The following is a 60,948-nucleotide window of genomic DNA, read 5'->3' as shown; positions in this document are numbered from 1 at the left end:
CGCCACCCACCTTCCTTCCTCCTCCAAAAAAAAGGTCCAGTCATGCAACAGAACTTGTATACTGACTGGGTATATCTCTGAGCAAAGGAAGGTACTGGTTAAATCCTTGCTTGCATCAGAGAATAGAGGTTAGACCTGCATTTCTGCTTTGAGCCCTGACATCTTGAAAACTCCAGGCAGCAATCCTTAGCAGTGCTCTATGGAGATCTGTTGATATGCCACAAGGAACCTCTACCAGTTTGCTCTCAGAGGACAATCCCAGCAGGATCAGGTAAACTTCCTAACAAGCTGACACCACTAACTCCTGCATACTTACAGCTCCTGCAGATGTGGAACTTGCTGTACATTTGCCAGTGGTTCTCCAGTACGGAATCAGGAGGAGGAGGAGGGAAAGTAGCAAACCCAGGAACTGAAGACAGCATGTGGCTTGTGATTAATCTCATAGTAATGTCTGGGCATGCAAAGAAGTTACTGCCGGAGATACTGAGGCATGAACTTGGTGTGACAGCCACTCCACGGATGCTCTTCCTGTATATGCATGCTTATACAACTGTAAGCACACGAAAATTCAAGGCAGTTTATTCCTCAGTGAAGGATCAGCTACTCCGTGCTTGCTGCAAGATGACAGCACTCATGAGGACAATTACTGCAAAGCTGTTGACACATTTAAGTCCAGCCATAGCTTATTCCATGGTAACTGGTTTGTATACCCACATCTTTAGCACTCAGTGTATGCTTGGGAACACCTGCCTTTTCATACTGTACTTCCAGAAATTCATTTTAAGCTACATTCATACAGGATAAAGAAACAGTGAGAAGAGCTTATAAGTTTTACTCTCATAATAATAGCTCTGGCTCAAAAAATGAAGAGATGTTCACACAGCCTGAAAGTTACAGAGAAAGAGAGAGCAGGACAGCTTCTTGCAGCTCTTCTGCTCCCTCCCCCAGATCAGAAGGACTAGCGTGGGATGTTTTCTTTGGGGTATCTACCATGCTACATGCTTAGCATTCAACTCTCTGTCATCACGGTAAGTACAGTGCAAAGTCCTCTTGTGAAAAGTGCTATAGTGTAGGTTTGAGATACAATTGTGACTCATTTGGAGCCAGAAGGGTTAGCAAGTCAGTAACTTGCATTTGCAGCATGTGTAATGTGTGCGCACCAAAACATCAGGTTCAAAGGACGCTTTAAAGTCTACCTCTGTCAGGTGAAATACTGGCCCCAAAGGAGTCCTCTAGGAAACTCCCATTAATCTCATTCAGGGCTAGAATATCACCAATATGGAGAATGCATGTATCTTTAGAGAGACCAAGATAGCTCTTTCAAAGAGAATTTCTTTGCAGATCCTTTCATGAAAGCTCGCACTCCCATCCCAAACTCCAGCTGCGGTCTTCACACAAACTCCACCAACTTCAGACAAGTTGTGTTAGCCTTACCACTCAAGTCCATTTAGGCCAAGTGAAAGCCATATGCCTCTGAAGGTGTTTAACAGTCCATGCTAATGGTACCAGAAGGCTCTCTAACATGATGTCCACATCCTTCAGGGGTACAGTTTGAAAGCAGATGTCCGGCAAACACTGTGACTGACCAGCGTTTTAGTCACAGGTAGCAGACAGATGTACAGCCAGGGACTTGCACAGTACAAGTGTGTGCTATGCTGCCAGTAGGGTCTGTTAAATTGATTTTCGAAGAGCCAGTTGACAAAATGGAGTCCAGTAGATTCAGTGTTTCTAGAAGAATAAAGTTAGGTGTTTCCATTTTCCTTCCTACCCCTCCCCTCCCCCTTGCTCTGAACTCGTCCCCCATGTGTCACATTCAGAGTGTCAGCATTTAGGCCTTCTGTTTTCATGGACTCTTCTGGGAGAGTTTAATAGTGACTGTTTTCACTTCGGTGTATTCTGCCAAAGCATATTCACCGCTGGAAAAGAAGAGGGAGGAGAGAAAGGGACAAACAATTGTAGCATGTTAACGTGTACTTCCCTAAGAGAAGAGATTTCTACACAAGTGCATATTAGCCACTGATCGACAGCTGCTGTAGTCAACATCAGGCCAGTAAAACCAGATCTGAACTAACTTACACCAGCTATCAATTTGGCCCACCACTTCGAATAATCACTAAGTACATGCACGTAAGTACACACAACTACACCATGTTCTAAAAGAAACATGGAATGCTTCTGGCCACAGTAACCCACAAGATGCCACCTTGTGACTCTCTGCCTAGTGAAAACTGAGTTCTGTTGTGAGAACCCACCAAAGAAACATCCACGTAAACATAGTTATCAGTGTTTAGACAGTAATTAAAGTTACTTTTTTCACTGAAAGTAAGCTTCTATCTACTAGATATCATATAATCAAGAGGGCGCAGTTGCTGTAGAAATGCATACTGATGACAGACCCCACCACTGCATTATGTCTTGGTTGATGGAAACTCTACTCCCATGCCTTGCCCAAGGGATAAACCCCTGACATCCTTAAATTAGGCAGGCAGACAGGCAAAGTAAGCCACAAGGTCTCAATATGTGTATTCCATTTGAGGATTCATTCATTTGCTGTGCTTAGCAAGTGAGGCATCTGAATGTCTCAAGAGAAGGAAATGCACCAGAACAGCTACTGGAAATCGTTCCTGGCAATAAATCTGGCTTAAGAAAAGGTGCGTTAGATTCCTTTGAAAATTCTTCTGAATGGTGTAACAAAACCTGCCTCCCTCCTACACAAGAAGAAAATTAAGATTTAAGTCAATCGAGCAGCTCTACTTCTAACTTATAGGGTGCCTTGGTTTAAAAATTGCTGGGTTAGTAGAGCTGGAATATCTGGTAGCCATGCTGCAACAGGTCAGGCTGGGGAAGAGTGACAGAGGGTCCTTCTGTAATTTAGTAGCAAGCTTGGAAGATGGGAGGTAGAATGATTTTGGGGATCATTCCTTATTGTTCTAGCTCCAACATTAGAAAGTCAGAGATGGAAGAGGTCCAACTAGGAGCAATGATACAGCAGTCAAGGGAGACCCAGATACAACTGTATAAAGATGGAGGTGGTTTGGGGTGGATACCAGTGTCCCCAGCCAAGGTGCCATATTTCTCCGTTGATCTAAAGATTTAAGTAGTAAGGAAAAATGCTTGCAAGTGGAATTGTCTGAACTGGTTATTAAGAGCTCATAAAGCAGATGAAGGTACTCCTAAAGGCATCGCTCATGTTCTCACATCTGTGCTTTACATCCGCGCTGTACTCTTAGCACTTCCTTGTGGAGCATACTGCAAGCTTGATAGTTTAAAAGTAAATTAAACAATATTTTCACTGAATCAGAATTGTTATTGCATTCACCATCCACATATAAACAAAATACTGAGCAAAACTTACAGTTCTCTGCCATTGCCTGACATTTTAAAGCCACCAAAAGGAGCCTGTGCATAGAGCGCATTGTAACAGTTGATCCTATAATAAAAACATCAATTGTAAAAAGACAATTCAGTACCAAGGAGAAGCAAGATGATGACAACAACAACAATACAAAAAAGGCTGAAATCTCTCAGTTTTCTCTTTATACAGTTCATTCACTTGAGAAATCAGATTTTAGAAATAAAATCTTATTTTGCTACAGAAACAGAAAACATTTCAGTAGTACTCAGTCTGACCTACATCTCACTTCATAGTCTCTAATGGCTAAGACATTCATGCTTGAGCTGGAATTTATGCTGTGTTCAGAGCCATACTTAAAAAAATAGTCCAACCTATTCCCTAGTTTAGAGAAGCACATTCTGAAATGAACATGTTTACTGAGAAAGCTGTCTAAACGCTCACAAGCAGGCCCCACCATCCACTTCCAGGTACAGAAAGAAGTTGGACTGCATTAGGCAAAAGTGTCACTAGCCCCATTTCTATAGACACTGGGTAGGAAAAGCTAATGCAGATACTTCCTCAGCATCTCAGTAAGAGCAAATGACTGAAGAGAGACAGGTATGACTTGGTGCTGTAGGACTGCACCTTCGTGTATGTACAGCACAAGTATCCTTCAAAGCCCAACATCCCATTTTTATGTCAATATTACTCAGAGGCTGATTCTTCTGGCGCCAGCTCTTGAAATCAGTCCTCTGTATGCATCAAAATCAGACATCAGATCAAATTCTTATCTTGAGTGGGGAAAAAAAAAAAAAAAAAAAAAAATCAGGATTCCATCTTTAAAATGATTCTAATATAAAATAAGAAATTTTGTAAGCAAAAATAGCTGCTTATCTTTCTGACAGTGGTGTGATGCCATCTACTGCCCATACTCATTTGTGCACCTAAGACTCCATCTGATGCTACCTAAAGATTGTAAGAATTGCTTTTTTCTACATACAGGATTTTGAAAGGCATCATGTCTGGTGGAACTTACTACAACCCCTACATTTTCAGTGTTTTCCAGACGAAGAACTACATCGACTGAACAAACAAAGAGTCCATTTCTTGCCAGACTGTCTGTTCCTCACCACCTTGTTTTGATGAATGGATGTTGCTTCTGAGCAGAATATCAAGAATTAAGTAGAGTACTAATGCATCTCACCTCCAGCACTTACACATGATTCCAAATCATACATCCCTCACCCCTCCCAGGAAACAAAATCCCAGCCCACACTCTGGTCCCACACTGCTTACCAGACAGTTCCCGATTGCAATGCAGAAGCTAGTGTTAATGCTCTGTCCAGATTCTTTGTGAACACTGCAGCCGTGAGTCCATACTCGGTGCTGTTGGCTCTTCTTATGACCTCTTCTATACTCTTGAACTTCATAATTGGCTGAACTGGCCCAAAAATCTGCACATATCAATTAAGCATTAGTAACGGAAAGCCTTTGCTAATCATGGTAATTTTGAAGTAATTGGAATCAGATGCTTTGTTTGGATACTATATTTAAAATGTTTATCCTAGCCTTCTAGAAGTCACTGATAGAGTCTCTTAAAAACTACTAATTAAACTGACTTCAAAGGAGTACAGTGATGTGCTGTGGTAGTTAATATATGCTAAGATCCAACAACTAACGGATTGTCTATGACAATCAAAATAAGCAGAGTTAGATCTGGACAAGTTTCAAATGATTCATCCTTACTCCATTTACAACTCTCCTTTTGAACTCAGAAGTTGAGTATGCTCAAGAAGTAATTAATATATTTCAAAAATTGCAAGTTTTCTTCATTGCTTTTAACTCTAATTTTGTCATTGTACAGTTTATTTGCATGCGGTGCGTTTACCATGTATGTGTTTGACCCAAACTTGGCTTCCCAGGTTGCCAGCATAATGGCAGCCGGGATACACAATACTTCCCAACTTCGGGGATGAAGTCTGTCATCAGGTACAATCTCGAAGGTGGGGCCCTTTTCTGGCCCACACGGTCTTGCAGTACAATAATCCCCCACCGTCTCATGTGTGCCACCTTGAGGGCCGGGCTAATCAGTTTGTGGGGCCTTTAGGCTCGTACAAGTGACTCTAAATGTCTTCGTTTTGGGAGATCCAGGTACTTAACTGGAGCCTTGATCCTAGGCAAAGGATGAAAGTGCATTTACAACTAAACTGCAAATGAATGAAACTGGATAAGCTTCACGAATCGTGACTTGGGATTTGGAGTCAGTTCATTAAAAAAAGGCCTGTCATGGGAATTTCAGCTCTTATTCCCTCTATTTTTAGAATGTAACTCATGCCTAGACTGGCTGATATCTTTCCCAGGTTCCTTAGAGATTCTGTGGCAGATCTGAGACATCTAAACATTTTGCCAGGAGTGAACAGTAAGCAGCTCCATAAAAAGCACTAGGCTAAACTATAAAATACAAGTGCCAGTTAGACTTTGGCAACTACTTAGTTTCCATTGGGGAACATGATGAAAAGTAGATTAACTTCTATTTCAAAGGAATATCACAGGATCTAATCACATGCAGCTTGTTCAATTTTTCTGCATATGAATAATGAAAGCCAGAGTATTAGATCCGCGCTTTGCTGGCTTCAACCATGTTTTCCTATAGGAAAAAAATGGTAAGCCTTAGGGGATTGCACCATGAGAACTGACCCTGGGATTACTTCAGATGCTAAGGCTACTTGAGAGAAGTTCTTTAGTGGCAGTATAGCAGGGCCATTCCTTTCCTCCTCATCAGCTTCACGTCCCAGAGTTCTTGTCCCACCTTTCTGCAATAAAGCAACTCCTTTTTTACAAAGTAGAGGAGCATGAACACACATTTTACTGTCCTTTGTCACTTTGAATCAGCATGTACCACAGCTGAGCAATTTCACGTCCACTCAGTAGGAGGTGTGTAAGAGCACACAGAATGCACAACCATCCATCTGCGTAGAGTGGGAGAGCTTAACCCTGTCTTCAGAAAACTTTCAAACTTCAGGGCAAAGAATACGTAGAATTGCTGCAGCCTGCCACAGTTTCAGTTATTTTTGTTCAGTTATTTATATTTAAAAATCAAGGATTAAACCAGACACCCCTCCATCACCACTATTTCTTATTCAGAAGCAGCATTTATAGCAGCTGCACCTGAATAAGGCATGTGCTTGTATTTTGCATTACATCAAGTTCTCCTGAAATGAGACCCAAAAGCTTTGGGGTAGTATTATCTACTATGTTTTTATCACGGTTTATTATTGACCAGTGAGTACACTCACAGGGCCACTTCCCTTCTGCAAAAAGCAGCAAGTCATTAGAAGGGCCTGGCAGCCAGACACCTATTAATTGCACAAAAATTGCAGCTAAAACATTTTGACCTTTTTTTTTGCCTGTTCTGCTCTCCCCCTTCTCCTCTCACAATTCCCTCCCCCCCCCATGCACATACAGTCCAAATTGAAGCTCACCTCGCAGATACTTCATTAGTAGAATGGATTTCAGCATTAGGCAGTTGTTAAAACACTGAAATAAGCGAAACTTCTATTCTCCTCTCAAGTTTTCACTTCAAACCACAACCATACCTCTTTTCTTTCTCATTTACAGTAGTAAATGCATATAAAGGTTTAGGTTACTTGTACTGTACCTCTTCTTTGGCGATACGCATGTTGTCAGTGACCTCTGAAAACACAGTGGGTTTTATAAACAGGCCTCTGTCTTCAATGGCAAGTCCCCCACACTCCAGCTTAGCCCCTTCTTTCTTCCCACTTTCTATCAGCTCCAGGATTTTATCAAACTGTTTTTGGTCAATCTGTGAGACACAAAAGGAAAAGAAACAGACAGTAGTGCCTTTATTATCACTGTTCCAGAGACTGGAGTCGTGGTATGTGGCCCCGGGGTACGTTTGCAGGGCACAGCCAAACCGGGTAAGTTTACATGTCATTCTATGGTACGGCACTCAGGCAATATGCAGGCTGAAAGACAGGACGTAGGCATAGCCCTGAGCCACAGGAAACAGAAGGTGAAGTAACATGTGAGAGTTTAATTTAATAGTTTGCTGCCATGTGGAGGGGGTCTCCCCACTTTCCCTTCCTCCGCATCCTGATCATGCACTCCCACGGCTCACCTCACTCCAGCTCTGAGACTTACTGACCTCCATGCACTGATTTAGCTCAGGAGCACCACGAGAACAGCCTGAGATGGGTTTTGCCGGGCTAACAACCTCAGCCCTGTCATGGATGTGACCAGCAACAGAATCAGTGCAAGGGAAGGAGGATCAGGGTGTATGAACTATTAAGTTGACTTTGCTGTGATGTGCAGCTTCACCCGCAGCTGTCTGTCCCCAGCTGGAAGAACCCAGCAAGCTCTGCCTCCAGCTCTTTCCACACACGCACACTATACAAACAGCCTCAGAGATAAGCCCTGTTAGTGGGGTGCCTTCAGAATAATTACTGCACTGAAGCCATACTTTTAAAATCAGAATCACCTTTCAGGGATTGTAGAGACTAGTACCACCCCAGCATTTTTTGGTTCTCTGGACTGGAAGCCATACCCTCACTTTTAACTACCAACCTTGTCTAACTCCTCCCCACTCATAAATATGCAGTAATCTCAAATAGTAAGTACTGTTGTGTCACTAGCCTTTAAACCAGGGGTTTCAGTAGAGGTGGGGAAAGGCCAGTCCAGTTATAGACACTGAAGTCCCACAGCTGTGCAGCCCTGCACCAAGGCTTGGAGGAGACATCACGTGCTCCACAAGCACAGTGGGTCATGTGCTGGGAAGAGGTGCAGAAGTCCACAGCACTTCTGATCAGTACTGGTCCTTCTTTTGTGCTCCACATACAACACTGTACTGCAGGTATTGTCAGGTTACAAACAAAAACCAAGATGTGGCTATTAGCATGATACATAATTAAGTGATGGAACACCTAATCACAGCATGCTGCAGATGGTAAAAGGCTTATGGCGATGGTTAAAAAAAGTAAAACTAACAAAAACCTCGACAAATTCATGGAGGTGATTAAATAAAAGACTCCACCCACTGGTTCAAGGTGCCCTAGTAGCCTGGGAGGTTATTCTGAATGCCAGGTATCTCCAGATGCTTGTACTGGTCCAATAGGCATCTGTTTTTATTTCAGCAGGGCCAGTTGCCAGTTGGGACTGTTTACATGGAGTGTTCCACATTCGACTCCTCCAGATTACAGACTATATCCTGTCCCCAGTTAATCCTGGCCACACGCAATCCAAGTTTTCATGCTTTTAAACAAATATCAAAGCTTCAGGAGGGTGTCCTTGGGGTACTTCTGGTACACAGTGAAAACAGAGAACAGCACATCTCCTGCCACACAGATGTGCGTATCCCATGAACTGTGGACAGCTTGTACTAAGTGCTCCTGTTCTCTCATGTGTTAAGATGCTACCCAAGGAAACACTTGATACATGCTACTGCTCAAGGAAACGTGTGCCCTCATGCAGGATACGGAGTGTCACATAGTAAGTTTGGCAGGTGTCATACATATTGTCTATTTGTCTGGTTGCTTAGTTGCCAAATGTAAATAATTTGAAAATATCTGCAAGTGCTTTCCATCCTGGCATGTCTGTGATCCAGACCAATCCAGTTTATCCACTTCACATCACAGAAAACAAAACAAGGATATTTATACAGCTGTAACTTGTTGCAAGGCAAACTATAGTTAGATGAAAAGACACTGGGGAAAGAAAACATTTGTAAAAATGACATGCAAGGGTGGAACTGTTTGTCGTTGTAACTAGAGCTTGCAAGGCTTGTTTAAATTCTGTCCCGTACTCCACTATTATTTATGGTTCAAGCATTGACTTCTATTAAAAACACATGATCCGCTAGAGCGAATTCTACTATTTGTCCATCTAATTCAAGAGAGGAAGGTTTCTAATGATCACTGCAAGGCTGAAAATCTGACAACCCCCAAATCTTCATATCTTAATTCATTAAAGTCAAGGAGCAGTTTTTCCTCTTCCAAACCTAGCATTTGTAATCTTACAGAATAACCCCACAACTGTGTCCAACTGACTGTTGAACGCTTTAATCCTAAAGTACTCAAATGTCTACACTCTAAGGAAAATATTCACTGTCTTAAAAACCAAACAATAGGTTTTGGGCTGAAAAACTTCTGGCTAGCAAGTGATATGAGGCAGCCTTAGTGCTTATTTCCTTCCTGTAGACCAGGCCTTATAGTCCACAAATCCCCATATTTGGGGTTCTACAGTATCAGAACTAGTATAGTTCTGTTCTAGTCTAATCCCTGTTCTAGGCCACCAGGACGTTAGTCTCATCTAATGCAGTCTGCTCTTCACAATTGTATAACGCACTGGTTAACCAGTTTGCCATCTGTGCAGATTTACTTTATTACTTCCTATGATACAGCTCACATGAATCCAAAGTTAAAAAATGCCCTTGGTCTGCATTTGAGGTTGGCACTCTACTCAAACAGTCCTGATCAACCCTCAGGTTTCTTGTGGTGTCCTTTGAATTCCAGCCAGCCAACATAGTCAGATACATGTGAGTTTTGGAGAAGTCTCATCAGAAGCATGCCTCATTTCTGTTTAAATTTAATACTGTTTAAATTTGACCTAATTTTGATCAGAGCAGTGCAGTTTGTATCAGCATAACCCAATACTGAGCTGACACAGACTTTTCCCCACACTCATGCTGCAACCATCCGTGCCAGTGCACAGTAATCCACATCAGGGAACTGACCTGAGTAAAACTTTTCTTCCTCACTTCCAAAAAGACTGGATTAGACCTGAATCAGCCGGTTCCCCAGTCTAGTTTGCAAGTGCAGTGCAATATAGGAGCAAACAGCTGCAGACAGACCCACTTTTCCAGGACTAGCTTCCATCAAGCTTTTATGGAACAGTATTGCCTGTTACTCCATGCTGCCCTGCACCAGGTTGCCTCAGTAGTGACTTAGAGCACTATGCTCAGCCATGGTGTGGTTTGGTTTCACCAAACACTAGCTCAAAGTCTGGACTGCAGAAGCTCTCCTATTTTAGGCTTTCTGAACTCCCTGGAAGTTGTAGCCAGACAACAGGACCTGCAAGCACTTGGAGTCCGATGTAGGACCAAAAAGATCATGGGATATCACCACTGTCAGCCTAAAGGCTGGCTCCATCTCCTTCCCACTGTTGGCTTCTGAGCCAGAGATCACCCCAGAATGGGGCCTATACAGCAGCATGCGGCCATTTTCATAATACTGTTGTGTATGTTCACCCTGACCCACACAGAAGGAGAATGAAAGCAACGACCTGGATCTGAAGCAACTGAGGCCTGGCGGGGGGAGATGAAGAATAGGAGGAGGAAAGATTATTTTTCCTGGTGATTCTTCCCTTACCCATCAGTTCAAGATAAAAAAAACCCTCACAGCAGAACAGGTTAATTTGGGAACAGGGGAAAAATTTGATCTGGAAGCTTCACATTTGAACAGTAACTTGTGGGGAGGTGTGAATCTTTGCTACTTTTGGAGGTATTTTAAGCCCTTGTGACACTGCATCATTTCTCTCTTCTGCTTGAGCTTCTGTGTGCTGCATCTTAGAGCATAGGCTCCGGTGAGCGAGCAACCATAGCTGCAGAGGAAGTAGTTCTTCCTTTGCACTGGCAGCCACATGAAAGCTTTGGGATTAACAGTTTCCTCCCACTCTCTCAACACCTTCCCATCTTGGGTTTGACAGTTGCATGCAGAGAAGTTCAGGTGTGTGTGGGGGTGTGCTGTCTCTCCTAGCTACAAGTGTAACAGGTAAGCCAGAACAGGGGAAGAGGACAGATGGATCATTTTTAAAATCTGACCAGACACTGCTATTCCAACTTACTGTTACCCTTAGTTATAGCTCTGTATGCAGACTCTCCCTTAAGCCATTGGGAAGTGTTCTGACAGCCTAGCAAGAGCTGGGAGCATGGATGAACTAAAATAAGCAGCCCAATTCTACATGTTCTGTTCACTGCAGAGTGTTTTGCCATTTAAAACCTCACAACGACTTCCCTATGATTTCAGGGGCTGTCCTCATGAAATCAATGGTCTTTGTCAGAGCAGTCAGGTGAACATGGTCCTGACTGGACTAACTATAAATGCAGCTCACTTACTGCTCCTCCTGGATAAGGTTTAGGATGACATTATATTAAAACAAACAAACCTGAAAAGCTGACAGACCTTAACAGATGGTAAGAGCAGACCCTGAAATGGTTTGAGGGTCAGGTAATCCCTGCTGAAGCAAGTTCCAGCATGGGATTATTTTCCTAAGACTGCTGAGCAGTTTGAAATCTCTTTCTAGGCAAGTTACAGGGATAGATGGAGCCCCAGCATGAAGAAGGGATGTACATCATCTTATTCCCCATGTATGAGGACATGCAATATAAGGTTTTGCCATGCATGGATCATGTGTAAATGCGCCTAGATCCAGATAAGGGGAGGCAGATGTCCTCACAGTTATTCATTCTCTGAGGGATACAATATAGCATCAAGGAAGAAAAATAGTATAGTACTGAGAACAGGAGGCCTAGGTTATAGATTTTTGGGACTCTCCCTTTAATTTTGGTAGCAAACAGTGGCCCTGTTAGAAGATCCGACCTAAGGATCATCTTCCTCCAGAGCTCTCCACCACAGCTCAGATTGCTTCAGAAGGAAAAAATAAGAGGAAGGCTCTAGAAGCATTGAGGAGGCTGGTCATGACAGCAGCTTGGCGTGGCTCTTCCTTCTAATTCAGCTGAAACTTCTTCAAAGGATCAGAAAGGGGGCAAAGGAGGAGAGGGAAAGTGAGGACTCAGTAGTCCCTGGGCTCTAACTACTTGTCATCACCAACACAGCCAAGTGGCTGAATGGTCATTTCTGCAGCTTCACTCTTCTGTGCATTGCTATTGCTCGCTGCAACATGCTTTGTATTACTGCACCAGGGAGACGGCTTCCATAAAGCTGGATAAGAAGTGAATTAAATACATTTGTGTTTAAAAAAAATTACAACATAACATTTCAACAGTTGTGATTAATTGGTATTTAAAATAGAGAGAAAAATACAGCCATGATACATTACTCACCCCTTGGTGCTTCTGCTGGGACCATATTTGCAAGGATAATATTTACACAAGGAAAAGTAAACAAAAACACAACCAAAAACCAAACAACAACTGTTCTCAGGCACATAGTTACCTGGGGCCCTTGTTCAGTTCTGGCATCAAAGGGGTCTCCAACGAGTCGCTTCTTGGCATACTCCACACTGCGCTTGACAAACTCCGGATATATCTGCTCCTCCACAAACACTCGTGAGGCAGCCGTGCAGCACTGCCCTTGATTGAAGAACACGCCTTGATGGGCACATTCCACTGCCAAGTCCACTGCAACATGGCCCAGGAGGGAAAAGTGTTACCACATGCACAATTTCAGCCTTCCAGTGTTTCCAGACTTGTTTTTTCCTTTCTCTCTTGAAAACCTCCTTAAAACATGCTGACAATGGTCCACACCCATTGAAGGCACTCACAAGACCTCATACTGCCTCCAAACCAGATCTTTTACTATTTCCACCCCCCTTCCTGCCTTTTGTCTCAAGGTCTAGTCTGCCATAGCCCCTGATACTTTCTTCCACAAGGACTGACTGAGGGCAGCAACCAGGTTTACTCGCTGTGGGAATTCAGACGTGGATTCCTAGATTCCATGCATTGGCACTACTTTCTGTTGTACAGCCAGCTCAGACCAGGTCCTTGCAATGCTCACTGTTAGCAGATGGCACAAAAACCTCTGGCTTTCAACCTCTGCTGTGCTGTGCAGGAGAATGGAGAGTATTTTCTTCAAGTCAAATAGCATTTTCCAACCACTTTCATGGTCACGGGTTACACATATAGCACTACTCACTAATGCAACGAAGTCACAACAGAACACGCCAAGCAAGTCCTGCAGAGCCCCAGGATAGAGGTGAAGACTGGATTAGATTAGGTCCTACAAAACTCTTCTGTCATAGGAATGCCTGCAGAGGGGCTGCATTTTAGAAAGCTGCTTTTCCTATTGCTTCACTCAGGCTCTGCAGTACCGCCAAACAAAACCAAGGCACTACAACAGTAGAAACGCACAAATACAAGATTTATCTTCAACTGCAGCCATCCCCAGGGAAGGCAACAGTATAATGACCTGCTTGCTTGCCATAGGAATAGTCCCTGTGCTAGGCAAAAGCTCCAGCAAAGCAGAACCACGTCCTGCTCTTGGACAGGGGTCTCCTCCAGCCTTTGGGGTGGATGTAACAACAAACACCAGCCCTGCTAGCTGCCAAAGGACAGCAGAGGCACATAAAGCACCAGACACATAGTGTCTTACAGCAAATAAACACAGCAGCCAATACTTACAGTCTGCATCTGCACACACAATGCAAGGGTTTTTCCCTCCAAGCTCTAATGTCACCCTTTTGAGGTTGCTTTTAGAAGCAGCTTCCTTGATCAGTTTTCCAACCTGCAGCATTGAGACACAAAGAGGACACGAGCTGTTACCCCTGAAAGTCTTAACTTAGTGTGCCAAATGTGATGCTAACAAGGGTAGAAGAGCCTGGTGGGTGACTGAAGCAGGTAGAAGTCAGGGATTGTACTCTTAAATGGCTTGAGTTTCCTACTTCTGTGATGTGTTGATTCAAAACCAGCTAGAGAATTAATGTTTGGTTTAGGCAGATTTGAAAGGGCAGGCTATGTGTGAGAGCTACAGGAACTGTATCCTGAAGTTATCTGCAACCCAGAGCTGCAGAACAAGGCATTTCCGACCCCATGCAAGCTAGTGAGCAACCCTGTCAATCTATGGGGCTCCAAGGTTTACAAGTTTTACTTTTAAAAATTGGGAATTCAACTTCTTAGAGTAGATCTTGCCAAGGCAATGATAAGAACTCACTGTTCCTCTCTGTTACCACTCCCATACCAGAAAGCCCTGTAGAGATTTTGACATTTAGGAGAAAACTACTTCTAACAGTTTAGGCTGAGGTGCTCCACACAGAAAAGTAGCTGAGACATATTCCTTCCAAGGCAATACCTGAGGATGTCAACAGACAAACTCCATCTAGCTCTGCTGTGGCACTTTTTGGCCAGGAATCTGCTCTGACCATCTGGTGAAATTTATCTGGCCACCCTCTCCTGAAGGGAAGGATTTACTCTGCTTCCAGAATTTAATCAAAGTAATACCAAACTAAGGGGCTCCTCCCCCACACAGAAAAACTATTTCATGTTAAAAGTTTCCCCCAAATTTTGACTATGCTGTTTTTTTTTTTGTTTGTTTGTTTGTTTTTATACTGGTAACACCAAAACAGCGATTTCTCTTCTTGTTTAAAAAAAATAGAATTCCTCACAAGAGGAACATTAATCAAGCATCAGGATCATTTAGTAATCTAATTGTGTTAGTATGAGTTAAAACTGTTTTGGAGCTTCAATTGTTAGGGTAGGTTATTTCTGTTAAGTGTGACCTTACATTTGAATTTCCTCATTTTGTAACAGGTTTTCTTGTATTTTACCTTTGCACGTGGCAATCTTAACTTCATTTCTGCCTAAAAATATTGTTGCCCTGGAGCGGAGCTGTGAGCAAGGAAAGCATGTGGCAGCTGGCCAGCAGTTACAGGTCTGCATTTCTCATGGTTTGCCTTTGGAACTCAAACCTAGCAGTGCAGATCACGTCTAGTCACTCAGCAGCCTAGGCCTAGAGGCAGCAGAAATAAGTGATGCATCATGCTGCAGACACACATAACTTCACAAGAGGCATTACTACAAGCTAGCTGGCCAAAGAGAAGTAAGTTAATAAACTAAGGGAAAGGAAGAAATCTAGATGGGAAAATTCTCGTGGAGTTTAAGATGAGTATTTCCAGGCTGGCACTGAGCCCAAGATGGGGCTTAAAAACTAAGTCAAATTGTATTTCGAATTAGCTTCACTTCCTGGCTCAGAAACAGTAGCATTATGCTGCAAATACTGCAGAGATGAAGTTGAACTCACAGATGGGTGGAGGGGGAAAAAAACACTTCTAAATTACACATGCATTAGCAAAGAATCTGTCTCCCTCGGTGTTTCCTGCACACCCATGGATTAGGAAGACAAGCACAGCATCTGTAGGAGTTTTTTGCCTACAGGCTCCAGCAGCTGAGGTTTTCCTTCTGTCCCTAATCCACTGGATACTCCTTTTTCATTAAAAACCCAAACAGACCCATGTGGGCTGGATGAGTCCATAAGCTCTATTGTTCTCACACAGCCAGCATCTAATCTGGGCTAAAAGTTTCTGATCTAGGATTTGGAGAGAAGCATGTATTTGGGTAAACTCCTGGATTAAACCAGCTATCAAGAGAGTAAAAGCTCACTGTGAACTTCTACTTTATGGCGTTCCTGTTTGTTCCCGTGATCTCTATACAGAAACAGAGGCTTAACACACCTTCTCCTATGGGAAAAGCAAAGCAGTTAGCATGTACGCAAAGCCACTAGATGGTACTGTTGTCAAATGCAGGAGCTTTTGAGTGTTCAGTGAGTTACCTTCACCGACCAAGAATACCATGCAAGGTAATTTATCATCATTATGCAATTAGGTTACACTCTGCAATTGTGAAGATAGACATAAGAATGGATGAATTCAGAAAATGCTCAGCAAGAAGAACATTAATTGAGGAAACAGAAGAGACTGTATTTGCCTCAACTGCACCCATTAGTGTCAGCATTCTTTGGACGCTGCCCCTCTTCAAGGACTGTGCATATATTGCGAGAAAAATCTAGAGCAGTGAGTGAAAAAACAGTCACATTTCTAAGCAAGCTGTTGTTCGAGGATTTGCAGCAGTGATTACTGGAGACAAATTTGTTTGCGTGCCACAGCTGTGCTCAATTCTGTGGACTAGTCCAACCCATGCACTCCTTTCCCCCATGTAGGTACTGAAGAAGACAGCTGTAGGTGTCTGATAGTGCCAAAGTCTCACTTTCACCCCTTTCCTAAGCAAGGCAGCATTAGCTATTTATAGGAAAAAATGAATAGAAGGTGCCTTACTGTGCAGGTCTCAAAAGAAGCTCAAATTTTAATCCCACCCTTGTCAACAGAGGAAGCCTTGGGCATGGGGCCATGTTTTTATTTAAGTCCTAGTTCCTCAGAGGTAACTAAAGCTGAAGAAGAATTGTTCAGGGCCCTGATTGACATACTTTCCAGTTGCACACATTTGCAGGGGAGGACTGGCAGGCAAACTTGTCCAGAAGCTCCATCAGGTCAATGACATGATGTTAAAGTCACTGCCAGCCTTCCCTGTAGACTGTCTTACCTTATGTCAGAGCACCTATTACAGTTCTTACAGAAACATGGTGGTTTGGCAAAAAACAGCTTACAGAGGTGTGGGATTATCACAAACACAAGGGCCTGAATTAGACAAATCCTAAAGGCTTCTGAGAAATCCTGTCACATGGAATGTGATAGAAAATGGTGCTGGCTATACAGAAATCACCAACATTTCATTTGTCCAGTCGTACATGGATGGCAGTTTTAGAAGAAAATGCAAAGAGGAACAGCAGGTGTTTTATGAGAAAACCATCACTTACCTTTGTTGATCCAGTAAAAGCAATTTTATCAATGCTGTGATGGGTAGAAATAGCAGCACCGGCCGTGGGGCCGTAGCCTGGCACAATGTTCACCACACCTGGAGGGAAACCCACCTGAAACAGAGGTTAAATATAGCTCTGTAAAGTGAGATTTTGAGCTCTCTGGAGCTGATCTGCACTCCTCAGAGCTGCAGTTCAGTTCTTGGGAAGCTTGAATTAGTTGCGCTATATTCCTTGTAATTAAAAATTGCAAGTTGCAGACAAGGAGCCCATACCAGATACATCACTGTTTTCCAGACTTTACAGTAACATGGCTGTGTGCTACCAGCTGGAGTAGACGTGGGTGAAAGTAACAGCCATGCTTAGGAAATGCCAAGTTTTAGTAAGAATTCTTGGAGGAGTCCCAGTTTCAAGTCAAAAGAGAGCAAGTCTTTTGGCCAAACTTGGCCCCCAGCTACTGCTGTGCAGCTGAAGCCAAGGGGTAACTGAATGAAAGTTTGTTTTGAACAAAGGTTGACATTTGTGGTTCTTCAGGGGCCAGAGGGATTAAGAAGTCAGTAAAACCTCACTAGATGATGGGGCTAATAAAACAGGAATACAAGAGCAGATGGTAACAGACTTATGCCAGTTTCCACCACATTTACAACCTAGATTAGCCAACTAGTAATTTTGCCAAAAGAGACAAATGACAAAACATTAGGTGAAATTCTAGTGTAAGAAGTGCAGGACTTACTGGTCTGTTTTCACTTCCTGAAACAAGAGTTTCAAGGATTACACTCTTCTAGGCTAGCCCTCCCCTACTACTGGTTGCACAAGGTTGTTTTCCCTGCATTTTGTAACAATGGAATTGCAGGATATTAAGCGTTCACTTCATTTCTTGTGGCTTTTAAATACAAAATCTCAATAAATGCAGTTGCTCCTTCCTAATACAGAAAAAAATGGAAGTAATTGCTCACGCATTACCTTGCAAAAGATTACCTTAATAAGGTTTTTTTTTCTTTTTTTTTTTTCTTCCATAAATCAGAAGGGCAGTTTGATTTCTTCCATGGATGTGACAATGATAAAAGTGAGTTTAACAGAGTTTGCATCTTGGCTAATAATTTTTCAGGAAAATACCGCAAGTCCAGGGCTGTGCAAGTAATGGTGTTTAGAGTCAGCAGCAAAGCCACAAGGAAGCAAAAGAAAATGGTTCAGGTCACCCTAAGCCAAAAAGTTTTTTCTGTTTTTCAGCAAAAATGAAAGCCAAAATATTTTGGTTGGCCCAAAATTATTTCATTGAACTTAACACGTAGCTTTGCTTGTGTGTTAACATCTTCTGCATCCTTTTAAAGATGAAAAAAAAGAAGTTCAACTTATTCTTCTGAAAAACTGCAAAGAATTTAGCTAATTTTGGGTGGAGAAAGGAGCATCTTCAAACAAAATTATTCTGCTCTAATTACATTTATGCCTTGAAGGGCAACTGTAAGAAACAGGCAGCTTAGAATTTCAGTTAAAAAAATTAATTTCATCAGAATTGAATGGCTTTTGGAGGGAATGCTACGCCTGTGTTTGGGGAGCTGTAAGTCAGAGTGAAAAAAGCAGTGGTGTGGCAGGGCTAACTAGAAGTCACAAAAACTGCACCCTATGCTCATTCATTTTGTGTAATCTTATTAAGTCAATTAACTGCAGGAGATACTTAACTGGTAGTATTTTTGCACTCCCTTTCCTGACAGTGGAGCCCTAAGTGTCAATTATTAAGGTATCCTTCTATTTTATCCCAGGCTAAGCCAAGAACAGAGAAAATTATTATCATTAGACTGAGCCTAACAAACAGACTTTTCCAGCTGAGAGGCAAAAGCATATCTACAACCCTTTTAGTGTTCCTCACAATTCGTCATGTACATAGACAGAGGAAGGCGACGTACTGACCCATCCTGGAAGGTAATGTGCACCTCCCACCACCTTTGTATCATTAATAGGGCTTGTTAGGTGCCCTCAGATCTAAACCAACATTTTGAAATCCCAACCTATGATTCTTCCCTTTATGTCACTACTAAGCTAGCTTTAAAGGCCAGACATAGCTAAATTGTTCTATGAATCGCATAAATTATGAAGAATTGTTTCCCATGGCACTCTGTCTTGGTTGAATTATCCCACTTAAAAATGGTACAAGCTCAACACTGCTTTCTAATCACACTCTTTTTTGTCCCATTGTCTAATAAAACTGAGCTGTAGTCTTTCCCTCATTTGGGAGAGGGGAAGACAAGGCAGGAGAATAAAAGCACCGTTTTTTCTCTCTGCAACTTCCCGAGAAAGAAGAAAAACCCACAGGTTTTATGATCTTTGCTACCTCCCAGCTAGCCACTGCCAGTCACGAAGGCCTTTGTAAGAAAAGACTGAAGACAGAGGTTGTTCTCACATTCCTCTCTAAGGCTTTAACATCTTTAAAACCTAAAAATCTACACATCCAATTCAAAATACAGTCTTGCTTATGACCTTAAAAGAACAGTACCTAGATGGGATTTCCAGATTTTCTTACCTCCTTGATCAGTGAGCCAATATACAGCGACGTGAGAGGAGTTTGTTCAGCTGGCTTAATAACCAGAGTGTTTCCACAGCACAGCGCTGGTGCCATCTTCCAAACTAGCATTAGCAACGGGAAGTTCCACTGCAAGAACACAAGACTGGTCAGATCAACCCGCCAGAGTCACCTACTCACTTCCACGCAGCATTTTCCCCACCTTCACACAGCTCAGGGAAAAAGATGCAACTGGGAGAACAGCCACAAAAAGAAGCGGCTGTGTACAATACTGCGTTTGCTTGGACTACAGAGTATAACTTCGATTTCCCCCTGAGATCCTAAATATTGCTGGCAATCCTCAAGTTAATCCTGTAAGTTGGACAAACCTCTCCATGATGTGACCTCATTCTTTACAGGAGTTTGATCACACTTTGTATAGGATTTTGGCTGTTCATAGAAATCGTGGCAGAGGCAGTGTTCTGATACATCACTTGTACAACGTCCTTATGTGAGAGAATCACAGGGTGAAACTGCTCATTGGAAATACCTCATTTTTCTGTGTTAGGTATTGGCTGAGTAGTTAGGAGTTATACAATATCATTCAATTCCAGGTTTATAACTAGGAAACTGCAGTGGGTTGTTCAATCACAGAAATCCAGGGGAGGTCTTGTACTCCCTTCCAATTGTAAATTGCTTCTTTCCAATTAGTTTTCTTATTTGGAATTAGGAACCAGTCCACATCAGCTTCCTCTGTGCTAATCTCTTTCATGGTCATGTGTATTTGTAGATCTTGGAGCCTAAGCAAGAAGTGGAAAATCTAGCTCACACTGAATCTCAGAAAGGTCATTTGGCAGCAGAAAGGATTTCTTCATTAAAAATAATTAATGCTGCTTTAGGGATGATGGAAGCAGGCCAACAGTAGGGGGACTTCTTGTCAAGACTCAAGCCAAGGGCCTTCAGCTATTGACAAAGAAGCCAAATATGTTAGGCATCCACAAATTCACACTTACAAGTAAATTAGCAGTGTGGCTTTTAAGAGGGGAGTTCTGCTCTAACCCAGCAGCCCTGAGACGAAGCAGAATTTGGTCTAATGTGCTATTCTTCAACTTGCCTCTCCCTCTTTCTCAGACCTGTTTTGTTTCAGAGATCTTCTCCAACAGCTGGGTCCCACGATTTGCCCATTTGTCTTTTTCTCCTAAGCCTTCTCAAAGGTCTGACTTTGCAGCTTGAGCCATTCACAGCCACACTACTTTTTACGCTTTCAGAGCATGACATAACTCTGTTAGGAGCTTTGCGTTGCAGAATGGCTGGTGAAAGTAACAGTAAAGGAGTCCAGGGCTGCCTCATGATATCACCTTGGGATAAAGCTCAGTCATATGCTGCACTTTCTAAGAACTTCCCCTGCTAAGAATGTTGGTTTAAATATAGCAAAGCCACAGGAAAAAGGAAGGATTGTTAATTGGTCTTGGGAATCATATGCAGAATAGTGACAGAATCTCTTTAAATCAAGTAGGAATATACAAACCCACAGACTGTTGGTGCTCGAGATCAAACTTGAAAAAAAATTGGAAGGGATTTGTTCTAAGTGAACTGAAGACAGATGTGGCTTTGTTGACCCTAATCATCCTTTGTACAAACACTTGAGTTAAATTTCCTTCTCTACTTTCTATTGTCTTTATTGCTGATGTAGGGTCAACCTAAAATATTGGAAGTCACACTATTTCCCTTTACAGTGGCCCTCCAAAGCATTCTACATGTAGGCTTTTAAAGGGATGGTTTCCAAAAGCATTGTTGAGTGCCAAAGGTGGCTGAAGTGTGACAGGGAGATACCATTTAATTGGTGATCAATGTGAGTAACCTGATGTGAGCAACTAGAATTTGTGACTTAAGATCAAAACAAGCAGTTATATTGCTTGTGCAGCCAGAAAAGCTGTGCAGAAGTCATCAAGCCAAATGTCTGGTAAGTAGTACCAACCATCTCCCACTTTGCCTCACCCTGACATTGCTAAATAGACCATACCATCTTATCACTGGGGGTATAAGCTCAGTCCTGCTGAAGTAAAAAGCAAAATTTTCCCAGGTATCTTTGGGAACGGGTCCAGATCTGGTATTCCCAGGATCCAGCAAATCCAATACCCCATATGCATTTCTTTCAGTCTCTCATATAAGCTTATCCCAAAGGTAAACATCTTCCATGGACTCTTATTGATCCAAGTATGTAAACAGAGAAATTTGGCATACCACCATTTGCCTTGTGGCCTGTAGGATACCACATTCAAAGCATTTTACAACCAAACAGGAACAAACTATGTCTCCCACGTAGCTCTAAAGTCTTCCTGGCTGTCTGTTTAAACAGAGCAAGCAACACACACTAAAACTGGAGGTATTCCAAGAACTAGCCACACTGTCCCCTCAGCAGAGAATAAGACCTCAAGGAAAAGAAAACTCTATTCAGAAAGATTTAATCACAGAAAGCTCAGAGAACAGCCAGGGGTTATTAATAATGGGTATGATTTAAAACTCCAAAACTACGCATCAGCACTAGGCAGCAAAAAGCTAGCACACGTAATGACAAGATGGTTGTCCCAGCAGTGCAAGAGTCAGAGAGCTCTGTCTGGTCTCTGGTGACTAGTGTCAGCCTTAGAGAAGAACAGAGCATCTGATTAGGGGACCCACCCTTCCATTTGTGTTGCCAAGAGCAATTGGCATGGGGGTAAAACAAGAAACTACATCAGGCAACTGAGATGGGAGTTCCCCGCAGAACAGCTGTACATAACTAAGAAGCAAATGGCTGCAGCGTAAGATGGTGAGTGCACATGTACTTCTTCCAATTCTAAAGGAGATGCAGGGCACCATCGCTGCTACTTACTGGAGTTATAGCTCCACAGACACCCATCGGTTCATGCCTGGTGAAACAGACAAAATTTTCATCTGCAACAGAAAAGAACAAAGGAAGACAAAACAGTCAAAATCCTTGCTTCTACAGAAAAAGTGTAAGATGACTGCACACTAACAGAACTGAAACCATGTTAGACAAAGAACCTTGTAATTTTTCATTTTAACTCATGCCTTTGAGACACTCCAGGTGGATGAAGGTCTGTTTGAGAATAGGTGTTGTGTTAGCTCAAAAGCCAAACACTGCTTACACTCACGGTGGAGCCTTTCAAAACCAGGGGTTCAATTCCTTATGCAGTCTCCCCGTGTTGAGGCTAAGGTGGTGGATAACGCCCTACCACACTGAAGAGCAAGCACAAATCTCATTCAGGTAGTGTCACACTGAAAAAAGCAAAGCAGTTGTTTCCCTGAGGGGGAGAGTTTTTAAACCCATTTTGTACAGGAATCGTATCAATGTAACAGGAATTGCACTTCTGGTAAGAAATCACAAAAAGATGAAACTCTGGGAGTAAAGTAATAACATTCATCTTAAAATACTATTACTCTCTCAAAGAGAAAGCAAGAAGGACATTGTCCTTACAAATTCATTCTTGCCAAAAACCTAGTTTCATTGAGAAGATCTGACAGCAAACAGTTTTTGGAAGTGATCTCAAATCAGGACCAACGAGCAGTGTCCAGGCAAGCAAAGCTTCATGTTACTCTGAATGAGGGTGACAGATCTCGGTTTATATGAATGACACCGCTCCCTTTGCTGACTGCACAGGCTGAACTAGTTCAGCCCTTCAGAGCCCTTCCTCTGGTGACTAATTTTTCTCTGCAGCGCCTGTGCTTCACACAGCCTCAGGGATCACCCCCACGCAGGGACAAAATAGGCTAATTTTGAAAATACGGCATATTGCTCCTCATGCCACATGGACATCCATTGTCTTAACTTGTTCTCCTCAAAACCCTATTTGAATTTATATAGCTGAGCCAAAGTGTTCACTGTGTCCCTGCCACACCAGTGTGGTGTGGCTGCTCTAGCTCTGCAGCCTAGAAAACACTTTGAAAAGCCTCTTTCAAGTGTAAGAAAACTTGCCAGGGTCCCTCCAAGGGCTCAGTGCTTTGGCTCCTGAGAGGAGTCAACTCCTCAGACCTTCTCTTTAATAAAAGTTAAAAAAAAATGCACTACATGACCTCTCTAAACATCTGTGAGCCAGCACTGTCAGGGATGCAGGAACATCAGTGAGCTGGGAGGCACTGGTGGATTCCACATCAACCCTCTGCCACATCCCTGTGACAGCTAGGACAGTACAAGCTCTGCTGCCTTCATACAATTCTCCCTAGAAACCTCTGTCCTTCCACTCTCTGGCATCTTAATTCATTTCAGTGATACCTAATGAATAAGCTCCCCTATAACGTGTGGGGTTTTCTCTTTAAGAATTAGCCTGAATTTAAACCAAAAAGGGTCCTCTGTTAAAAAGGCAACAAAAGAGCCCCTCCATTATTCTCCAGAGATCTATCCAGGTGTTCACATTGTTCTCCCGTTAGTTTAAATCTTGAAACACATCTCCTTAAAATGCATCCTGAGATAGAAAGGAAATGCAAGGCTATTTTTGCAGGTTTTCAGAAGCCTGCCGTTCCATGCATCTCCCTCGCAGCAGGCCTCTCTCCCACCCTCTCAAGCCTGATCCCATGCCAGCTCTGAAACTGGGTCTGAAGGAACTTACCCACTGGGATAGTTCTGCCCTGAATTTTATCAGCCCATCCAGCGTAATATCGAAGTGTTTTTATACAGCCTTCCAGGTCAATGAAATAAGCCTGCAGAAAAGGTTTTCCTGTGTCCATTGTTTCCAGAGTCTGAAAAAAAACAAATTGCATGTGCTGTCAGACAGGTCAATGTTTTTTTCTTAAAAAAAGCTTTTAGAGAAACTCTTTCTCAATTTCATTTTGCCTTGTGCTGCAGACATGGGGTTTCCTTCCTTCCCTTATATTCAAGGAATGAGCTTGCTAGTACAAATAAGGTAGAAGGAAGACTAGACCCAATAACCCTGATGTGTACAGAAGTTGCTTTGTTCAGTGATTGCAATGAAAGCACATCTTCTGAAAGCCCCAAGAAGGTGGCTGTGGGTGGGATACAGGGCTGTGGTCTGGAGCACAGGTCAGAAGTGATGGGAGTGTCATGACTTCACCGTAACTGACCCTCCGACACAGATGTTCTGGATTCCAGATGGTGTCACTGAAATCAGTCAGACCCACTTTCCTTTTATTTGGAAATCTATTTTTTTTTTCTACTTCATAGCCCTAAAACCAACCATTGAAAAGCCTCTTTTGTCCACAGGATGATAGAAAACACATTTTTTACAGAGTTCTGGTAAAGTAACCTTTGGGTGCTGAGACTAAGGCAAGGAAGAAGTTGCTTCACTAAAGCTGCACTGATGCTGAGCAGCTCTAAATGAAGTCCAGTCCCAGCCTGTGTCCTCACTGTTCTGGACATTAGCTCAGTGAATGCTTTGTTCCATACTCAGGTCATTAAATGGGATATTGGTGCAAATGGCTAGCACATCCATAAAGGAAGTACTATCCCTTGGTAGATTGAAACATCTTTGTTTACATATGAAGTCATACCCTGTCATCTTCCACAAACATTAGGGTCCAAACAGCACTTGAACAGACATTCCCTTTGGAATGACTCGTATTGTTATCCATTCTGAACGTCTGCTAAAACAACTGATTTTTATAAGTCATGACTTAGCATGCAGCCAAGGCAGCTAAGGCTGGTTTTCTGCAGTGAAAGTAACAATGCCAAACAAGCCTTCCCAGATCAGAAGGACAGCAGAAAGCTTGAAATGAGTGTCCTGGTTTATGGAAAAAGGAGGGTCCTCTGAAGTCACATCAAAAAGTGACCAGAAAATGAACAGGGTGTATTCACACACATATATTTTTTCTACCCTTTTATTTGCTGGCCAGAAATGCCTTCAGACCTGGATTTTTTTGGTTTTGTCCTGCTGAAACTGGAGCCTGTCATGTGGTTAAGAGACACTGTGTTGGAGAAAGAGCCCAGCCTAAAATAGTCATGCAAGTACAGGCTCCTAAGCACATCCTGGGTATGTTAAGTCCCGTTGACCTCAGTGGGACATCAGCTCAGGAACTTAAACATATCTAACAGCACCAAATGTCAAACACCATTCCCCTGAAGATAAGCAGAGCCAAAGTGCAGCATTGCACTGGTGGGTGCTCAGGTCTGTGATCTTAGATATAGACCAACAGCAGCTCTAAGCTGAGACATGCTGGGATCTGCGGGCATGATTTGGAAAGATGTCCAAGGCCCATAGAGTCTAAAGGCTTCACCAACTGCAGCACATTTTAGCTTGGGTCCTACTCCCCTCATTCTGCACCAGGAGTCCTTCAGGACAGGATGGGAAATCATTAGTAACAGTTCTTCAGTGCAGAAGTCCAAGTTAACACAGCTTCATGGCTATAAAGAGATTTTCCTGAGCCAGTACATTCAGTAGGGAAAGAATTAGTTCCCACTTACAAACATTTTAAACTTTGGATGACATCCAGCAAGAGAAAGATTCTCTTTCCAGCCCCCCATTTTAGGGGAAGCAATCTGCAAAGCAGTCAAACCAGCCTTGCATTTTTGTAATGAAGAAGGACCAAGTCAGTTGTAGTGGTTTGGGGTTGTTGTTTTTTTGTTTGTTTTTTTTTTTTTTTTTTGTTTTGTTTTTTTTTTTTGTCGTTGTTTGGTTTATGTTGGTTGTTGTTTTTTTCTTTTTAAGTTTAGAACTGGGAGACAGCTACGAACATTGATAACAAACTAAGAAAGAATAGCTTTATTGCTTTGAAAATCTAAGTATTAATATCTGTAATCACTTCATTAACTAAAGTTTTGAAGAAGTCGTCAACTATACAGAAGAACAGCCTTCTTCTAAGACACCTAAAGTCATCCTGCAGAATGCAGAAGATAAGCCATGACTCTTGCATGGACTTTTCTGCCCTTCATGAAGGGAGAGAAAATAAAAACATTAAGTAGATATGGATGCAGAAAAATCAGAGAGTTGGAGCTGAGTTATCAGTCAACTGTTGCTGGTTTATCACCGCTCACAGTACTTACTGCCAGGATGACTCTGTCTCGCTCGAGAAGATCAGCCAGCTTGTGCAGGAGTCGTCCTCTGCTTAAGGCATCCATCTGTCTCCATGGAGATCCCCTTTGGAATGCTGCCTTCGCTGCTTCCACTGCATTATCCACGTCAGGCTAGAGGAATCACATACACAAGAAAACCTTAGGTTACAAGGAAGAAGTTGGACAATGGCACAGAAACCACATCAGGCTGCTTCCTAGATGATGCTGTGGTGGCTAAAATCAAGTTGTCTGACAAAACCACTTTCATTTTACTCCTGGATTTGGACCCAAGCCTGAAATAAGTTTTGTGTTTGTCCTGGGCTTATAAACAACCTTGGGGTCAGAAATAGGGTCTTTGAAGGATAATTTTATGCAACTAGTTTGTTTATACAATAATCCAGGATCCTTTTCCTGCTGATACAGGATGTAAGTGACACTGGGGGAGGACGGAGAAACAAGATCCCAATTCTGTTCCCATTACAGCTTCCTTAAGCGTGACAGGCCATTGGCCTGCATGAATCATCCTCCTCTGAACAAGTGTGGGAAGGAAAATCCCCCACAAGAGGGATCATGGTTTTATCCAGGGGAACAATCGCAGCTCAGAACCCACCATTCAGTCCCACTGGAACCCATGCCAGTAACAGTTAACACACTAAAAAAAAAAAAAAAAAAAAGCTCCCTTAGATCCTAGATTACACTTCCAGAACAGAGAACAGTTCTACCAGATGGGAAGGGTTTTGTTGTTCAGTGCTATGACAAAGGCATTTCACCTACACAGACTTACTACTACTGTCCCTTCGTCTCCCAACTGCTTTACCATGCTCTGGACCAAATCTAACCCTGTTTACCCAAGTTACTACTCACGCGGGCAGCAAATTCCCTCTCTTCCCATACCACAACCTACAGAGAAGCTTCATGCATTTGCTCTGGCCACAGAATGCCCTGAACTCCTCCTTGCTTCCCAAATATGTCGATTAAAAAAGTGAAGCTAAGGGCAAGCTCCTGACCCAATGAAGTCAATGGGAACAACGCCATCAACATCCACAAGGCCAAAGCTGTACCCCAAGCATACATAAAACATAGTTCACCCTGGCTTTGGACAGAATCCTGTTCTACGTAATGTCTGGCACAGCTCGTGCCTCACTTCAGCTGATGAAGAACTTGCACCTCACCACAATATGTGGCTCAAGGGGGTGGGAAAGGAGGGAGGCTTTCAGGCCTTGATTGTTCCTCATAGCACTTCACCGGTTACTGTCATTTATGTCTTATCTCAAGTCTTGTCTGGATACAATTACAAAGTAAGCCTCTGCACTGATGCAACAAGGTCTGGCCATTTTCCCCTCATGGGGAAATGTGCCGTGCTCAACCAAGAAAAATATTATGGGGGGACATGTTGCCTTCTTACAGCAAACGTTCATTGAGAAAACAGCGAGTCATCACCCACTGAAATGGCACCTTACATTAAATTTGGCTCCTTCTATTTACAAGGATAATACACGGCTTTAAAACAGTCTGACCTATACTGCCTGGAAAACCAACCCTTCTGGAAGGACACTGATAGGGAAACCATTGGAGAAAACTTGTGCTGTTACAAGGGGTTAAGAATTGGCTCTGGTCAAGCAAGGGCACTGGTGAGGCAGAGGTAGCAACCACCTGCCTGCACATAATGGCTATGTCCTGCCTGGGGCCTATCACCCATGGACAGAACAGGCCTTCAGAATGGATACAGATCAACTCAACTGAAGTGAACCAGACTGGCACATCACAAAAACCAGAAGGCACCACCAACCACTGCATGCTTATGCATGTACTTATGCTTATGTACTCCCCATCCTGCCTGCTGGAATAAAGACTCAAGCTGAAAGAAGGCAATATTTTATGTGACAAAGCAGACCAAGAAACACAAGAGATGTGTCAGGTTTAAACAAGTCTGCTCTTAGCAGCAATTAATTAGCTTCTGTGACCAGGCTGGGAGCACTGATGTGCATAGCATTGGGTCCACAGTGGCACAGACCACAATGCAGCATGCCCTTGGTACTGAGGGGCATCCCACCAGCCTGTCACTCACAGGACCAGGGACGAGATGGTTGTGTGGGCCTTCACGATCTTCCCAGATCTTCCCCATCCTCTAAACATAGGAACACCTAAGCCCTCCTGCAAATACTAGTTGTCTTCATTCTTGTGTCTTTTCTCAGACACGCTGGGTACACATAGCATCTTAGAGACTGCAGTCACTACTACACAAGCAAAAAGGCTTTCCCAAAACATCCTCAGGGGTAGCACCACCAAGTGAGATCTTATGAGCCTGCACAGCCTCAACAGGCCTGAGAGACCAGCAAAAACAAGGAAATTCTTCAGAAAGGCTGAAATGCCATTCTTAATCCATCCTGTTATGACTAGGCATTAGGGGAGTCAATGGCACGTTCATTGCAGGCATGTTGCAATAGGTAGGCACAATGCGTGACAGAGACTCATAACTGTCAAGGTGCCAGGGACACGCTGTGGTATACAAAACCACAAAGAGGAGGAGGTCCATGCATCCTGGTGCGCAGTTCTGATCTATACAGATTTACTGAGCATTACATAAAGAGCTCCACTAAGAGAATATTAAGATTGCAAAGGCAAGCATTGCAGCGTTGGGAAATGCCCACAAACCTCCATACCCACCCTGGATGTTTGCATTATGATACAACCCCCAGTTACACAACCACATACCATTTTCCCCTGAACAAACTCACACTGTTCTTTGTTCTAAGATACCTCCTCCACCTTCTTCTTCTACCTCAAGTCGTGCTCATTGCTGCTCCATTTCTATCCTGCCCCTTTTTCCGCTCCCCTGCCTCAGCAGCAGGCTGCAAAGCACAGCTGAGACCACCACTCCGTTCCCTCTGTGAGTAGGGAAAATACCCACAAAAGCGCCCTGCTCTGCTTCAGGCTCAGTGTGCACAACACTGCTTCAGTTTGGCCAGTAAGGAGACGCACCAGGGATGGAGCACACCCAGTGGAGGCCATCTTTCTTCAATTCAATCAGTAACTTCTTTGAAAAGCCTCCACTGTGCACATCTTTGGAAAGGCACTTTTCTGACATAGGGCATGAGCATGCCACAGTTTCTGAATTAGAAGAGGCTCTCAAACCTGCTCCCCTGCAAACAGTCTACACATTGCATTGCTCTAACTTTTGAACCCAAGTTCAAAACAGCTACAAACAGCACCTTAACAGCCTATAGTGTCCGAAACCATTATTGAGGGCATTGCAAGTCTGCTGTAGGGAACAATATTCCTGCACCCTCTTACCTCAGTCTGACACTACAATCCGAGGGGGGCAGGATGATTGTGAACAAAACCCTCTTACAACCCTTCAAAGAGCCACATGGGAGAGCAAACTACTTAGAAATGATCATGACAGACGCTCTACAGCGTCAAGTCTGCTCAAGAGTCCCAGCTGTGGACCTGCTGCCCACTCTGTGGCAGCCAGCTGAGCTGGGCACTTTGAGGAAGGAGTACAGGAGAAAAATCCCGTCTTCAAGTGTTATTCTCAGCACCAGAGAAATGTCAGTGGTGCAAGTACTTTTGCCTTCACATGGTAACACCAAGACGGGGTGGAAGTTCTGGGGCTGCACTATTCACTGGAAGCAGTGGTCTAATGAAGGAAGTTATTCCTTCTCCATTATCAACCTGGCAAACACTTGGACACTAAGCCATTATTTGGGAGGCAAAAAGCCGCCAAGCACCCAGTGGAAGCATTTGCCATTTTATTTTCAGTGCTTCTTTTTCCACACAAGACTTTCCTTTATGCCCCAACTATCCCATTAAAAGCAATTCTGTCTTAAATTCTGTAACTAAAGAACAAACAACAAAACCTTTGCTCCTAGCCTCATAAAGCATTGGCCAAGTTTCAGCAACAGACTAAATTGTCATCGCTGAGATATCAGCTGCCAAATTCCCACCCCTCACGTGCAGCCTAAGCAAAATACACTCTGCACAGCCAGGGAGGGGCAGGTTTCTGTTCAGGGCTAAGGAAGTGGAGCCCTGCTCCCAATCTGCTGTGAAGGCAGAGCCAACCGTGGCACAGCACAGCTAGAGCCGGTACCAGGAACGGCCACCCCTGCAGCAGTACTGACCAGCACAATGAAGTATGGTGGCACGGGGGGACAAGACACTGGAAAGCACCACCAAACACAACTCACCACTTTGTGTACTAACTCCAACAGACTGGACTTACAGACGTAGGAGGGGACATTCAGCCAGGGCACAGGAAGCCTCAGGGGACTCAGTCTGCCAGAGGACAGCGGGACATAGTCAGCTGTCACCAGTAGCCAAAGAGCTAGTTTTTGGGATGCTTCTCACCCATGACTCTGCTTTCTAACTAACCCAGATTCAGATCTAACTCCACTCAGTCCCTTGCAAAAACCTACTTAGAGAAAAAAGAATATTTATTTTTTTAGGTAAGTGTGATGTAAAGGGGTGAAAGAAGAAGCTTTCAGCACCCAAGGTACAGCTAACTTACATTCTTGCCTGCAATTATTCTACGCACCAAGGAGTCAGCCACCCACACCGAGTACTCATGGGCAGAGGGCTCCACTGACTGGCCCCAAGGAACAGTTTACAGTAACTCTCCTGCAAGCTAGAAGCTGAAAGTTATCCTTGAATTCAGGCAGAGACAAGACTCAAAGAGGCAAGCTGCAAAAATGGCCTTTTAGTTCTGCATAACAATTTTCTTTAACCAAGTCATTAAGAAGCAGGCTCGAAATACTCATATAATGCTCTGTAACTGCTTGAGGAGACACTTAGCTCAGGGAACAATAACAACGCCATGGTTTCTGCCTAGCAAAATACAGTTGCATCAGAGCTAGCTTCAATTCCACTGTTTACATGCCACTGCAATTAAACACAGTTGTGTCCTACCCAGTTAGTATAAAGAAATTACACATAGTGTTTGGTTCTGCCTCAATCTGTAATTGCCCTGTGGATGCACAGATCCCCCATGGCAATAAGTCTCAGAGGCTTCTTTAGTGCCATCCAAGAAGAATGACTACCTTACATGCTATTTGCATGCAGGCTGGAGACTTGTATTGCCAAGCAAGTTTGCTTGCATCTCCAGAAGGGTCAGGCTCTATACAATATAACACCAGAAAACACATTGTCCTTGCTCAACTAATATCACTCCTACTACGAAAGGATCCCCAAGGCTGCTACCTGGCTGGAAACTAGGCACTGGGCCCCACAAGTGTTGGGCAAGCTTAGATACCAAGAAAAAGATACCATAGTACAGGCAGAAATTCCCACACTGCCTGTTACTTACTGCCCACAGCAATGAGCAGCCAAAGCCCTGGTACAGCAGAGGAGCTGTGAATCACCTTCCCATGACACACTGCAAAAAGCCAGCTCTTGGGCCAGCTCCCTTCTGTAGATCAGGCCAGTTGACCCATACGTGATGAGCTGTTTTGGACAAGACACATCACATCTGATTGTTCCTCACCCCAGACTATTACCAAACCCAAGCAGTTATGTACCAGGCTAATCTACAGCTTACCAGGGCCAGAGACTACAGAAGTTCTTGAGAGACACTGGTTTGGTTTTAACTGAGATTTGCCACATTTGTGCAGGAGGCCAGAACCCATGATACCAGTTGGAAAAGCAGCACCACAGCTCTAGCAGAAAGTGGGCAGTGTTTGCATGACTGAGCTTAAATTCCCCCAAGCACTCAGGTTATTTGTCAATTGTGTTTAAAAAAGGGGCAAGTTTCACTTCAGCATCTCCAACAGGCTGCCATAAATCGTGTGTATAAACCACTCCCAGCATAAGGCTCAAGTTCTGTCAGGGACATATATACACCATCACTGCTATTTCCTCAGAGTGGCTGCTTCTTTCCAATCTATAATATTAGAACAATGCTGAATCTCATTCCTCTGACAGTGTTTGGCAGGCAGTTCCTACCAGGGAAAGTCACTCTGCTGAGCCAGACAGGACAGATCCCACCCACCCCCTGTAATTCTTGAGCAGCACATCTAGTGTCCCAGACCTCCAGCTCATAGTCTGGCCAGATGTACGTTGTCATCAAAAGCCAGCTTTTCCTCTGTGTGCTTCCCTATGAAAGGAAGTCCCCTGGAAACTGTCTTTTGCACTGCCTTTCCCACAATACTTACCTTGTCTCCTTCTTCAATGTCACAAATTTTCTCCAGCGTTGAAGGATTGTAGGTGGGGAACTTCTTTCCACTTGTAGACTCGTGCCATTCATTGTTAATAAATATCTGAAGAGATAGCAAGGGGAGCGGGATGAGGAGGAGACATAAAACACACTGATGTAGACAATGCAAAAAAAGAAAAAAAGAAGAAAAAAAAAAGTACTCCTCAAAGGTCCTAAGGCTCTTCAATTTCCTTTGATGGCAGAGTCAAGCGTGTTCAGTCTCTCTCCTAGGGAGACTGTTTGCGATACAGACAGCATTTATCCAAAGTAGAACCTGAGCCAGAGAACAGACAAAACAGCCTTCGTGTACCCAGTTAGTTTTGAGCAAGAGGAAGACAGAGGATGGGGCCCACACAGTATAACACCATAATTTGGCAATGAGAAACAGACAGTTTTTGAAATACATCTCCATGGGAACAGCAAGCAGACACCAAGAGAAACTCGTATGGTTCAGGCAAAAGGAGCCCCTTGTTGCAGGCTACAAATGAAATGTCAGCATACAATATAACTTGGTTGTTTGTATCCTGCCCTGGGCTACTTCCGTGACTTGCCCCCCCCGCCAGGCACTGACTAGAGGAGGTAAGTACTGGCTCAGTTCTACCCCACCGTGCCCTGTCACAGGCTAGATCAAGCCTCCCACGTCACTTGGAGTTGTCTGTGACAAGATTTAAGTGTTTCAAAATATTGCATTTCCAGAGTAAGAACAAACAGTCCCAATGTTGCGTAACTGAAAATGCATCAAATTCTCGAGTGTTGTTACTCGCTGTAAACAGAACATGAATACCTATATACAATTAATTGATTCAACATGCATCTTATCCACACTGTGATCTAACTTGGCAGTGTTAGATTTAATAAATATACTTTAAGTAAGATTAGATGAAGTAATCTTTATTAGTAGCCTGTTAGCGGCTGTAAGCTAGTACTTTTACTTGGAAGTCATCCACATTTGCAATCTTGTTTATGAGTCTCTACACACCACCAGGAGATTAATGTTGCATCCCTTACATTCGAAATTCCCACTGCTTTGGGTCATAGTTTTCTTTCCTTGGGCAACTTTTTTCCTGAAAGGAGTTTCTCCTTACTATTTCTGCAGAAAAGCATCTGAGAATTAACTGATGCAGAAGCTGCACTTTTGGACCCACCTGTTTCAGACAGGCTGAGAAAGAAAATTTTGCCAAAAATGTTGCCAAGTGAAGTCACAAGAAAAGATACAGTGTTAGAAATATTAACTGACTTGACACTAATGGTCCCAAACTACTTCCATTGATCAAGTGGTGCATTTTAACGTTTACACATTTTAACTTGAGTTTTCCTTTGTTTCACTAATGAAGATAGTCACATTATAAACATGGGAGATACAACAGGAACTGTAGAATTACAGCATCAGGTGTAATGCTCACAAACTAAGGATTGGGAAAGGATACCGTTTTTCCTCCACATTCAACATTAATTCTATGTGAAAGGGTTGGGATGGGAAAGCAATGTTCCTATGAGAAGTAGTAAAACACGAGAGTGACAGGATCAGGCTGTTTTAAATGTAACATATATGCTGGCATCATTCTGGGAATCACACCACATAGCCCGAGTCTTTGGTGCCAGGAGTTGAAATTAAACAGAGCAGCGTATCAGCCGTTCATGCTTCATACCCAGGATTCGATACACGGAATTGTGGACAGATCACTTCCATCACACATCCATGACAAGCATTAAGCTGCTCTATAAGCAGGATCTTTGTTGAAACTTTTTCCTCTCCCCCAGCACCGTAACTGGTAGAACTGAAAATAAAAATCTCCGCTAAGCAGAGGAAAGTGTGCCGTCAGCTGTAAACATCTGGTGAAACTCAGAGCTTTTAGAAAACCCCTTGCAGTTTTATGAAAACTGAGTGCTGCTCATTATTTTCTCAGATGCACCGGGAGCATCAGACCAAATGTCAAATTCACATTTTTAATTAACATTGGTTTCCACTTTTAAGAGACTACCTTGATACCTTCAGTGCACAGGGTCTCTGGCAAAGCTCTGGAGAATAAAACCTGCGTGCATTAAAACATACATGGCTGCAGGATCAGATCCCTAAGGAGTATTTAAAAGTGTTCACAACAATAAAAATAACAAAAACCAGAACATTTGGATGTTTAAGAAGAACTCTAATGGCCGTGTCCATTTTGGACGCAGGAAGGAGCTGTTTGTGCAGCATTACGCCATTCTGCAATCAGCAGCTGCAGATCCAATTTGCTGCTAAATGACAAGTTTATCTTACAAAGAAAAAGTAGATAAATTTGGGATGCTAAAAATTAATCTAGTCCAGTGATTACCACGAATTGCTAATCTGTTTCAGTACTTTGGATGCATAATTGAAATCAACATCTCACTGGATAAGCTATTGCTGTTTACTCCTTCTCACTGCCAGAGAATGAACTTCAAGTTCTGCCTTTTTTTTAAAAATACTTAATATGGAAATGTAACAGTAATTAATATGCTTATTCAGCTCCCTCCAGGTCTTTTAGTCCAGCCACATAGTTCAAATTATGGCAGTCAACACTGCCTAGCAGCATAACCAGCCAGGATATTTTCCCCACTGCACAAGATAGCAGGTCAGGCTGTTACAGAACAAAAAAGCGATATGGCTATCGCAGAGCTACAGCTGCGTTCGGGAGCAGGGATTTCTGCAGCTGTACTCAGCTCCGCACCAGCCTCACCTCTGAAGGACAGAGTTATCCAGCTCAGGAGTCTTCAGTTAAATACAAAAGGTCAGGAGCGACTGTTTAGAGGGAAGCTTGATGAAGAGCAGAGAGGTGTGGGTTTGCACGGGCTTGCTGCCCGACTCCTCGTCCTGGGGGGAGGCCATGGTGGAGCTCTGCGGGGACGGCGAGCCACCAAAAGACAGGCGAGAACACCACTGCTCTTCAGCAGCTGCGGGACGGCCCCAGTCCCGTCACAGAGCCCCTTCACAAGGCCCAGTCTTGCCAGACGCTGGCCCTCCTCCACGCCACCTGCATTCACTGGGACCCAAACCCACCCCTGGCACTGACCCCCCTCCTTGCAGGGCCCCATCCCGCCGTGGGGGAGCCTCACGCCGCGTCAAGGGTGGCTGAGCACAACCCAGCCAAGCAGCTTCCTCACGGATAAACCCCTTCTCGCCTCTGCCCAGGCTCACCCCAACCAAATCCGATTTCGCTGAGCGCCAACGTGATGCTGACAGCATTTACCGGGTGCGTTTGTGAGCACTGCTCAGAGCGCTTGGGAAGATGGCGGTCAGGGTGACCGGGAGGGGACAGGCCAGCGTGGCACCATGGCCCTCACACCACAGGCCTGCCGCTGATCCGCACCGGGGCCTGCCCACAGCCCATGGGCACCTGGAGCTGCACAACAAGTTCGGGTTGGTTTTTTTTTTTTTTTTTTCTCCTTTAAAAAGTTGGTTTCTTGGGCTTTAGGGATTGGGGCAACAGCAGATTCTCTAGAAATGCCACAGCCATCTGCTTGCTCCAGTCACTCAACCACACTTAGACCCCCACCAGCCTCCTGCCTAGGGCAGCAGGAGGAATAAAAAAAAAGAAAAAAAATAACAAAAATGACAGTGAGGGAAAAAAACTTATAGTAAAAAAAAAAAAAAATACTTCACACCAGCATGACTCCACCAAGCATCAGTGACACCACGGCAAAGCCCGCTGCCCACCTCCCCTCGCCAGCTCACCTTGGTGTACTTCACCTCCAGGCTCCGCAGGGGCCGCGGCAGTGGCGGCGGCACCGCCTTTCTGTCAGGCTGCCCGTTCTCTACGGCGCCGTTGAGGGCGGCCATGGCCGCGCCGTCGAACCCGCGCCGCCCTCTGCCGCTGACAGCCCGCCGCACCGCCTTAAGAGCGGCGCGCGCCGGGCGCCGCCGCCAGCCCCTATTTGCCATCGCCCCGCCCCGCCTCTCGCCCCGCCTCTCGCCCCGCCCTGTCGCGCGGCCCCGGCCCTCAGGTAACGGGCAGCACCGCCCCGCCGAGGCACCGCGGCTGCCGCCGGCACGGGGGGCGCCAGCGGGCCGCGCCGGCCGCCTCGAGCGCCCCGCGGGGCTCCCTCAGGACTCCCCTCAGGACTCCCCCTCAGGGCTCACCTCAAGGCTTCTGTCAGTGCTCCCCGCAGGGCTCCCCTCAGGGCTCCCCTCAGGGCTCACCTCAAGGCTTCTGTCAGTGCTCCCCGCAGGGCTCCCCTCAGGACTCCCCCTCAGGGCTCACCTCAAGGCTTCTGTCAGTGCTCCCCGCAGGGCTCCCCTCAGGGCTCCCCTCAGGGCTCCCCTCGGGACTCCCCTCAGGGCTCCCCGCAGGGCCGTGGCGGGGGGCGGCCCTGCAGGCTGCAGACCCCTCAGCTCAAAGGTGGCCGCCAGTCTGTCCAAGCCTCACTCCCGGCAAGGGCGGTGAAGAAGAGGGTCCTGTCCCTACCAGCTGGGCTTTGGGGAGAAGAGCTTGGCTTCTTGCAGGCTGGGCAGGCCTCTGTGTCCCACCAAAACCTACCCAGCAGTCAGACACAAGAGGAGGCTTGCGTGGGTCCCCATGGGAATACCCAGCCTCTCCCTAGGCATGGTGTCGGGAAGTGGGCTGCCGGGAAGGTTCTCCCCTCACTTGTCGTGTTACACCCTCTACCTCCAGCTGCAGGGGCCTTTCTCTGCTGTTCATGGCACCCTGACTTCTTTACCTCATCCTTCACCTGGTGACTCTGTGGAGCTTTCCAGGGCTGGTCAAGAAGAGAAGGAAGCAGCATTACATCAAATGTCTGATGTGCGACTGACAGCAGCTCCTCTACATCCTGTGTGCATACATGAGTCTGGGACCGGTTTGACCACCCCAGTTTGACTATCCCAGTCAAAGGACTTCAGCCCACCAGGCCAGGACCAGGCCCTTCAGCTGAAACTTCCTACAATGGTAACCAACATATTTGTCCCCCACATAGTCAACCTCCAGCACAGTGTTCATAGTAGCATACTCAGAACATTGAGAAAGATGCTGTCTTTCAAGAAGTCCTAAAGGATATGGAACATGTCTAAAGTGACAGATCTAGGCTCTGCGCCTGAACAAGTTCATTATGTATTGCTTAACTTCATTCTGAATAAAATATGTGTAAGTCTTTGCAGGCTGGGGGCCAGGACACTAGGAGCACCCTTACACCCACACACACATGGAAGATAATACAACATATTTTCCATATAACAAGTGGCAGGATGCCAGAAGTTATCTTACAAAATGTTTCACAGAATCTGTAATCCCCAGCAATAGTCAGCACTTTGCTGTTAGAATGCTTAAAAATACTCAGCGCTTCCAAAGGCAGATCGCCTGTGATATCATAGCGGCATAAGAGTTAGTGCTGATTCAGAAGGGAAAGTACCACTGATGAATCAAACCCCACTTCCTGCAGCTTGCCGGATATTCTTGGGGGTCCTCTGCCCAGGTGAAAACCTATCTGATGGTGCTTGGTTCCTGAGAGCTGCCAATATCACAAAGTAAGATTTTTTTCCCCCCACAATCTACGCATCTTTACCAGACAAATCACTGAACCAATTTCTATTGAACTGTAATACTGAAGGACTCATCCTGCCTAGCAGCAGCAAAATGAAATTTTCTGTTCATACAGGAAGGTGCTTCCATTATAAATAAGTTGTGGGAATATCCTTGTATGCAATGGCAGAATCCAATGAGCGTTCTCAGAAAATAAAGGCATATGTTACAACAGAAACGTTCATTACTAAGTCATCCATTTTTAAGTGTGCAGTTGCTATTTCCCACAAAACCTACAAAAGCATCAAAGCTTGAAGAATCTCCCAAATCCCTACATAAACCTGGCCCTAATGAAAAGGAGTTTGGATCCAAGCTATCCTGAGATGTCAACAGCGAAACTATAAGGTGACTGATAGGATGCACAAGTTAAAGTCTGAGATGGAAGACATTTCTGTCTATTCTCTCTGGAAAAGACATGACCACTGATCCATTTTAGGGCCAGTGGTGTGGTCTGGCAACAGAACTTTTTTGGGCCTCTAACAATTTGCTATTTCTGGTTTTACCGTAATGTATCACAACACTGCAGGCAATAATTTGATAGCTCAATTAGCAGGGAGCAAGGAAGAAATCTTTACAGAGGTGGCACAATACAGATAGAATTTATCCATTTCTGTCTGTATTTTGCCCACAGAAACGCTCAGCTGAAGTGGAAAGTACTCTTGTAATTAGAGGACAAAATATCTGGATGAGGAAAAAGACGAACAAGAAGTTCCAGGACAAGCAGTGTCTAAAGAGTCATTCCAGTGGGTTGTCTCATATGGAATGACCTTGTCTCTTATCTCTCACGAGGAAGATTTTTACAAGATATTCCTGGGAAAATTATTTTAGGCGTTATAGCTTTTTCGAGCTAATGATGGTGCCGCGTGAGACATATCTAAGGCAAAAGTTCCCCACGCAGGGTCTGGGGATGTGTAAGACTTTTAAAAGGCTGTGTGAAGTGAATGAATTGTGAGTCAGTGCCATAAGAATGAGCTGAAATAATAAACTTTTAACCAATATATATCGTTGTATGCAATATTGCCCTTAATAACGTCACAAGAAGAGTAACAAAATGGTCCACCGTCAAAGAGATTTGCAGATGCTGACTAGTCCCTAGTTGGGCAAACTCAGTCCTACCACAACGTGGAGCAACTCCAGCAGCCTCAGATGTGTCCTCTCTTGCCAGTGCTTATATCAGATCCACAGAGGTGGAAGCACTCGCTCCTCCCGACTGCTGAGTGGTGACCTCAGCGGGAGATGCCCTAAAAGCAACAGCAGTGCCCCAGTCAGAACAAGTGAGAAACCTTCTGTATTCATTCCCATGCTCCAGGAGGGCCATGCCACCATTCAGATAGAAGCACTCAAAAAAACAGAGTTTACCTAAGTTTGTAACAGTTGATGAATGTGTCAGAAACAGACACAAGAGGAAAAGAGTCTGTTAATGAAAGGTCACATTACTATTGAGTCACCCTGTTAAGTTCTACTGTTGCAGCAGTGTTTGCGGAGATGTCTGCAATATGTATCCTTAACCTGCTGCGCCGACTGCGATAGCTGTGAATTCCCTGGTGCTGTGCGTCTCGGCAGAGCCCTGTCTTGCAGAAAGTTTCTAGACTGTGAGTACACCAGCCAGCCAGCCAGCTCAAAGATCGCCTTTCCTCTGTTGGGTCAGACATGTATGCTCTTAAATCTGCCTCCATGAACTAGACCTGACCATGCTTTTCTGTGCCAGTCTGTCTGTCTGTGCCAAGAGCAGCCAGAGGACATATTCATGCTATGATGTAGCTCTCTCCCTATCTGCTATGGATGCCAAGGATCTCTGTGGAAATTAATTTCTCAGACTTTCCCACCTCATTTAACCATAATGAAGGGAATATTGCTGGTGGTAACTCCTCCAAATACACTCGGCTCCTGTTTACGTCTTATGTCTTGGCTCCACACTGGGAGCACAGGGGGGTTGTATCCAGAGGATCACAGAATCACAGAATCATGGAATGGTCAGAGTTGGAAGGAACCTCTCAACATTATCTTGTCCAACTTCCCTGCCAGAGCAGGGGCACCTATAGCAGTTGCACAGGATGGTGTCCAGGCGGGTTTGGAATGTCTCCAGAGTGGGAGACTCTACCAACTCTTTGGGCAGCCTGTGCCAGTGCTCTGCCACCCTCAAAGTAAACAAGTCCCTCCTCATGTTTAAATGGGACTTGCTATGTTCAAGTTTGTGCCCGTTACCTTTTGTCCTGTCATTGCGTACCACTGAAAAAAGACTGTTCCCATCCCCCTGGCGCCCTCCCTTTAAGTATTTATGAGCATTGATAAGACCCCCCCTCAGTTGTTTTTTCTCCTGACTAAAAAGACCCAAGTCCATCAGCCTTTCCTCATAAGAAAGATCATGGAAGGCATCTCCGGGTCACCAGAGAGCATGATGGTTCTAGACAATTTTGGCATCCAGCCCCCTGGATGAAGACAGATTTGGCAGTGGGACAGATACTCACCTACAGGACCATGGTTTGCACCTAGTTCAGCCAACAGTAGCGTAGCCATTAGGAGCTGATATACAAGTTGATCAGTTGATATTTCAATGATATTTTGCATCTAGACCTCAGCCTGTGCTTCAGGCTGACCAGAAGTCCTGTAGCTGCGTAGAGTAGTTAACGTGGCACAGAGCCAAAGCTTATTCCGCTTATTTTACGCATATCCCAAAGCACATACATGCACAAACATAAATACGTGTGTGAAACAATATACTCTAAAAGGCTGCTGAGGTGGTCCACTCCAGTATTCAACAGCCAGGAATCATCAGAATTCGTCTGGTTTTGCGCATCCTGATGAGCTGTAATTGAGTTATCCATGTCCTTTCCCTACCAGCATCCCCCTCACTCTGCATCCGTGATGGTTGCTGCTCCGGAGAGAGCAGCTCCCCTCATGATTTATTCTCCTCTCGTTCAATGTGCAGCGACGGGGCTTTTTACTGCCTGTTATTTAAAGTGTGCTTTGCGCACAAAATTATTCATTTCCATATGTTTTTTCCACGGCACTCATGACAGCAGTGTCTGGGTGTTTCACACGCAGCGTTTCCTTTTCCAGTAATTTGGAGAGGATGCTGACCCTGTGTTATCAGTGAGGAAAGGAGGCAGGCGGCAATGAATTAAAAAAAGGCTCTTCGTGATTTTGGATTCCCAACGTGAGTCACCTACAGTCTGAGTACTTCAGATGACAGGCACTCGGAGCTTGGCTCCCGCTGAGCTCAGCTACGCCCGTGATTGCGCAACAAGCTGGAGCTGAAGGTCTCCCACCTAAACACCCAGATAAAGTAGAACGCGGAGCCGACTGGGCATTGCTCCCCAGTGACTTCAGTGGGGGAGTTTTCTTATTTTTCTGTGCCAGATTTTGTAAATTTACCATTCCTGTAACTTTGTTTTCTATGGGTAGTTGTCTAGGGTTTGTGCTCATTTTCCTAAGCAAATTTAAAAATCATAAATTTAATAACTCTTGATCTAATTTGCCATGATATGGGTTAGTGGCAGGATGGATTGTTTTGAACTACGGTATGAGTGACATTTTAAAGGCTCCCTGATCGCAGTAGTGGACTGTTTAATTGATCTGTGCTGGCCATTTGAAGGGAGCGATACAGGTCTTTGCCAGTGGGTTTAGTTTTGGTTTGTTTTTCCAAATATTTTCAAGCTGAAAAATCCCAAGATCCATTCCAGACCCCAGAAACAAATGGGGTCTAGTGAGCTCCCTCAGCCTGGTGCCCTCTCACCAAGCTGGCTTCTTTATTCCCGACACAGAGAATACAAAGATGGAGAAACAGTCCCTTAGACATCCATTGGAAGAAGCTATTTAGTAACAAAGGCACCTATTTGCTTATTTACCTGTCTAAACGATTATGTAGTTATCTAATGGTCATTACTGCTGCTTAAAAGTTTGGCTTTTACACAGGTTTTTGCTGAGTTCATTGAAGACAAACCTGATCAGCTGCCTTATAAAACAAGACGGAGAAATGATAATAACTGAACTGCTGCCTTCAGCTGTGAAAGACACTGCAAATGACACACAAAATTGATGAAAAAGTCTGCCATTTTATACCAGGATGAGTTCTATGCAGTTTATCAAAGTATACACATGCAGTTTCAAAAGGATTGGAATCCAGAGAGATGCCTTTAAAAAAACAAACAAACAAACACAACAACAACAACAACAACAAAAAGATGAGGCTGTCCTACAGATCCTTTGGAAATCGTATGTATTACGTGGGGTTTTTTAAGTTAATCCAACCTTATCTGTGCTGAATTGTGCTAGTGGAGAGGGGTTGTAGGCATTGGACGTATCTTGGAGTTTGAAGCAGCCTTTCCCCATGACCTCAGCACTCTCCCAGTGTTTCTATCACCCTTCTCATGTCCTATAGGTTAAAGCTTCCATTTTAACACATCTGGGGCTGACAAAGAGTTTCTTTTCCCATTCCTCTGCACCTCCACAAAATCTGTCAGGAAAGGTGAAGTGGTGCAAGATACTGGGAGATGCTATTTGTGTAAGCATTTGTAGTCCTAAACATGACCTCACAATGCAAACCAGGACTTTGGTGGCTCAAGACAAAAGGCAGCCTTCTTATACTTCGCACCATAATTACTGCATGAAGCAAAATCCTCGATCAAATAAAGTTTCTTCATGCATATCATAGGTATGAAACTGTGACTGCGCAAGAACTGGCCTTCCCTTTACTTTGCCTGTCTCCAAAAGTCAATCAAAAAATTAGTGGAAAGGAAATAACAACCAGCTGAACATTCTGAAGCCTTTGATATTAAAACAACTTCTAGTTCCTCTCGCCTTCACTTCTCCCTGCCAGGCCTAGCACTGGAAGATGAGGAGAGTGGGAGCAGGAACAGAAACAAGTGCGCGATAACCTACTAAGATAGTGTCTGTGCTGCGAAGAAGTTCAAGGACCTGTTTCATTACAAACCATTCAGTGTGTCTGGCACCGTGGAGCTGATGGGAACCACTCCCGGCATTGATCTGGGATGCAGACCTGAGGATTATTTGCCTACAAACAGCTATTGTTTGTAGGATTGGCAAATGAAAAAACAAATATGTTTGTTTTCTCCACAGATCATGTTGCTTCCTACTTTCTCTTGATAAGAGGCATTTGGGGCCCGGTGCCCAGGTATCAAAGAGGTGGTTGCCTGGTCAGGAATCGAGGAGCCTAAAATGTGCTTTCTTCTTCTGTTCCTTCCTCCCTGTCTCTTTGCTCTCACTCATCGTCACATCTGTTCTGGGCCTGATGCCCAACTATTCTGCATTAACGCCTCAGTACACACAGGCTTGCGCAGCTGAACAGTCTGCAATGCATCGTACCCAGCGCCGTAATGTCTTCCCGAATCAAGCTCCTGCAAACAACTTTTGTTTATGGGAAAAAGCATTCGGTTCATAACGCTACTTGTGAGCTGCGCCCAGCTGACTCCAGCCACTTCAGGTCTTCCCGGAGAAATGGTTTTGCAGGGCATGGTCACGAATCTAGAAAATAGAGAACAGAGCAGGTAAACAAATAACCTTAAAGAAGATACCGTCTCAGGCCTTGATCTTGCAAACTTGCACGGGCTTAATGTTAAGCACATGAGCAGTCCCAGATGACTTCAGCAGAGCTACTCTCATGCTTACAGAGCGTAGCCTTTGCCAGATCAGAGCCTTTATGTCTAATTGCAAAATAAAAGGCAAGTCTCCCAGTTCTATCAACTGTAATGAATTGTTATTAACAGCACATTTTAAAATAGCCGTGGGGCAGATCCCAGGCAGACCCACTGGGTATAAAGCGATGTGGGCTTGTTGCAACAGAACCTGGAAATACTTTTTCTTGGACAAAGCACCGTGCCAGTCATATGAAACGCTAACACTGTGGTGAGGTTGTTTTTATAGGCTTTGACCTGTGCGAGGCTTTTTTTTTTTTGCGGTTTGTCTTTGCACAGTGCCTCTCTTTTGTACCTTTTGGGGTGAATTCTGCTGTTCGAACCAGAAGTTGGAAAACTGCTGTCCTCCTAACCTTGGGGGTACTTTCTATAAGGATCTGTTGATTTCACAACCTCCTGACATACCTCGACCAGCCACATCGGAGCACAAACCAAATCATGGCACATACGTCCCCCGGGCTCTTTCACACTAGATCCTGCATCCACGACCCTGGACTGCGGGGTCCCGTCCGTGTCCCCCTCTGGCGAGGGGGTGAAGCAGCACAATAGGCGACATTGTGTCCCGTCCTCCCGCAGCAGAGCCCTCGCTGCCACTAATGGCGAGGCGGGGGACAGAGAAATCTGGGGACACACAGGAAAGAAAAAAAAAAAAAAAAGAAGAGAGCAAAACCCACCCAGGTTTGCATGTTTGCATTACACGCCTGTTAATGAAGAACCAGCCCCGGGCCCTCATTAAGAGGGGCCTCGGCGTGCACACCCCGCCAGGGCCGTGCCCCCGTCCGCTGCCCGTTCGCAGCCCCGACAATACCGGTGTTTGAGGGCAGAGCCGCGGTGCCGCCGCTCAGCGGGCGCGGAAGGTTGCGCGGCCGCTGCGGGCTGGCGTTTGCACCTGGGGCTGCCGCGGTTTAATGGACTTTAACACATGCAAACAAGAGCTTTTGTTGGCGGGCACAAAGGCTGCCCCCGGCCGGGGCTCTCCCCAACACTGCCCGCATTGTTTCCCCTCCGCTGCTTCTTGTCACCCTCCTTGTCAGAGTTTAATGAGGACAACGAGATTTCGCAGGCTCATTTCGCACTTCAGCAACTTTCTAACACTTTCCTAACGAGGGAGAAGGGGCAGAAGAGATCGGGGGGCGCAGGGGAGGTGCCGCCCCGGTCCGGCTCCCTCCCCGCGGGCAGAGACCCGCATGCCCGGGGCCGGGGTAGGTGCGCTCGGCGGCCGGGGCCGAGCCGGGATGCGGGGCTGACCCCCGCCTTACCGAGGAGGGGCTCGGGGGGGGGGGCTCGGCACCTCTCCATCGCCCCGGCTCAGCCCCTTCCAGCCCAGCCCCGGCACCTCAACGTGGCTCGATTAAAAAAAAAAAAAAAAAACAAAAACAAAAAACGATTAACCTCGCCGGGTTTAAGCTCGGCCGGGAGTGTAGAGTGGGGGGTCCCCGGGGTGCCCGGAGGAGCAGCGATGCTGCGGGGGAGGCGATGGCCGCTGGGACCGAGGTGGGCAGCGGCTGGGACCGTCCCCGTGGCTCGCAGCGAGGCGCTTCCCCGGAGCAGGTAGCTTTCCCCGGACACCGGCTCCGCGCTTTCTGGGCCGGAGATGTGCAGTTTTCTCACCTCCCCGGGGTCCTCGCCGAAGCCGAGCATTCCTCCTAAAGCACAGAAGCGGAGTGGGGTGGATGCTCGGCTCCTCTCCCACCCCACCCCCGGGGCAGTTTCTCTCCACCCCGGGGGGCGCTGGGCATCGTCGCGGCATCACCGAGCAGGATCAGTCGCGATCGTTCCCGTCGGCTGCCACCGCTCAGCGCCCGTCGGTGCTGCGGGGGGAAAAACGGGGCTTCGCGGTGTCGGGCGGCCGCGGGGACTCGCGGAGGGGGAATGGGGGGTGGGGTGGGTAAAACTTCCGAAATTCCGGATTTGCACAATTAAAAGCAAACCCGTCGCTTTGCCAGCGGGCCGCCGCCGGGCCGTGTCCTTCGCGGTGTTTTAACTGCTTTTGGTTTTCGGGGAGCGACCCCCCCACCACCACCACCACCTCCCCAAAGGCGACAGGTTTTATTTGTCCCTATGTAGAGAGCCAGCGGTCCCAGGCAGGTCGCGGCTGCGGTTTTCGGTGTTTTAGATGGAGATTTCGGGGAGGATTTGCCTTCAGCCTTTGCAAATCCCCGTCTCTGACTCCCGTTCCCACGACCGAAATCTCCCCTCTGCTTTTTTTCTTACTTCCCTCTTCTGTGCGTGTGAGAAGTTTGGAAAACTCGAGAAGTCGTTTAATGCAAAGGGATTTTAAAACACAAAAGTATGCGGTGAAAGAAAAAAAAAAAAAAAAAACAACAAAACCAACAACCACCCCAACCGCTTAATTAGATATTTACCGAAGGAGCCATTACAGCCTGCTGGGTATAACACGGAGTTTATAAGTTCTCTGGCCACAAAGAAATTCAGTAATTACTTTTTTTTCTTCCTTACAATGGGATGGGTTAAGGATGGAGTGCGATAAACTTAACTCTGTTCCTGGGCTTTTTGTAGATTAGCCTTTGGCATTCGTTGGTAAATACCAAGTGAATAGAGACTGTGTGACCACAGTCCCTTGAATTAGGGACAAACATTTCCTCTGTGCATTTTAAATAATGCTACTGCCAAATATTTTGTTACCAGAGATCATTATCCTTTGAATGAAATCTCGTGGAGTAAAGGCATTGGTTTTGTCTTTGCTGGTGTGGAACAGACTATATGATATCTAGAACAGCAACAAGCTTTCACAAATTGCTATATGATTTCTACTGCCAGGTTCTGTGATATTGGATACGACATAAAAATAAAAAAGCCGGGCAGATAGACACAGAAACTCACAGAAACCACCTGTATATTTTGTTTCAAAGGAAAATCTCAGCTTTTGTCTTACTGGCTCTGGTTCTGTTAGGCCTTGGATCTGCTTAATCTTTAAAGCTATTCAAACAAATTGAATGATACAAGGCAAGTCTGCTATAATTAATCCGGATTCTTGAATTTTGATACAAACTTTTATGTAACCGAGAAGTTTCTCCCTTTTCCTTGCAAAGACGCTAAATAGACACTAAGTCCTTCTGTCAAGAGTGCTACCATGAACAAAGTTAAAAGGAACAAACCTGGAAATTTTCCCTTCACAAGGAAGAAAGGGAGGAATATTAGAAAGAGATGCAAACATAAAGTCATGGGAGAGCTGGTACTGGTGTCTGGACAGAGACCAAGGTTTAAAGGGGCCTGGACACTACAAACTGCCTGAACGTGAACACAGAAATCATGGTTTGTCCCAGGTAAAGCTTTTGCAGGATATTATTTTGTCAGTTTATCTGAATCTCACAGGGACTCAGCGCTGGCACTCAAAGGTCTCATTTGAACCTTTTGAAATATTTGTTCTTTCACTGCTACGGTCCAAAGAAAAAGAGAAATAATGCCATCGTGTATGGAAGAGCTCATGACGTTAACCCTGAACTGCCACTGCGGAGGATGAAGCTTTAGCTGCGGTCTGCCCCTTCTTACGTTAGGCAATTTGCTCTCCGTATTTGGCAGAACCACTCCAGAACAAATACTTCTCAGAGCTGTGCATCCTGCAATGAGGCATTGCTGAAATCCCCCAACATATGATTCCCTTGTAGGAGTCAGTATTTTATCTGGATTATCAGGAAAGGAGGAATGACGTATTTTCCTTTTTTATTTTTTTATTTTTTGTGTGACGTGGGCTGTCCAGCCTGTGACTTTAGTGGAAAATCCATATGCAGAGAAAGGCCCGCAGGTCTGGACCTGCTAAATAACTCAGAGGGTGCAGATATGATTTCCACTGAGGCTACTGGTAAAGTCCTCACAGACCCAGCACAGACTTGGTTGGTGTAGGCAGCTGTCCTGGTGACCCCATGGCAGATCTGAGCCTGACAGCCGCTGCTTTCTGACTCTCCAGCTTTCCTTCCCCTGTGCAGATTTTTGTTTTAATCACGTAAAATTCAGTGCAAGAATGAAAACCTTTTGGTTTTTGAAGCTGATGTGGCAGTAACGGTTTATACAGTGTAGTTCTACCATCAGGTGTATAGAAAAGGACCCTCTGCCCTCAGGGCGTTACGTTACCTGCTGGGTTGGATGAGTTGGGTTTCCTTGAGTTTCCGAGCAGACGTAGGTCTGACTGTCTTTTCATGAACACACAGAGAAGTGGTGCTGATTGTACAGACGGAGCAGGGAGCTGTGCTTGGGGCCAGCCTGGCGTGCAGTCCTGTCCTGGGTCACGTCAGGCGATTCCCTCTCTGGTGGATGGATGCTCTACCCCTTGTGCCAGTCAACGGTTCCAGCTTGTACTCTTCGAGGTACAGTCTCAAACCATGTGCCCGGGATGCCGGAGCTCTGTGTCAGCTCTTTGCCGCCCACATTACCAGTTTCTCCGGAAAGGCACGGAAATGTCCAAGATTTGTTTTCCGTTCTCTACAGAAGCGTCACATCCTCGAGGTGACCATTTGGAGTGAGGCTGATCATTTTAGGACGGGAAAAGAAAGAAAACACAGGCTGGGCCACTTGCTCTGGTCCTCATGGAAGCGGGGAACAACCAAAAGTCGCCTACACAATGGCCTAGGCGGGACGGGTTTTGGGTGCCAGCAGCTCCCAGGTGCTGCTGCTGATGCCAATGCCACTGGGTCTTGTCGCAGCTGCTCAGCGCGCCGGCCCGGAGAGGCCACTGCTGATAACACTCTCCAGGTGTTCAGCCCAAGAACAAAGGGCCTTTTCAGCGGCTTCTGAGAAGGAAGAAGCCTCCTTGCTGGTTGCAAAATGGCTTTCCTGGATGGCAATATTTGGTTACAGTAAGATCTGTTATTTCAGAAGAAGCCCCGCAGAAGGGAGGGTAATTTGACTCAGGCATGTGAAAATCCAGTGTGGGGACTCTTGTCTCCCTCTTTCTTCTCCCCAAAGTATTGAAACAACATTGAGTTGTAATGTTTCATCTCAGCAAAGTAAAGGCTGGGACCAGAATGTGTCTCATCTCGTTATGCTCATTTACATCAGGGTGAGCTAGTTCATCATCCTGAAGATGCAGAGCTTCCTCCAGAGCCAGAGTTACTTACCTGGCTGGTTAGCACACAAACCAGCGTCTTCTGAACAAAAAAAACAAGCTGAGAAAAGCTATGTGCTGGCACGAACACAGTCCAGGGAAGGTTTTCTCTCAATCTATGGACCTGGATTTCGATGCTTGCGTTGGACCATCTTAATGAAATGGTTTCACAGCAAAACCTGCATTGTTTGCACAGGGAAAACTGAAAGATAACTTGGTCCTCTGCACGAGGGTACCGAGGTGGTTTTGCTAGATTTCCCGACTAGATGAGCCTTGACCCGGGTACTCTGTGTGTTTTGGCACTGGAGGGGTTTCTGAAGAGGAAGCTACTTGTGCACACGGCCATCGATCGCAGCCGTCTAGAGGTGGCGCATTCTTCCTTTCCCACACAGCCAGCTGCCAAGGGAAGGAGCACCCCTTGTATAAGCACTACCCCAATGTTGTCCATATATTTTCAAAACCTGTGGTCCTAGCACCCGTTGAAGGTTTTCTGTGCTGTCCTACAACCCTCACCATGATTATTATCTCCATGAGATACTCCCAGCACATGCCTTTACTATGGCTGCTCAGTTCCTCCAACATTTTCCCTATACTCCATAAGCTGTTCTTCTCCACAACAGCGGAGAGGTGGTGCCTGCTGATATGTAGGAGGCGACTTATTTGAAACGATTTTCCCTGCTTCCTTCAGGTAGAAGTGAGAAGGACAATCCAAGGAGACTTTCCGCACTGAGGCATTTCTCATCTGTGCAACTAAAACAGAGGGATGCTGTGCTCACCCCAAACACACCTGGTTAGCGGAAGAGCGAGGACGCGTAACTTTTTTTAACATTTGCCAAGCTCACCACAGCAATTCATACATATATATAGAAAGAAAAATGAACTTCTTATTTTAAGTAAGTAGAAGAACACTAGCTCAGAAACTGCTGTTCGATCAAGCGGTGCATTTTCCTAATAGAGACAAGGCTATCCTAATTCTTCAAATGGCCCAGCTAACATCTATACAAATAATGGGATTTGGCTGAGTACAGTTAAATATATTTGATTACTTCCCTTTTATCTAGTTCTAGGTTTACTGTACTTTTCCTTGGATGGCAAATAAGAAGCCCTTTTCTTCTAAGTGACAGCAGGGAAAAGAATCAGGTTGCTAATTTACCTGAGACCCAGGAGTGCGTAATGATAGATGTGTGCTGGAAACTACAGAGTGGGCTTTCTAATTTGGGGGGGAGGAGAGAGGGAAAGCGTGAGATTCATTAATCTTTCAAATTGATTGCACTTTTGCTGATGGACTTTCACGGTCAAAATTACATGCCCAGCAAGAAATAAATGCAGTGAGGAGATCAACTGGCAAGAAGCTGGGACCTAACAAAATGTGTCCTACAGGAAGCAATTAAAAGGGAAAATCACCGTTCTCTAGACAGGCAAGGACACATCGTGCTCGTGGGTACTTACAGTATCTCTCTCAAAGCGAAAGTTGGACTTACCTGGAGCGCTGTAAGAAGTAAGCTCTTCAGAAGTAAGGCCACACGTGGTCCAGGACAAGTTTGGTTAAATAAGCAGAAATCCTTGTGTGGATGTTCAGTGTCGGTCTTCAAAGATGACCAGCATTGGGGTTCAGGAATCGGAGACCACGCTGGGGAGCCACAGCCCACAAAGTGGCTCTATGCTTCTGTCACCAGGTCTGCATGTCACCACTGCTTCCAAGGGCATATGTTCCTCGGTTCTTTGCACATTAGTAGATGGAAGCTCTCCATCAAAGTCTTCCTGAAGATATGTGAAGGAAAGAGGCATGTGGGGAGGGAGATGGGAGGGTGGACTGCAGGCAGGCACTGAAGGGTCACGCCTGTGGTTTAGGTTTGTTTCAAAGTGGGTATTATCTGCCCAAGGGAAAGCAAAAGCCCAGCACATGTCCACATTTCCATGACCGCCAGCTAAAAGGGGCTTAAAGCACAAGCAGCTTTGGGTGAAAAGTCTTTCTCTAGATTGGAAAAGGATGTAGCAGACTTGAACCTGAGCCTAAGTTAGGTTTGTAGTGTGGATGTGCTGTTAGTCTGATTTAGGAAGAGCTTATCTCCTCCTCTCCCTTCCTTTGCCCTCATCTGGGATGACTTGTGGGCAGGCCAAACTCAAGCCAGGCTTTCACCCGGAGAGGGGTGAATCTGGGGCGTTCACACCGGCCAAGAGAAGAGGAGCACTAGAGGGTGAGACGAAGAAATTTATCCAGGTCATGCAACAGGTGAGTGCCAGGGGCAGTCTGGGTGATCTGATGCAAAATTATCTAATTTTTTAAAAAAAGATTTTAATATGGTCTAGTAAATAATACCTTCTTTTTGTTCCTTAGAAGATTCAACATACTGGTTCTACCCCTGGTTCCTTTTTAGCTGTTTCAGATATAAAGCTGGTTATACAGAAATACACAAAGGCGCCATAATTTCCTGTAGGCATGTTTGTGTGTCTTCTACGCTTACAACAGACCCCGTTTCCCTAAAACATCTACAGGATCACCAAAGCGGGTAAGCAGCTTTTGTGCTTCTTTTGTTGTTTCGCAGAAAGAAATCTTATCGTGACTTTCAAGTAGAAAAAAAATTAGAGAAATAATAACATGACCCAACTGCGAAAATATTTTTTTTTTTCATGAACTTTACCAATGAATTGGAAATGCAAGTAGTAAAGTGAATTGCCAAAAGTATCAAATATATGTGTTTTCAATAACTTTTTTTTTGTTACCTAGTAAAATATTTTCCTGGAGAAGGGTTGTTAAACCCCTCTGTGCAATATAAAGGTGCAGTGATGTATTGTCTCAGAGGTGGTTTAATGGAGTTTTGGGGTCCCATTTTTGTACATATTTTCAACACACGCAGTGCGTGATCAATTTGGATTTATAAAATGCTGTATATTTCGTCCTAAGCAATGATCTTAACTTTTAAAGAATGTTGCTTAGTTAGGAGCGCATGTGTGTGTTTGCATTTTGGCAAGGCAGCAAATAACATACAATATTTATGTCATTTGAGAAAAGTATTTTGTGCACTTGCCAAGAAGCAGTCCTTCCTAAGAACCGAAAGGTATTTGATCTGCTCTAAAACATAGTCCTGGGAGGAGGATTAGGTGTGCGGCAGCGGTGGGCAGAGGGAAAGTCCGTCCAGTCTTTGCAGTGTGAAAGGGCAGGATTTTAAATGAACGAGCCAGATCTCGTTTCAGCTCAACCTCTTTGAATCTGTTTCAGCGAAATGATTTCAGACTTACCTGTGGTTTTACTGCCAAAAACCTGGGCTTTTGCAATCAGGTCGCTAATCCAGGTTGGGCTGCATTAGGTAAAAGTCCGACCCTGGCTCTCGTGCCATAGCTACTGCGAACAACCCGGCGAGGTCAACCCTCCGCAGGGAGCCTTAGTATTCAGTGTACAGAGCAAAGATGTCAAAAAGACGATTTCTTGTGTTACACCAGCATTTCCCCCTCGGTAGCCGACCCACTTCAGCCGTCTTTCTGGGAAAAAGCCAACCAAGAGCTTAGGCTATGGAGACGGGGAAGATAAGGGGGTTGCACGACCGTGATTTGCAGTATCCCCATTTAGCTGTATCCCGACCTCTGTTACTCCTGCTTCTCTTATCCATTGGTGCAATGAAGATCAGGATCTGTCCTCGGCCGCCCGGTATCAGCTGCTGCTTATTCATCTCAAAAGGCGAAAGCCCCGTGCCTTGCTCACGCCCCAGCAAGCCCCATAGACCCGTTGCACTGAAATCTTTGTGCCAAATCCAATGATATAACGTTTCATCCAGAGAATTTCTCCATTTTTGTCCCCCCCTTTCTCTTTTGCTTTATCTCTTCCTCCTATCTCCAGCCTGTCAGGACTTTCACATACCTGCGGCTGACAGCTAAGAGATCAGGAACTTTGATGTTGTAAGGGATATTTTATCTCGGGTAATTCTCACCAATTCCTACCTTATTGTGTAGGATATCCAAGGACTCCGAGAGTGAGCAACGCCTTTGTCTGGTAAGATCAGAGCAATTTGCAAGCTTTTCTGGGAACAAGGTCCAATAAAGGGACTTTAGAGATATAATCTGTCAACCCCATTGAGCGGCCCTGTGACAGCAGCCTTAGGATTATTGACAGTTTAAGCATCGCCCAGGACAGAACAAGGCCGGGGGTATGCGGTTATTTGTAGTAAGACATTTTTTTTTGCTGAGGAAGCAAAGGAAACCCTTTATACCTGAATTCACCAAGTTTTTACCAAGCTTCTCTCTCACACAAACAACTGACCCTACTGGGAGCCACTGCTTTTTGCCAGGAGTTTGGGAAAAAAAAAAAACCCACAACCCTCTGAGGTGCAGCCTCTAATTCACAAAGGTGACCTGATTTTGCGGCACTGGTTTCGAGGGGTTGAGCCAGTACAGCCAGTCCCAAGCCTGCAGCCACTGAGCAGAAGGTGGACTGCCACCCCAGTGTCCCAGTGACACCTGTGCTGTGTGGCTTTGGCACCAGAGGCAGATGCAGCCGTGAGACCACGCAAAGCCTTTTCTTCTGTTACCAGTCCTACGGTAAGTGCCATGTGGGGCAGGAGTAATGAGAGGGCTGCAATGCCCTGAGCCTGTTGTTTGAAATCCTCTTCTTCACCCTGTACCTTGCTCTGTTCCTCTAAATCTCCTCATTTCTGGTAAGTCATGCCGAGATGGTGGAAGTATTACCTGGAATCAGCCATCCATCATCTCTTCAAGCAGCTATGGCATGGAGCTCCTTAGAAAATGACTCACAGGAGAAGCTCGGTGGGTCTGTCCTCTATTGTTCTCACTACCCACCGGTTGGCTCACCTCACTGGGGTTTCACCGTCTTCACCATAGTTGATTCTCGACGAGTGTCCTCATTATTCAATGTACTTATGAATTATTTTTTCTCCCTCACTAGGCAAACGCTTATTTTATTTGCAAAGACATCAGTATCTTCTTTTTGAGTAAACACCCAGACCTCACATCTTTATAAACATATTAACTAAGACTCCAGCTCACCTTCAGTGGCCAGAGCTTGGCCTCTCACAGCAGTTATTTGGGGATAAAACCATTCTGCAGAGGCAAGTAATGGGCCTGTATCCATCCACCCCTGGTGTTTATCCATGCCCTCATTTTCTTAGTCATCAAGCTGACGTTAGCATGCGCTCCTGGTAGGTGTTTAAACTTCCTGAATAATTGATCTCTGCTTACCGATGATCAGAGAGGCGTGTTGGTGTCAATCTTCGTGCCATCATACAATCAAGCCTTGGCTTGTTCCCCAAACTCCTTTTCTCTTGCCGCTCTCTCAAACCTTCAGTCATCCTCGGCACCACCTTCTCTGCCCTCGTCAAGGATGTTGGCAGTTTGAAGCCAACACTTTGTGACCTTGGGGTAGAAATCCTCCTGTGGCTCCGCAGAATGAGTTGTAGCCCAAATGCCGACGATGCCAGCTGTGCGGTTTTGTTGGGTTTCCAAGATAAACACTGAACCCGCTACAAAACGGCTGGGGGCTGGCAGGTACCCCCTTTCCAGCTCTTCCACTGTGCCTGCCGAAAATGCTTCTCCCGATGGCAGAGGAGACCCACCCTGCAAAGAGCCATGCAACGTTGTGCCCCCCTGGCAGAGGCACCAGCAGCAGCAGGTAGCGAGCAGGGCAGGCAAGCATCTCACCGTCTGGCCAGGGCAAAACGGCTGCGAGCACTGGACCAGCAGAGGAGAAGATGCCATAACTGCTGACAGCGGTTGAGGCTTTGCCCCAGGCTCGCACGGGTGCAAACCTCACGATTTCAATGTCTCTGCTCCAAGGTTTGTTTATTCTTATAATGGGTGTCTTGGGGAGGGCAGATGGTGGGAGGCAGGCAGAAAGCAGCTGGGGGTGGTGTAAGAGGAGAATGCGGCCAGCCCACCTCGGCCGTGGGTCTCGGCTCCTGCCACTGAGGGAAGAGCCGCTCGCGGCCCCGGGAGCGAGGCGCCGGCCGTGCCTCTGAGCACCTACCCGACAGGAGGCTCCTGCAACAGCTCCGATCTCTTTCCTCAGTAATGAATTCTGACTTGTTTTCCCAAATCGCCTCATAGTGACTCAGTTTGAATCGAATGATGCAATCCTGAAGGGAATCATTAGCTCCCCTCGCTGGGAGGGTCAGCCGCTCTCCAGCTCCAGCCCACGTGGCTGCTGATGGCGGCAGTGTTTTGTGCAGCTCTCCGTACCCCGGCACGGCGTGTGCCGGCTCCCGGCGGTACATTCTTTCTAGGGATACCTCACCCCACCCCACCATGGCTCAGGCCAGTGCTTCCCTCCTAGCCATCGAGGTGCAGGAGGGAAAAGGCCAATCTGTTTTCAATTAGGTGAGAGCAAACGTGGTGGTGTCACCACGCTGCCGAGCTGGTGGGTGTTTGCAGTCCAGTCCCTCTATCAATCCCCGACGTGGTCCTTCCTCACTGCAGCTCAAGGAGCAGACGGAGAAGGGGCTCAGGGAGAGTTCTGCAGAGCAAACGCCTCTTCTGCTACTCACACAGACAGAAAATCTGACCAAACAGACATTAAAGGCCCAAAGAAACAAAAGAGCATCACCGGCATCGTGTCTACATCGGGAGCCATACAAGAGGTTCATTGCCACACAAGATCCGGTCCCACATTAAAATATCTGTCCCAGCGACAGCCTGTCCCACAATAGTCCGAAGCAAATTGTGGGCTGCTGAAATGACACTAATTTGCACCTTCCAATTCATTATGCGCTCCAGACTTCGTGATCCTATTGAGGTAGAAGCCTGGCAGTGACAACTGTACCGAGAGCTACACACTGATGTCAGTTGTACATTTGTTCACTGGAGTTTGGTTTTCCAGATTGTGCTGCAACTTCAGCACAGGGTGTTAAATCATTCATTGCAGAGAGACAGCAGCAAGGCCAGGGATAAAACCCAGGTGTCGTTAGTCCCGAGATACTGTGACAACCAACTAGTGTTAGAAAACACTCCCTGCCACTGCCTCACGCTTTTATTTGTCAACTAAAGCAGGTTTATTTGCGAAACAGCAAGATGCATCACAATGCACCACAAAACCAGCAAGACGCTGTTTCACTGGAGGCCGCTTAAAATGAGATTTATCTTCCTTGGAATAACTACGGACTCTTGCATTTGTAATTCATTCCCCTCCCTTTTCTAATCTCATTTCTATTGAATGTATTGTTTCGCTTTCTGTTATTTCTAAAATGAGATCATTAAAATGAATATTGGAACTTACCGGGTTTGGGGCAAGAAGAAACTTCACTGCAGACGCATCACAAATATAATACAGGTTTGGGGCAAGAGGAAACTTCACCGCGGATGCATCACAAATATAATACCTTGGATTCCTGCAGAGCCTTTCTCAGCTAAATGGTGGAAAAGAGCTCTTTCTTACGCCATTTATTCGTGCTTCTGTTCTGACATTTTGGCGACGAAAGGAAAAAAAAGAAATTGCGACTCCTGGAGTCTACGGCACTTTCTGCTAGAGGCAACCCTGCTGACGTGACAGCGGTTACCTGTGGGTGCTTCGGAGGAGGAGGCTCCTGGGCTGGCTGCTTCTGCTTACACCGACGCAAATAAGAGGGAACCTCATGGCCGATGCATCCGACCTGCCGCTTCTGGCGCTGCACCTCGGGTGCGGAAGAGCCCCGACCCCCGCAAGGGTTGCAAGGTTGGCATCTGTAGCTCCACTGACTCAGCTCAATCCAGAGAGTAATTACATTTTGCCTAAAAATAAACACACAGTCACTCCCTCCTGTCCCTCAGCTGTTATTGCAGTGTTTTTCTTTTGTCTCTCCATGGGCCCGAACCTTCCCTGCCCTGATGGAAACCCCACAGAGCGCGAGGTGGGGTTTGGGAGGGCTCTGTGGGTGTGAGCCCCCGGTTTGCTCAGCGCTGCCCTGCGCTGGGTTCTCCCCGCTCTGCTCCCAACCCAAGCAGCGACCAACCTCGTTCCGCTCCTCAAAGAGCAGCCGCTTTTCATCTCGAGTGGGCTGGATATCAGGGATGGGTGAAGCAACTCCCGATGGAAAGAATCCGGGGGTCCTTGAGGATGCTTTATTAATCCAGTTTATTATCTGACCCTCGGTAATACAGCAGCATGTTCCAGATGCAAAGAAGAGATCTGGGCAGAAGGCTGCTGGGAACTTCTTCTCTTTATTAAACTTCTATTAAAAAAAAAAAAAGGACCAAATTCTGATCTAACAAAGCTTAAATATTTAGAGTGAATTGCAACTACATTGCAAACTACATTGCAACTACATTGCAATCTACAGCTTTACCGTGGATTCATACTGGTGTAACTTCGGCCAAGATTCGGCTGCAAACCCCAGCTCTCCCCTTGTTCCTGAAAGACACAACCATTAAGGTCTACACATCTACAGTTATGTATCGCATAAAATATTTCCTGGCTAGGAAAATCTCATGGGACAATGACCAGGAACAAGCTGGTGCAAATAGTTGCTTTAATTGAAAGTAAAGGCACACTACTAAAAATAAAGAGATGAAAGCGATTTTTCCTTTGCCGGTTTTAATACGGGCAATATTAGTAGCAGCTGTATTTCGACCCATTTTGCAGATAACTGTGAGAGGGGCATTCTGAAACCTAAACAGTTTAATTGCAAAAGCTACCCTTTAATTTAGGGTGGTGAGAACGATATGAAGGACTCATTAAATCGGGGCATTAACCATGGCAGAAAATAAAGTAGTTTCTTTGTTGCGGAAGATCTCCCTACCCTACAATCACCACCGTAAATAGTCCATGGGAACGGCGGCAGGGTAGGATGGGTAGAGGGAGACACGTTGAGATAGAGGGAAGCAAATGAAAAATAATTGGTACAGTGCTCTGCAGATTGTATGTCACTGCAGACAGTTATTTAATAACTCTCCAATTATTGCTGCCAGCTGGGGCATATTAAGACGCTGCAAGAAGTCAGGCCAAAATCCCCGGGGCACGGCTGCTCCCCCGGCCCCGCGCTTCCTCCCCCGGGACACGGAGGGGGCACGCCGGGGGCGGCATGCCGGGCAGTCCCGGAGGGAGCGCTCTGCTTTTCCCGAGGGATTACGGTGTTTCCCCCACCCCTCCTGCCCGTAGCTTCAAATATGAGGTGGTATTAAAGCCACTTTGGGTTCTCCTTCCCCTGGGACGCGGGACGGCTCTCGGCAAGCGTTTCCTTCAGCGTAAACGTAATTAAGTGCAGCGTGATGGGCGGCTCGTTCAGCGGCAGCACGGGTTTAAGCAAACGGCATCTCCCCGCTGCCCTTGGAGCTGGCTCAGCTCTCGCAGCTCTACCCTTATACTGACAAAGTCTGCGCGAGGTGCATCCAGGATGGCTGGGAGGTTGGAGCCCTCTAAACCATCTCCCCTCGCTTCTCCTCCCAGCGTTTGAGCTGGTGCTTTGAGTATTTTGCTCTCTTGGATTTCACTGTCCCCTCCTCTGACCCTGCTGCAAGAGCTCCAGGTCACCCGATTCGTGGGTTTATTGGGGGATACAGAGTCCAGCAGTTTGTGCACAAACCATGGGTGGGCAGCAGGGCAGAGTCCAGGGCTGGTGGCCGACGGCTGCTAATACCAGAATGGACCAAAAGAAAGGGCTAGGGCCGCTTGAAGCTTAGAGCAGGAGTCCACTGGTCAGCGTTACGTGTTGAAGCAGCTGGAGGCCCACCAGCGCAGCCCGAGCAGCTGCCAGACATTTCTGCAGCGGTCCTCGCATCCTTAGGGGCTCTCATTTAAGCCCTGGAGACCAGAGTCTGGGGTTACACAGCCTTCACGGCTTTTTAAGCACAACCTCAAATCCCACAACCACCTCCATTTCTCTCAGAACTGCAGAAGAAAGCTTGACATCGTGAACCTCAGGAGCTCAATGGCCCGGCTGGAAACTGCGAGCCCAAAATACATCGTCTGAGACCCGCTGTGCCACCAACACCCTGGCTCCACGCAAAGCAGGTAGCACCAGCCCCATGGGGCCATCCCCCAGGTCCGTGGGTCCCAGTCCCAAGGTGGACGTGAAGACAGAGTAACTTTGCCCTTATTCCCCAGCAAAACAAAGCCTTTTTAACGACTCCTTCCCCGAGCTCAGGATTGGGTCCATAAAGCAGAAACCCTACTTCGATACCAAATGAAAAACATTACTCACAGACTGTAATTCCTTTCTGCAAATACCGGAGGAGAATATTTCATTTGGCAAACAATTGAGCCTTACAGTTTAGAGCTCTTAATGTGATTAGGGACAGGTTCTGCAACACATTTGTAACTCCAGGTGATTTCGCTATATCTTTTTGGACTGTGACCAGACATAAAAATGCCCTTTTGCTAGATTTGGATCCAACAAAAATTGAGGAGAATCAGATGTCGGCAAGTCCTTTCCAGTTTGATCTTTACCCAGGGGTATCACAACACGCTTTAGCTATGGGCTGCGCCGAGCAGCTCTGCAGTCTCGGGCTCTTTTTTGCATTAAGCACATATCTCCTCTGACGAGCGATAATTCTCTTCTGTAGCACGTATTCTGTAAATGAGCACGCGCTCCTCTCAATTACCGCGATACTCTTACGGGGCTGGGAGAGCGCGCCAGTACTTCCATTGGGTCTATGGACACAACTTCACTTCCTTTCAGCCTTCCTAAATTGCTTCGGAAAATACCAATCTTGCTTAAAACGAGCTGAGACCAGGTGCCCCCTCCATTTAGAAGAGCCCGACACTCAGTCCTCAAAGTGAAGCCCCAGAGTTTTGCAGGATCAGACCCCTCTGGGAAATTTTCTGGCCTCGCACGCTGTCCCACCAGTGTTTCTGCCCTGGCTACCAAAGGTGGGGCTGCAAACAAATGAAATTAAGAGCAAAATCTACAGGGGAATGAGGCGGAAGGACAGCACCGCAGTGCAAAGCTTAATTGTTCTGGACACGGAGCTAAGAAACAAAAAGAAGCTTGACCTGTAAACTATCGATAAGAAGAAAATTCCCCGTTTCTTGTTCGTGAGGACTTGCACGTTGGCTTCACCGGCACCAGTAGTCAGGCTGTCCACTGCCTTCCCCATGCCCCGCCGGGAACTTCTTGTGGAAGTAACGTCCATTGCTCAACCAGAAACTGGATCAACCCCTTAGACACAACCAGTATCATCATAAGATGATACCATGGAATATTTATGGCAAGCTGTAAAGCAATAAATAAAAAAAAAAGGGGGGGGGGGGGAGAAAAAAATCACATTCTAACAGATTTAACACTTTTTAAGAGGAGGAAAATTGAACTAAGGGCAAAACCACATCATTTTACCAAGCAGGTAGGTCAAAGAAGAACCAGCGATGGGAAAACCAGACCAGGGCTGTGCACATTAAAGACCTGTGTGGACGGCCACCACAGCCAAGACACAACGCAAAGGAATACGCTTAAAGTGTTTTACGATGTCGTTGATCTTTCTGACCCCGATAGCTCTGCTTTAGCAACACCGAGGGAAAACAAGCTGGTTTAGGACACCTGAGGTGTGTGTTTTGTTGGGTGGTAGTGGCAGCCGGGACATCTGATAACCGGGGGGGAGCTCTTCACCTCTCTCAGGAACGAGCAGAGGAAGGTCTGTCGGCAGGAATTCGAAGTCGGCAGCATTCAAATCGGAGAGGAGACATCTGGTTTTGAACATGGGAAGCCAACCGCTGGAACACGCCAGGAAGGAATGCGGCGGATGCCTCAGCCCTTGCTGTCTTCAAAGCAAGGAGTGAATTTCTCTTCGGGAAAGATGTGATCCAGTGCAGCTACGGGTTACCGAGGCTGGAGGGGGCAGTGGCTCGGGCAGCTGCTCCGAGCCCACGGGGCTGCCGGTGGTCGGAGAGCATGATCAAAGCCCGTAAGTGTCCAGCTTGTGCTGTGTGTGTACTGGATGCTGTAAAGTTTCACTGAACAGGTCATATATGTGACTAATTACACACACGTGTGTATATGCATGCGCAGAGCGGCGCCGGGGAGGGTTCCCGAAACCCTGGCACCGGCGGTAGGCTGAGACAAGCCCAGCAGCACTTCAGTAAATCTAAATAATGTCAGGACTTTGTCCTTGTGGGCTTTTCCATATTATTATTTATTTTTTTTTAAATGCTGTGGGACAAACATTAAGGCCAAAACAACATCTCTGCCCTTTACCGCACTTTCACAACCCA

At 45.7% G+C, this 60,948-nt stretch overlaps 1 protein-coding gene across 1 annotated transcript; it reads right to left on the bottom strand.

The window, feature by feature from the left end:
* Window positions 1-1,785: 1,785 nt before the first annotated feature.
* Window positions 1,786-36,391, bottom strand: ALDH1A3 (aldehyde dehydrogenase 1 family member A3). Its single transcript, XM_082488850.1, has 13 exons — window positions 36,272-36,391; window positions 32,537-32,641; window positions 26,382-26,522; window positions 23,995-24,124; window positions 22,260-22,321; window positions 19,409-19,537; window positions 16,891-17,004; window positions 13,707-13,809; window positions 12,523-12,707; window positions 6,993-7,157; window positions 4,631-4,788; window positions 3,356-3,430; window positions 1,786-1,916 (listed from the first exon to the last, which is right to left on the bottom strand). Exons 1-13 carry the CDS (start codon window positions 36,374-36,376, stop codon window positions 1,844-1,846), a joined length of 1,545 nt encoding a protein of 514 aa, XP_082344976.1. The 5' UTR covers window positions 36,377-36,391; the 3' UTR covers window positions 1,786-1,843.
* Between the last annotated feature and the right edge of the window lie 24,557 nt (window positions 36,392-60,948).

Source organism: Vanellus vanellus, assembly GCF_965231255.1.
Source record: "Vanellus vanellus genome assembly, chromosome: 11".
Lineage (NCBI taxonomy): Eukaryota > Metazoa > Chordata > Aves > Charadriiformes > Charadriidae > Vanellus > Vanellus vanellus.
This window is presented reverse-complemented; position numbering and strand designations above follow the sequence as displayed.

What these genes read in the sequence shown, in the direction of transcription:
- ALDH1A3 (XM_082488850.1), bottom strand. Translation starts at nt 36,376, where the DNA reads ATGGCCGCCCTCAACGGCGCCGTAGAGAACGGGCAGCCTGACAGAAAG. An exon ending in GAACTGAACAAGGGCCCCAG is followed by an intron (nt 7,158 to 12,522) that starts GTAACTATGTGC and finishes TGTGTCTCACAG; the next exon opens with ATTGACCAAAAACAGTTTGA. An exon ending in TTGCAATCGGGAACTGTCTG is followed by an intron (nt 3,431 to 4,630) that starts GTAAGCAGTGTG and finishes TTTTTATTATAG; the next exon opens with GATCAACTGTTACAATGCGC.